Consider the following 70,432-nt stretch of genomic DNA (forward strand, 5'->3'; position numbering starts at 1 on the left):
ATCGAATTGCAAACAAAGGTTATTACATTTAGCCGACCATCTTCTCTGATGTACAAGTATGGCTTAGTCCTTAAATCTATAAAGGTTTGGTAAACTCTCAATCTGCATTTGTGATGACAGTTGTGATATTTGAAATTTATAGGATGAAATGAAAATAGCACAAGATGAGATCTTCGGTCCTGTTCAATCGATCCTTAAGTTCAGGCAAGTGCAACATCTTATGCCAGTCTTCTTGATGTGTACAATATCAAGATGAAATTTTAGATTGTATTAGTCTTTTTTTATTTAATTTCCATTAAGCTGATGTGGTTGTGTATATTGAACCCAATTGATCTTATCATGCTTTAAATTTTTGGATTTCATCATTAAGTTAACGGCTAATTTGATAATGCTATGAAGAAAGTTGCTGAGGGAGAATATTTTCTAAATAACTAATGAATGATTTCAAGGTAATTTGTGTAAGTTCAAAAAATAATTTACTTGGTAAAATATATTGAAATTGAAGTTTCTGTGAGGTCAATTGAACCCACAACCCTTCATATGCCTCCACCCTTGTATAAATGTATAACAAATGTCATGCTTGTACTTGTTGAAAAATATTTTACAAATATGTTTTTAAGTTACTGATCAAATGCACTTGAAGCTGGAATGAGTTTATTTTTGTAATTAGTTAAATTATTTTGAACGTGATTGTATTTTAAATTTATTTATTGCCTCTAATCTTCAATAACTTTGAGCAATTTATATTTTGAAATTTGGTTTTAAATGTTAGTTAGTGTTCCTACATTAGCATAAGATTTCGTCGCTTTTGTTAATGTCCTTACAGATTGATCTGCGAATATTGGAGGCTGTCGCTCTTGAGCATCCTAATGATATTGATGTTGCAGCGGAATCTATTCTTGTAGAAATTCTACCCTCAATTGCCACTTCTCACGAATCATCATTCGCTCTACAAGATGCAAATGAAGTGGTTCGTGTCTCAACTTCAGGTAATGCTTCTTTTGTTCTCTGGTTGATGTCCAAAAATTTTGTGCTATAAGTTCTAATTCTTTTCTTGCTATACACCTGTTGCAGGAAAAAAAACACAGATTTCCAAATCATTTTATTGTTTTCATGTTTTTATACTCTTTTTTTTTTTTTTAATTTTGCATATGGAAAGAGTAAGCAGCCTATGTTTTATGAACATCAAGAAGAGGAACGAACATCAAATCATCTATCTGGGAATGAGCTTGTAGTTTGGGAAAATACAGTTTCTAGTCATGGTCCAACCTCTGCCTCTGCCAATACAAGCTCATCTTATTCGAAACGATATCTATTAGTGTTAATCGAATGAGCTTGTATTTGAGCTTGTAGTTTGTGCAACTTAATCGATGTTCTACCTTGATGTGTACAATATCTATTAGCTTTTGATGTAAAAAGAATATTTGTGCATTTTATGGATACTGTTGTAAGAAGAATATTTATGTAATTTGTGAATATTTGTGTATTTTATGGATACTGTTGGAAGAAGAATATTTGTGTAATTTGTGAATATTTGTGTATTTTCTTGGATACTGTCGGTTTTCACTGTTTCAGAAATCAAATTTGTGTCGTTAAACAATACTGATATTACATCGGTTTTCCACCGCTGTAAAACCGGTGTCATTAACTAATATTACATCGGTTGTATACCGCTGCCAAAACTGGTGTTATTAACATATAATATTACATCGGTTTTACACCCGATGTCGTTAAGTGATACTACACCGGTTTTAACCCGATGTATAAAATAGCAAACCTTTTACATCGCCTTCATAGACATAGGTCGAAAAAATAATAGACAGCGGTGGAAAACCGATGTCTATGAGGGTTTTTGTTATAGTGAAGCCTAACAAGGTCATTAAGAAGGTATCTAGGGAAGTTATTCTTAGTGAGTACCTAGAGCATCCAAGGAGCACCAATAAGTTTTGGGTTCCTAAGAGCATTTTCTCTACCCCTTAGATGGGTTAGAGAGTGTCAACCCAAATTGGAAGGGTAGTTAACCCAACTTTGATGAAGTTGACACTCGAAGAGCATTTTCAAGGTTATTATTAACTTTTGAAAATGAAGTGGATTTTCACTTACTCTGAAGAAGAGTAAAATGTGCCATAGGTTGAGAAATTTGATATAATTTTGATTGGTACAAGAAATCAAGTGTAAAGAAATACCAAGTTGGGATTTTAGCATTTTATTGGGGAATTAAAGGTAAATCTAGGCCTTAATTTAATTGTTTACTCTTTGAAAGAGTAAGATATGTCAAATCTTGAGGAATATGCTAAATTTTAATTAGCACAAATTAATCAAGAGATAAAGAAATTCCAATTTGGATTTTTGGCATTTTCATGAGAAGATAAGGGGCAATTTAGGTTAATTTTAAGTTTAGCTAAAGTATAAGAATATTTAGATAGATAATCTAGGTATTTTATTTAAGCTAAATTACCATGCTTTGTGTTGCTCATTATATGCCATGACATCATATTTTTCATTCATGCTTATTATGAAAAATACAAAAATACCATATCATATCATACATACATCAAGTAGTTATAGGAAATTTTCTTTTGAAAATTATTTATTTTGATGTATACCATAACGCTGTTGGACCCCGTGGTAATTTTGATGTGATCAACCAAGTTAGTTAGGTCCTGCATTTTGTCTGAACCCTGTGTCTGAGTGTGCAGGAACTTAGGAGCGCAGGAAGTCGAGCGAAAGACGCAGCTAGCGAGAAGGACGGCACGGGAATGGAGCCGACGGGCTCGGTGCGTCCGAAGGACGAGAGAGCTGCGGAAGAGTACTCCGGTGGAGCGAGAAGAACGTGTGCGGCGTTCGAGGGACGAGAAGCCAGACGAAAGCTTGCTCGAGGAGAAGGCCGGGAAGTGGGTTCGGGTGAGCCCTATTCCGGATGGCCGCAATCACCCAAGGAGCCGAACCGGAGCAAGTCAACTGGAGTTGACTTGTCAACGGTTCGGTCGACCGAACCTATTGATCGGTCGACCGAACCCTTCATTAACCGAAGCCAGCCGTTGGTGACATGTCAGCAACACATCTGCCAGCGGTGAAGTGATCGGTCGACTGAACCTCATGATCGGTCGACCAAACCCAAGTTTATCCAGAGACTGAGTCAAGCGTTTTCATCGGGCCAGCGCAGAGGAAGACCGTTGGCCGATCGGTCGACCAAATACAAGGATCAGTCGACCAAACCTGAGCTCGATCAACAGAGACTGCACCTGGACGGAAAGCCGGGCAGGTACAGCAGGTTCGGTCGACCGAACCTGGGGATCGGTCGACCGAACCTGGGGATCGGTCGACCGATCCCTCTCGAGTCAAACCTGATCCCGAAGGATCAGGTGATCTGATAAGCTCGAGAACCCCTATATAAAGAGGGTCTCGGGCAGCTTTAGAGAACAACGATTTCAATACGAAAAACCAACTCTGTAATTCAACTTCTGCAACTTCTGTGCTTTCAAAGTGTAAAAGGCTTCTCCGCCTTCAGAGAATGAGTTTTCTTACTGAGCCTTTCATCGTCCTAGATTAACAACCCTCTTGGTTGTAACCAGGTTAAATTTGTGTGTCTATTTATCTGATTATTTTATTCTCAATATAGTTGCATTTATTTTAGAGTTGAAATTGCTTGAGGAGGGTATAGTTTCATTTGCAGGCAATTCACCCCCCTCTTGCCGGTCCCCGCTGCACCTACAAGTGGTATCAGAGCCCAACAGCCTCAGAAGGACTAACCGCCATCTGAAGCACAAAGATCAGAGCAATGGCCGGCGCGAACATTCATCCCCCAAAGTTCGACGGAGATTTCGCTACATGTAAGCGAAAAATGGAGGTATTCTTTAAAATAGATTTTGATATTTTAGTTACTATGAAATATGGTTTTGCAGCTCCTAAAGACAAAGAAGAAAACACGTGGAGCAAGAAGGAGCAAGCCGATTTCCTCACCAACGGAAAAGTTGAATTCTACCTCCTCAGCGTTCTGCCACCTCAAGAGGTAAGCCGGATCGGAAGCTATAATTCAGCAAAAGATCTCTGGAAGAAATTTTTGGAGCTTCACGAAGGTACCTTTGAAGCGAAGCTGGCGCGGCGCGACATCCTCCGGACACAACTAACAAACCTCCGGATGAACAACGGCGAGAAGGTAACGCAACTCCAAGCAAGAATCAAGGAGCTGATAACGCAACTAACGAACCTTGGAGAAGAAGTAACCAACCGGGATTCCATCCGATACGCGCTCAATGCCTTCCCGATGACTTCAGAATGGACGTCCTTAGTAGATGCTTACCACATCTCTAACGATCTTGAGGTAAGTAGATAGACAACATCTCTCCTGTAACCATGACAATATGAAATATATATACATTGTCACAAGGCTACTCACTAGCTATAATCAACAACTAACACAGTTGGAACATACACAATCACGCAGTTATATACATAACCCACTCGGTTGGACAAAATGATCACAACCACGTAATTATATAATAAACAACCCACACGACTGTAGGGCTTCTCAATCTACCAGGTTTCACTCATCAGGACCAACACCAAATGTCCAGTCAACACTGATCCACTTGGATTTTCTTCTTCTGCCAACCTTGTCGTTAATCTTGGCCTTGTCTAACCTTCAGTTAGGACTTACCAATCAAGTATCCGATCAACCTTGACTTAGATAATTTTACCTGTAATCTCCATATATTATCAAACATCAAAACTCAAATATCAAAACTCAAACTTGAGTCAAACTTAGTCAACTGGGTCAACTTTCCCACAAGGCAAAGAAGAAAGTTAGATGAAGCTTGTATGAAAAGTAGTCATATACTTCAGCCTAGGTTGGATAGTTCTTATGCTACTTCAGCCTGATATCTAGTTACTAGTCAGAAAATGCTAGGACATTCATCAGCCTTGCGGATATCGTCAACAGCAAGAGAATCAACGAGAAGTATCATCTTATCGACTCAAAAAAATGGTCGCTTGCAAGTTGAGCTGCAGTGGAGAACATCATAGTGCAGAAACTCAATTCAATTTCATGTCATCGGATGTTCAATAATTGGAGAATATTTTTTTTGTAAATAACTAAATCAAAGACTGTCTTTTGTCTTCAGAATCTCTGTTCTTATGTTTCTGTTGTCGTTTTTTTTTTTTCATAGCTCAACAGAGTTTGTGTTTGAAGTTTTCTTGAATTCTTTGGAGATTGATGGAAGCACATGCCATTGTGGTGCCCTAAAATCTTGCTTCCTGTGTGTAATTTCATCATTTTTCTCTGTCTAAAGTATAGCTTAACCTTCCTTCGTCCCCCATTGCAGAGACAGACCTTGAAAATGAGTTCTTAGATAAACTCTCTAAATTACGAAAACAACTACAATTGATGAGGTTAAGTATAAACACAACAGAAGACAGAGGTTTAAACAACTCTTAAATTACAGAAAAAGAATATATAGCACAACAGAAGACAGAAATTTAAATAACTGCAATGTAAAGTGGAGAAGAACACTGGAGCTGAATACAGACATATATAGGTACTAAAAGAAAATTGGATTTCTTCATTGGTAACTTGGTTCTCAAATATGTACAGACAAAATACAAGTACAAGAAGGAAAACAATGGATGTTTATATTCAGAATGGTAATTGCTTGCCCCCAAAAGTCTTGCCAAAAGCCCAATTCTTACGTGAGAGTAACACCATCACTGCTAGAGACCTCAAATGACAGTGCTTGGTCCTGTAGGTCAGCACTAATGTGCCAATTTTGGCCCCAAGTTCGACCCATATGAAGCCATCCAGTTGCCGACCCCTTGATCTTCACAGCAACAATGTCACCTGCACCTGCAACATTACTGATCAGCACATTGTAGAAGAATCCCTTGCCATCGATGGTAAAGTGAACACCGCCTTCTCTTACACATTTCACCCTGTATAACCCCATTAGTTATTGTAACAAGAAGCAATTTTGCATAGGGCAACTGCAATATGTCAAAGCCACAATGATAAGCCTTTAAGAATTAACAAGAGAGTAACATTACATTCGATTCAAAGTGGAAACAGAAAGGAACATAATGTTCCTTCATAGGAAATGAAATAATGTAGGAACAGGAATATTTTCCTTTCGTTCATTGGAAAACAATTACAACATATCAAAACAACTTCATTCTTGATACGATCAAAATTTTATACTGAAATACCAGAATTGGCTTGCAAAGTTTTCAGCATTTAAAAATATCTTTTAATGTTGTACCATAATGTAGCTACTAACCAATGGTCATGACACATATTCTCTAAAAACTAAATGATCTAATAACAAATGAGATTTCAGGTTTGGCAACTGTGAGGTAGTTTAGTTCTCTTAGCAGCCTTCTATATTTCGATTTTGTATTTAGTTTCTTTATTCCATTGAAATTATACTCGACGCAATTAAACACACATGCGCACTTTCACATTACTAATGGTTGCATTGTTTTGTGTTTGTGTGTGACAAAATTGAATGCACTGTCTACCATTTAACAAGAACTACACACATGCGCACTTTCACATTACTAATGGTTGCATTGTTTTGTGTTTGTGTGTGACAAAATTGAATGCACTGTCTAACCTTTTAACAAGAACTACGTACTTTCACAATATTCCAAAGTTCCAAACTAGAAAAAAAAAATAGCCTAATTTTGCATGATTCAAAACAAGTACTTTCATTATCCATTCAATTTGAACTAATATCGACAAAACAAATGAAGACACCGTATTCCAAACGGCCACAAATTTCCACTTAACGTTTCTGATTTTTTTTTTTAACAGACCATGCTTGTCCCTGGCTACATGATTAATCAGGCTGGGTACGTCGAATTGAAAATGATCGGTCGGATTTCATAAAAAATTTTCTACTGTACATCAAAATAAATCAAAAAACACTAGCAACGAACTACTAAGAAGAACAGCGTCCCTTAATTACAAGTCTCATTTGGGGGAAAAAATCCCTACAAATACTCCGTAGCTGAGAATTAAACCGTAGGTACTTGGGAGACAATTGAGTGCCCTTATCACTGCACCAAAACCCCGGGGGTGTTTAATTGTTACCCAAGTATTCCTAATTTTTCATCATTTTTTTAATAGACCATACTTGTTTCCTACTCATTTGACGGTCAGTTATAAGTTGACCCTCATAATTTATCTCCCTTCGTATAATCTAGGGACGGACTATGAAGAGTGTCTGAGTTGAGCGTAATTACCTTTGCTACAATAATAGATTATGCTTACCCTGGGATAATGATGTAACACTTCAACCCTGATCTAAGAGTTGAATCTTAACTCTAATATATTGTAGGGATTTTTCTTAACAACTCTAAAAACGTTGGCCGCTTGAATAAGCATCCACGAATACTTTCCGATTTATCCTCGTGACCGGTGGAAAACTTTCATAAGGCCGAATCGACCCCCTTTAGAATTAATTGATTTAAAGAACTGAATACTAGAATTACCAAAAAAATAAACCATGCGCAATTTTTTCAATTTCTCAAATATCTAAGGATTAACTTCAATAAATTAACTAAAAAATTTCTCTAAATAGATGGTTGACCTAAGAATATTAGATTGATAAGTCCTCTACGATAAGTTTTTCTTGATTTATCCGGATGACCGATAAAAAATATCTGTAAAATCAATTTAATCATTCTAAAATTAATCGATGCAAGTTAGATATATGATATCAACTTAAAAAAATCCACACACTATTGTGCGACAAACAATTTAGGTCAACCATCCTCTAAAAAAAATCATTAATTCACAGAACTAACGTTTTAGGTCAACCATCAAGAAATTTTGTTAATTCCTTAAAACTGATATTCGATTCTAACAAATATCATACCGCTTAGTCATTCTCTGAGTGTTTTGTCATTACACATAATAGAATAGCACGTCATCTCGGGGAATATTATAAGGCTTTTCACCACGTAGAGAATTTCACCAATGGCGACCAGATGAGTTTTTCACCACGCAGAGATAATTTCACAATTGCAAATCACTAAATTTGAGACCATAAATTTGTCATTTGAAACAACAGGATCTAACAAGACACTAAAAAAGCGGCTTTAAGGTCATCTACAGACATCAGACTGTAATTTAGTTAAAATATACTAAGCCACTAGCTCCCCAGAGAGGAAAGGAATCAGTAGACATAACTATGGCAAATTGTATTTGTCATTGATAATCCTTTTTGCCAATTTATGGAGCCATTGTAATTGTGATCTAGAAAAAAGCAATCAGAATGTACACAGTCAAAGTCTAAGGAAATAGATTAGATATAAATAATGTTTTGTCCTAACGTGTGAAAAGGAGTAGAAAAGTCTTCCGCTTCTCTTTACATTGCTCCGAAACTTCTTCTAGATTTCTATCTTGCTACTTCTCGAAAAGAATCAAGTTTCTCGTCAACAGCATGGTGCTGTTCTGGGTTGGCAGCCGCATCATTACCAGTGGTTGAGCACCCATTGCAATCCGAGTTAGGCTCAGTGACCCTAGTCGCAATCTTTGGGGAGGTCTTGCTAGAAGTATCATTGATAAAACTCGGATTCTTTGTATAATTTTTAGCAGAGAAGGTCATGTGATACCCTAGGATATAATTCCCGGTACCCCACTCGGCGACAGTATAATAATCGGAAATCCTAAAAACAATCTAAATAGAATAATCAGAAAATTTATCAATTTTTTTCCATAGACAACAAAACTGTACAAGACGACACATGAAATAAAACATAAATACAACGAAACGAAATTAAAACAAACCAAGAAATCAACACGTCAAAATCTATGAGCAACTCTAAGTCCAAAATCAACTATAATATCAAAAGAACCCCTAAGCTTACAAAATTAGAAGCCAAGGAATGCAGACAGTAAGCCAAATGGCTTAGTGGATAATCAGGAAAGATTTAAATAAATTTAATCTTGTTTAAAAAATCAAAGAGATATCATTTAATATTTCAATTTTTATTTCTTCAAGTTCTTAGATAATATACATAATTGTATATTTATGATCATCTAACATTTATTTGTTAGAATTAAAATTTATCTTCATATATTATCATCAATTAAGATCAATAAAACTGTCGCATACCTCATCTGACGTACGGACTATCAGCCCTCAACGATGGAAGACATAATAAACACTGACCAAGGACTATATTACGCCACCATGCCTCGAGTGTACGGTTAAGTACTCTGGATCATGGTCTCTGCACTACCATAATAATATGTGGACAGTCCAATACACTGGTATAAAGCTACACTCATAGTTTTCATTTTTAGGATTCTCTATTTACCATCTTTGTTATTTCACTTTCATAATTTCATTTTATCCATTTATCAATGGTTCTCTTTTCATATCGAATGATCAACCAAGTTAACATTTTCATATGAAGTTTGTTAATTTATCATTATAGGATGACAAAAGGCTAAAGTGTCGACAGTATAGAATATCAATAGTAGAGTATAAAAGATCAAGCAAATTTAAAAGATAAGTATCAATGGAAAAGTAGGTCAGAATATTCATTTAATTTTTAAAACAACCATTCCTGTTTTAATTCCCCATATGAACCCAAATGTGAATAGAAAGTAATACCAATTATTTATCCTCCAATGATTTTAACATTTTAACTCATTTCGCTATTTGTAACATAATTTTAATCCTCTTTTGAAAACAATGATACAACATATACATAATCCAATTTATATATTTATTCATGCACAAAGAAATGTACAAATCAAAGGATAGATGTACTACCACCGTGTTGGCTTCAAACACGACCGCAATGAGATCCAATTCCATGTCGTCAATTCCACTTAGTGGGATAAGATTTGTGTATTTTATACATGGACATATAATGTCATGTAGCCAATTATCTACAACCGGTACTCATAAGAAAATTACTGTTATATGAGGCTGCCCAAACAAGAGGTTCCTCAATCTTTTCTCAGAAAAATAAATCAGTCGTACTACAAAAGACTATTTTTAATTCTGCTGCCGGTCCCTGGCAACTTTGAAGGTTTGATGCAATCTCGAGAGAAGAGATTTTACTCAATATATCCCTCTAAAAACTTGTACCGCATAAACAACGAACCTAACTGAGCTCAATGTTGGAGATCTAAAATAGGAAATTACCTCCTGTCTTGGTTGTCGAGAAAATTATCTAGTAATATACTGCCAGACTACATAGGTGTCCATTTTATGATGTGTGGCAATCATTGAAACCAAGACAACATTTCTAGCCCTTCCTTTTTCCTAATTCCCAAATTTATTGTCACATTTAAACAATTCTTATAAAAAAGGAGAGAAAGAACTACTTTTCATGGATAAATTTGCCGGTAGTAAATATTATATTGTTTTTGTTATGAAGAGATAATACATGTATATAAAGGACTCAATGTGAAAAACACCAAGGCTTAATTTACCACCCAGAGGAAAGGAGAAAAGAGTAGAGAAGAGGGGCAAAAGATCCACCATCCCCATTTACTCGTCTTTCTAGAGGATAGGAGAGGAGAAAATGCAACCTTGCCTCATTCACGACCTCACCGAGCTTGTCTATTACCTCGCTGACTAGACACCGTCACTTGTGACACTGGCTCAAGCCCTCAACTAAGCTCAACAGGAAGGGTAAATAGGGGATTTCATGTTAATTCCCAGGAGAAGAAAGCATCTGCCCAATTTGGGGTTGAAATCTCTTTGGGGAAAGCATTTTGGATTCCTCTGCATCAATTTTGAGGGAGAGCTCTTCAAAAGTGAAGTTCTCCTCTCCTCCCCTAAGCATTTTATCAGGATGAATAGGTCATAAATCTAAAATAGTGTAGTGATGTGGGATTACATCCACTTTTCTGACAAGTATCATGCCACCATTTTGAAAGGGAAAAAAAAATCAAGTGATTGGCACCAGGATGCATTCAAACTAGTTTCCAAGTAGAGGCCAACTGAAGAATATCTCTTTGTAAAATTCTATAAGTCTGGGTAAAGTGAATACGAAATTGCTCATGTTGTAAAGAGATAATTAAATGACTCAGATCCCTAAACTTAAGTTACTAATGTGGCAGTGGAACTAAACCCACTAAGCCGAAGAACCCTATTGACTTACCTCCGACATTTATCATAGAATTTTAAAACAAGAAACCAAATCCAATAATTTCAATCATTTAAGAAATGACAATAAAAAAATTCAAACTCGTAAATTAGGAAAACTAGTGAGAAAAAGCATACCCTGGTGTGATGTTGAGCTTCAGAGAACCATTGTAGTCTCCCCTATGATCTGAGCCCATTGTTCGGCCATATACAATGTCACAATCAGTCAAAAATAAATTACAAAGTGGCCTACCATACCAAGATGGTCATGTGTGAGGTAGTGAATAATCCCCCTTTATAATAAGAACAAATGTCAGCTAACTCAAACAATTTAACAAAGAACAATAACATAAAAAAACTTACCTCATGGAAAAAGTCAATCAAGCAAAAATCAGGTTTCACTGGCAAAACTTGCAGCTGAACCAAGCAGTCAAAGATACTATCAAGCAGGCTAGGAATGGCCTCTATCTTCCTCACTAGAAAATAATATTTTCCCTATCAAGGATTTATATACATTCAAAGAGAATAAATACTAAAATGTGTTTTTAACAATTACCTTCAGAGGTCAGAATTGTATTTCCATCTTCTATAGGTTCTTCGTTAATGAGAACACCTAGCTGAATCATCTCTCTACCATGCCCCTTCAACGGTCTTTTCAGTGTTACAAGTGTTTGCCCTGTGTTTTTAATGATAGCATGTAAAAAATGGTAGTGATATTTGTATTATTTCTAAAAGGCTCTTGAACTAATTTTCAATTTTTTCCTTAAAAGATAAGTTCCTTTAGAAGAAAATAAAACAAAACAAAACCCAGCAAATGCTTTATCCAACACATGCCAATGATGTGAACCTAAAAGAAGAAAGTAGTGCAGTGTATAGATAAATAGTCATTCATGGAAGTCCAAAAAACTGAACTAATACTGCATAAGCTCTTACCTTCTCTTATCAGTCAATGCTATTTATGTTATACCAACGTAGTGAAGAAAGCATTACATAAGATCATTGTGATAGACGGCCCCTCGTAAGCAGGTGTTTTAAAAGTCAGCCTAGCAGGACCACTTTGGCTGCCTAGGAAACTCAGGCGTCTGGTTGAACAGCACATGGAGTTTACAGTGAGAAATCAAGTTATAGTAAGTGATGGGTTATTTGTTAATAAAAATTAAACCTAAATTTATAATCTGTCACTCGACACCCCAATTCATCCAAACCTCCTGCTTCTAGACTCCCTCTTCATACGACGCTGGCCAATTTCCAGCTAGATTTTCTTTCTTGTCATATCTAGGTTTGTTCTCTCTCTTCTTTTGTTTCATTTTCCTCGTATATTCATAAACTTCAGCATTTATTTTCAATCCTTTATTTATTTCCAGATTTGTCTATTTTCTCCTTGTTTTCACAATTCTCTTTAAGGTCATACTCCTCACAATGAGGTACCTTTATCCTCTTCTCCATAGCCTTTTTTAGCTTCTTTTTTTTACCTTGTCCTCTCAATTAATTTTCCTTTGATGTTATCTTATTGGTTTAAATCAATTTAAAACTCTACAACAAGAACGATTTACATACTGTGATGTGCAAAGTTTGTGGGAATACAACCACGGAAGCAACATCTAGGTCATATTAAAAGTAACAGTGTGGCTTGTTAAAAGGTAGCCTCTGAAGCTAAGAAGATTTGCCTTGAATACATAAAGCCAAAGAAAGAGTATGCCTACCTGGAAGTTCTCCTCTGTGACCAGCAGCTCTCATTTCATTAGCTAATGAAACAAGTTCAGTGACTTCTGAGCTATCCAGAAAATTCTCATGAAGTTTGAGTCCCTCAACTACATTTACCTACAAAATTTTATAAGGTAACCTAATAAATAAATTGTACCATCTCAATTCTCACAATCATAGGAAGCAGTTGAATGCGACAACAGTTTTCTTATATAAAAGAGCATACCATCATGCCATCGCTTGTTTCTCTGGCCAGGAATTCTTTTGGAGTTGATATTATTTTCAGAATTCCATATTGATCTGAAGTCATAATTGTCTTGTCTGTTGCAGAATCATTCACAAGTAGCCAAACATTTAAATTAATACAAAAGAAAAAAGTCCAAATTTAAAATCAAACTTAAAGCAAAATAAACAAGGTAGAAACACAGGTGTTGATATTAGTAAAGGCATACCCATAGAAAGTTAAACGGCACTACTATCATTCAGTGAAATGCAATGCTAGACAGCAATTGTTCCTAAATTTAGCAAGAACATCCACTGGCAATTCATTGCTAATGGATCATAAGATACTGTTGGTACATTTCCAGATTGAATGAACAATCCTCCCATCTGGTACACATTCAGTCCAGAGTATAGTCAATCTGTCAAAGATGGATGAAACCCTTAGGTGGAATCAGTCAAAGAAAATTAATTTGAATAGAGTGGAAGTTCAACAGTCTCTTGGGAGAAAGTTTTGCCATTCATGACCTAAAGGTTCAAAATCCATCAAACCAATCCAGCTTTACCAGTCTAAGATGATCAATGAGTCTCATCCAATTCAAGAACTTCTAACCCATTGAGGGATTGTAGAGGATTGAAATGGATTGTAAAAAACTTATGACCCCTAGAGATTCTATGCAAAATAATACTCCCTAATCCCAACTAGTGGGTTCTGGCTCCCCAGCGGAGTAGCAGATCTCTCACAGCGGCAACAATCTGCCTCTCACCTCACATAGAACCAACCCATCAGTTATGAACCTAAACCTTAGCAACAAAAAACCAAAAGGACCCTTCAAACACCCATTGAAAGGAAAAGGAAAGGCTATAGAGTAGTTTCATCTTTCATGCCTAGATTTCGAAGAAACGAGAGTAGAAGCCCAACTCTCCTTTAGCCAACCATCTTCGTAAATGATGAGAACAAATAATGGAATGTCGCAATTAAGAAAATTGGAGACCTAGAGGATCAATCTTAGCAAGACAAAAGCTAGCTCCTACCTTGTGATTATTCTTATGAAACTAAAAGACTCTTAATTGAGCCTCAGAGACTTAATACTAAATTGGAAAAGCATCATTGATGTTTTGCACTCATAAAAATTGAAACTTTATCTCACTAAATGAATTCTTTGAGACCAAGAACCTTCAAGCAAATTGCAATTTGCAGTACCTCACCCAAAAAGAGTTTCTTGATAAGACACCCTTTAGAAAGCATGCAATGCGACCACTAATCATAGGGAATTTAGTGGCCCATCTATTGAGAACAACAATCCATCAAAAGTAGCTCTAATTAAAACCTAAAGGTGTCACCATTTCTTCTATAAAAAAGCTAACAAGAAAAATAAATCTTTCAAATCATGCATCCTAGAAAATAATATAAGCATAGTACATTTGGCATTTTGTAATTAACACAATGCAGAAGGAACAAAAATGGTGTCTTACATCTGACACTAGATATAAGAATGCGGAGAATAAAGCATTCTAATAGGTGTCACATCACCATGGAAGACAATATTCCACTACTCAAGATATAGAACTCCATATAAAAGAACTTATCTATACTCAGATTCAATATAAGTGGGATCCAATAATCTGAGAACAAGATTCAAATCAAAAATAAAAGCACGGATGAAGCCCCACAAGAACTTATCTATATTCAGATTCAAACTAATTGGTTTGCCCCTGTAACAATCAACATGCAGATCAAATTCAGATTCAAACTAATTGGTTTGCCCTTGTAACAATCAACATGCAAATCAAATTCTGCATATCTTGACATGCATTTTTCATTGTGTAGGATGATACTTCGTCATCACGTACATAACTGAATTTTGACATTATATTCAGTGACCAATAAAATTAAATTAGTTAAAACCTACACAAGAAGAAAAAGGAATCAATTTATGCCATGAGAAATTAATTGAACTTCCTAAAAAGTTAATATAGAACATGTAAATTTAGCGGTACAATCTGGGGCCTGTCATCAAGGTCTGTAGACCCAAAACCTTAATAAAAGATACAGAAGGTATAGGAAATCCTACACCTAAAACCTAGTTCGACCCAAAACACTAATAGAAGATCTAGTTCCTGAGAAAAACCTTATCTCATGGTGGGAGCGGCAGATCTCCATGTCCAGTGGCGCCAGCAGGCCCGACGGGGCCAGTGGAACCAGTGGGTCCGACGGGACTGAGCGACCGTCGCGGCCATCGCATACTCCGTTAAAGCTGCGCCGTAAGCAGCTAGCCACGTAGTAGCCGCGGCCGCTGCTTACGGCGCAGCTTTAACGGAGTACGCTGATGGCCGCGACGGACGCGAGTGAACGGAGGAGGGGTTTGAGAGGAATAGGATGGACGCAGGAGGGATTTAACAAGAGTCTAGGATTTTCGTCCGTTCGATGAAAATGAGATTCGAACTCTCCAACATAAAATCGCATTATACCCTTACACGTACGGTACTACTAATACTTTCTATTAAAATGGAAATTTGCATGTAGCCTTAAATCATTTTAGTTTTTTTATTAAAATGAATTTCAAATACTTTCTGAAAATACTATTTTCAATTTTTAATTATTTTGAAAAAAAAGAAATGGAAAAAAACATTAAAAAATTAAAATTAAAAACTTTATTTTAAAAGGTGATAGTTATTTATAGATTAATTTTGTAACAGTAAAGGATATTTTATATAATAAAATTTAATTTAAAAATAAAAAAAATATTTGTCATTAACAATATTTATACTAATAAATTCAAAGGTATTAAAAAGTTAATAATAAATATTACTTAAGTTTTGAAATTTCTAAATTGGAAATTGAAAATAACCAAATCCAACCCAACAAAACAAAATAAAATAATTAAGGTGCTTTTGTTTATGCTTTATTCTTATTTTCAAGAAAACGTACCTTCTTTAAAAAATAATATTTGATTTGTATTTTTTATATTGATTTTCTAAAAAAATATTTAATATTTTTTGAAACAATAGAGAATAACAAAAAAATCATTTTTTATTTTTTATATTTTACGTAAATCAAACATACCTTATTCTCCTTAGAACTAAAAAACCAGAAAACTTTTCTTTTTAATTATTTACTGCGAGGATAAATGAAAGAATAATTCTAATGTAAAATATCAGATCCGATTACACTTTGGATTTCCCTCTCAGCGAACCAAACGGGGGGAGGTTCAAATTTGGGGATCAAACTTGAAACTCAACGTTGGACCCACTGGTGCCACCTCATCAGCTCCACCTCTCGTCAAATTTGAATTTTGAAATGCTTGGGAATTTGAAAACTCCCTCTTGGACGTGAGTGGGCACCACCAACGAGAGCTTTGACTTTGAAATTTAAGTTGCCAACCTTTTCCTCGCAGCAAAGCTACTCCACGCTACCGCCCAAAACAGCCCTCCGTGCATTTTGAAATTCAAATTTTGAAATTGGATGGTTGAGTCTCCCTCCCAAATCAGCTTTCTTATTGAGGTTTCTGCTGCCATCTTCCAACCAGAAAACAGAATCTTGACCATTTTGGGTGAAGCAGTTTTGTCTTATAAATCAGCTTTCATTTCACAAAAATATAAAACGAGTGCATCTAAATAGACTCTTCCTTCCGTATCTTATGCAATTGATATTGAGAGCTTGAGTTCCAATGATCAAATTACTAAACAACAATATTAACTAAGAGAGCTCCAAAGTAATTGTTCATTGTCTAGCATGAGATTTTATTCCTATTTTATGAATCTGCTTTTTTCCGCTCGTTCTAAGGGCATCTCCAATTCATCATCAAAACATCAAATTTGATGTGAATTTAACATTAAATTACTCCAATCCATACACCAAATCCTACCTCAAATATGGTGATGTGAATAGTGTAACATCAAATGGTGTTATACTATTCACATCATCATATTTGGTGATGGAGAGAGTTTTTTTTAATTTTATTATATTATTATAAAATCAAATGTAATTAATTAATAATTATTATTTTCTTTATCTTTATTTATAGTATAATTAAATGTAATTATTATTTATTATAAATTTAAATTAAGTGTATTTAATAGCATATTTAAATTTTATTAGGTATATTTGTAAATATTTATTTTATTAAAATTATTATTTTAATTTTATTTAATATATTTTAATTATAATTACATTTATAAATTATCACTAATTTCATAAACATAATATAATAAAATATTAAAATTTTTGATATGCATAAATATAAAATACATTACCTATTACATTAACATACAAAATAAAGATAATAATGACATTAAATTAAAATGTTACTAATACAAACTTAAAAACATGAATAACTAAGCTTAACAAACAAGTACATGGAACAAACGATACTAATAAAGCACACATAAACTTAAAATTACTTTAATAATATTATAATATTAATATTCAGGAAGATCACTCCCCATTCCGCTAAAATAATTATGAAATTGCCTGAAAATATTCGTAGAATTCTGAGATTCTTGATCTTCAACTTGATATTGATTAAGTTGTGATCCTTCCCTGTATTAAAGATGTTTGAGATCCTTCTCCTTGATGTGCAACTGAATGAGATCCTTATACTTGCATTCTCTTTTGCATAATTCTAATTTGCTCATTGCGAATATATTCACGCATCATCGGGTTAGAGATCGAGTTAAAATCTTTGAATAAAATTTTGGTTTCTTCCTTGTAAAGCATAGTATCTGTCATTTTTGTAGTAGCGGCAGTACTTGCATTCATTGCCTCAACCAGTTGAACATTAATATTAATTACCTTTGCAATTTGTTCATCATTCTTTTTCTTCATTTTTGCTTTTTTCACCCCTGGAGGTTATTTATTAGAAGTAGCATTGTTATCTGAATCAGTGATATTAAGATCAAAAGCAGACACACAAGGAGATGAAGGTGTATGAAATGCTTCATCGAAGAATTGTTGTTCAGATGAACCAACATTAGCATTTTGTTGTGGCGATTTCATGGATGCAGTATTCATAATGTCAGTGCCAAATTTTTCAATGTCTTTTGAGTATATTCTGGACATGGTCAAATTTGAAATCCTTTGTGTATTTTGGGTCTTCTGCAAATAACATTTTGGCACGAGTTAACTGCAAGAAAATAATTGAACATAAGTTATGAAGACAATGATACATATTAATAAATTTAGACTTAGATTTTAAAATTTAGATAGTCTAAAATAGATATGAGCATAGTAACTTACAATATCTTGTTCCGATGCTCCACTAGGATTGAGATGTTCGATTTGTCGAATGCAACCTTTCATTTTGGATACCACATTTAGCATAAGAAACATTCTTTTTTACAAAGATCTTGGCGAGTCGGCTATGATGCACAAAATTTGGATCTGTATGAAACTCTTTCTCGACTCTTGCCCATAATTGATCATTCGATTGGTTGATCCCAATGATTGGATTTTGTGAAATATGAAGGTAAACATTACATAAGTGTTTATCTTTTTCAAATGAGTATGAAGCTTGTCGGGAGAGGGGGGGGGGGGGGGTTGCACTCATTTTAGTAGAAGAGAAACTCTCACAAATATTGTTGACATACAATGTGTTATACCAATATATGGTAAGTCATTATATAGTGAAAAAAATGTGAATATAAAATTATGCAAATTTTGATTCAGTGTCATGTCACGTCGTCTGCTAAACTTGTCCCGATGTTGTCATTGTCGTGTCACGTCATCTGTGCATATTTGTCCAAATGTGTTCATTGTTAGGTCACGTCATCTGGACACACAAAAATGTGTGTTCAATGCCCGGTCACGTCGCCTGCCAAACTTGTCCCGATGTTGTCATTGTTGTGTCACATCATCTGTACATATTTGTCCAAATGTATTCATTGTTAGGTCACATCATCTGGGCACACAAAAATGTGTATTCAATGGTCGGTCATGTCGCCTGCTAAACTTGTCCCGATGTTGTCATTGTTGTGTCACGTCATCTGTGCATATTAGTCCAAATGTGTGTATAACATACATTATAAATACATACCCCATAAGCAACATGTACCTCATCCATTCAATTATCTCAGAAAATGGATAACAATATTGAAGGTTCATCAAATTTATCATCTTCAAGCTCTGATGATGATAACTATGCAGAAAGTTTTGGTGCAAGGCAACAATTGATCGCTCAGGTGATTTCTACCAATAATCAAATTATCTTGAATTATCTCAATGAAGGAAACAACAAAAGCATGCATCGAGGCTCAATTCCTGGTCAGAAGATAATCAATTGTAATCGTGAAGCTGCTGATCGTAATCTATTCAATGATTATTTCGCTGAAAATGCATTGTATAATGATGCAATGTTTCGAAGAAGATTCAGAATGGGACGGAATTTATTTATGTGTATCTGTGATGTTGTTACTAATCATGACAACTATTTTATACAGAGAAGAGATGGGCTTGGAAGACTTGGTTTGTCAAGCTTGCAAAAAATAACAGCTGTATTTCGGATATTGGCGTACGGTGTACCAGCAGATGCTACTGATGAGTACATTAAAATAGGGGAATCAATTGCTATTGAAAGTATGAAACGATTTTGTCGTGCTGTTGTTGAAGTTTTTGGAGAGCAGTACCTACGATCTCCAAATGCTCACGATGTTGCTAGGCTACTTCATATTGGTGAGCTATGGGGTTTTCCAGGTATATTAGGTAGCCTAGATTGCATGCATTGGAGATGGAAAAATTATCCAACAACTTGGGCAGGACAATATTCTAGTTGTAGTAGAAAGCCAATAATTATTCTTGAAGCTGTAGCCGATTATGATCTGTGGATTTGACATGCCTATTTTAGGTTGCCAGGATCGAACCATGATATTAATGTACTTGAGTCTTCTCATCTTTTTGCTAATCTTGCTGCAGGTATTACAATTTCTGCTCGTTATGACATTCAAGGAAAAGAGTACAATATGTGTTACTATTTAGCTGATGGTATATATCCAAAATGGTCAACACTTGTTCAAACGATTCATGCTCCACAAGATCGAAAGAATAAATTATTTGCAATGAAGCAAGAAGCGTGTAGAAAGGATGTTGAGCGAGCATTTGGCGTGCTCCAATCACGCTTTGCAATTGTTGCAGGGCCTTCATATTTTTGGTAGAAAAATATTTTACATGATATACTGACATCATGTATTATTATGCATAATATGATAATTGAAGATGAACGTGATTTAAATGCACTAATCGTGGAACACTTTGAGATGCCAACCCCAGATGTTGAGCCCGCAGTAGATGATGACACTCAATTTGAAGAGTTTCTAGCTCAATACAGACAAATCAAAGACAAAGAAGCTCATATTGCCCTTCGAAATACATTAATTGAACATTTATGAGAACAATATAGTAATTCTGAAAGTTAAAGTCTTGTAATATTGTATTTTCAATTAAGTATCCTTGTTTGTTTTAAATATAAAATAGTAAAATATTTTATCCTAATTGTGTGTGATTTTATAATATTTTTAAAATATATTTATGCCTGAGTAATTATATAATAGAATTAAAAATTATATATATATATATATATATATAATAGAATTAAAAATTATATATATATATATATATATATATTAGTTGTATATTGAATTTTAAATATCAAATATTAAGAAGTATTAATTTTAAATATAATAATTATCATATAAAAATTAATAAGAATAATAGAATATTCTAAAGAATTTTTTTTTTTTGTGTGTGCTATGGATGTTGATGGGTTGGAGTTGAAATAATGTTTCGTATTGAAATTGTACCATTTTAGTGTAAAAATTACACCAAATTTGATGATGTGAATTGGAGATGACCTTAATGATTGTAATACGTTCACAACTTTAACAATATGAGGACATGTTAAAGGCCTTTAACAGCAAGAAGATATTTGGCTTATATCTAGTTAAGGTTAAAGAAAAATGTTTGATTACATGAACTACGTATATATATTTATCAGCATAACTTATTCAAGGAAAAGGTTATTCATCAGGCAAAAGAAAGTAAATATGGGATAAAATTTAAGAGGATCAACACGTCCATGTTCCATACATTGTTTGCGCACACAAGTCCACGTGCATGCACCATGGGTGTCGATTGTGGCCAGGCCCGGCTCAAGGCATAGGTCATTATGGCCTATGCTTAGGGCTCTAATTTTATTGGGGCTCATTATTAATTAAAGAATAAATTTATTATTTAATATTTACATTTAACAGTTATATTGTCTAGTTCCCAGGTTGCATTATGCATGCATGTAGATTTTGCTCTAGATTGGGGTTGCTTCGAATTTCGTTCTAGTGCTCTTTAGATTTTGCTAGATTTCAATGCAATCGATTTTATATCAGATTTTGTTGTTTTTATTTTTGAGTAAATCTTGTTGGTCAGAATCTGACCAGCTAGAATTTTCTATCGTCCAATCATAATACAGGCATGTACATACATGTAATTAATATATGTATGTGATATTATTAAAATACCCTTGTATATGTATGCATGCATGCATGAATTCTAGCTGACTAGATTCTGGCCATTTAGCATTACCCTTTATTTTTATAGTGCACATCAATTAATTCCAATGACAACTACATTTAATTACATATTAATTATAATTATTATATTCTGATGCAAAAATTATATCTAGAGCTACAATATAACTATTTAAGACCTTACATCTAATTTCTTTTTTTTTTTCATCTCATTTTATAATTAGTTCATCATCTATTCATTATCTCAATAGTGTCCATGTATTTTTTCCTCTCTTATAATTAGTTCTCTAAGAAGACATCCTTTTCCTATCTCACTCGATAATATTTTTTTCGCTTTCTGTTTCTTGAAATGTTTTTTATTGTTCTGCATAAATAAATTATGGAATGAATGAACTATGAACCTAAATCTAGATTATTAGTAATTGTATGAGAATTTTCTTATATATTTGTGTCAGTAATAGTCGAAGTTTGAAATATTATCAAATTATAATTATATGGTGTGAATTTTTAAATCTAATTATTTAAAAAATTTAAATACGTCGTTGTCGATCCCAAGTCTAAATAAAAAAAGGATAAAAAAATATTTTTAAAAAAAAAATATTATTAAAGGTTTTTTTTTTCTTCGCCTAGGGCCCTGTAGAACTTTAAGCCGGCCTGGACTGTGCACTGATACCACAGTGATGACATATGTGCAAACATATAGCTATCATCAGATCTCAAAATTCAAAACAAATTCAACCATGCAATGGACATCTAGAAAAGTCACCAAAAAATTATGAAGTATTATATATGAACATGTCTGAGTGTGAGTAGACGGACGTTAAGAAAATGATGCTTATATTGACTGGATGTCGATTGAAGATGACACAGACTCCCGATGAGCTAAGCCTGCAACCATAGAGTCGTTAGTGCCGGGCCGGGGAGGGGTTCCCCGGTGATGACCCTCCGACGCTCAAGTCAATTACCGACGACGAGTAAATGAAGTAGAAAAGAAAGGAGTAGCGTAACTGTAGCAATAGTAGTAAAAACATACCTTCGATGAAGCTTTAGGACTCCTTATATATGGCTACCAGGGGCATGTGCACGCTTCTCAAGGCACACACGCTTCTCAAAGCATACCTGGAAAAGACGTGCCAGAAAAAAATGTTTGATGTCATACCTTAACAACTCGGGCATATCCCTGATGTGACAGTGGAAGGTTCCACCGTACAATCCTCTGTCAGGCTATGTCGTCGATCATGCCACCTGTCGATGACACTGGTCCCTAGGAAGATATTGCCAACTATTCCCTTTGTCTGCTATTGGATCGAGCGGAGAGCCGCTCGGCCAGTCTGCCGTCCGAGTGATGCAACGGCCGAGCCGAGCGTCCACTCGGCACATGAGCTGTTGTCCGGCTCCACCTTGTCGAGTGAGGGAGCCCTGCTTACCGGGTCGAGGTTGCGTCAATTGCTTAGCCGAGCGGGACGGCCGCTCAGCCTTCGTCATTTCCTGTTTTGAACTTCATGAGCGTCAAAAGCTCGGTGCCTAACCAAGCTGTCGGAGTGTCGGACCGACTACTCTTCCTGTTGATCGAGAAGGTAGTTCACCCAATCGAATGCCTGCCCAAGACGTTGACCTCTTTGACCTCCGGCTGGGCGGGCCCCATCTTACCACCGGATCAATATATAATAAGAAATCGACTTAGATGACCTAGAATTCTAATGGAGATGTTTGATATTAGGTTCTTTGCAAAGAAAAAAACATTCAGACTCTTGCACGAGGAGAATTTAAAGGAACAGAATGTGGTGCTACTGTGTTGTAAAAAGCTGATATTATGGAAAAGTTTAGCAACAACTAGGATACATAAATTTACTGCCTGGACAACCACTCTAACACTTTATCAACATGTGGCAGCAAATGGCAGTACTCGACGACTGAAGTGACAAATTCATTGGTAAATTCAACTGATAGTATCATTAAAGTTGGATAGCAAATAATAGCTCAATCGACAAAATAATATTGTTCTTATACCAACCATATTTAGAACTGATACGGCGATAAGGTAGATCCCTCCGGGAAAGAGGGAAAGGCCACCTAGCAAGTGGTCAAACTAAAGCAAATCAAGGTCAGTCGATCGGAGGTGATCCTAACCTGGTCCACATAAGTATCGGACAGCCGGGAACCAACCTCTCCGATCGGATGGTAAGAGGCGACCAGAGCTTACTAGTTTCGACCAAACTCCAACCTCTCCGGTCGGATAAAAAGTCGATCCACGTAAGTTAAAGGCGACCAGAGCCTACTAGGTTTCGACCAAACTCCAACCTTGCCGGTCGGATAAAGAGACGATCCCCGTAAGTTATTAGACTTGTTATTTAATGCATGTCTATGCATTTAAACTGTCTATTAGATCAGATAGTGATCTTGCGCTATCGCATGTAAATCGTCGCAAATAGTTGAATATCCTATTAGACTCTTTGCTTGTTATATAGGCTCAAGCCTACACATTGGTAAGATTAGACCGTAATGTAGGATATCGAGTATCCTACTAGATCCTTGGTTATTATTTAAGCTCCTGCCCATCTGCTGTTGATTTTAGACCGTAGGGTAGCTTGAAGAGCATTATCCTCGGATGGATTGTTACTAATTTGTCATTATGGCTTGGTATCTGTATATATTTGTCTGCCTACATGACCATCCATGGTAGAGTGTTCTCCCGCAAACAGTGGCCACTTATGCACCCTGTCTGTCCGTGGGACCATCCGTGGTAGAGTGTTCTCCCGCAGACAGTGGCTGTTTACATACCTTGACTGCCCACTAGACCATCCGTGGTAGAATGTTCTCTCGCAGTCAGTAGCTGAGGTGCTAGATAGCAACCTCATCCTGTCCGCCCAAGGGACCATCTTTGGTAGAGTGTTCTCCCGCAGACAGCGATTATTTACGTACCTTGACGGTTCACGAGACCCATTCGCGGTAGCATATTGTTGAGATAGTCAGGACTTGTTATTTGCTGGTTATGCATTGGTTTGTATACAGTTTAGACGTACTGTTGGTACTCTTGATTTATCGATTTTACCTGGTTGAGTAGGTTAGTAGATGTAATATCATGAGTTATGCTTTTGCTTAGCAAATGAGTATATGTGTACTCTTACTTTTACGGTAAGTATTTCTCCTGAGACTATACCCTTTTGATATCCTTTTATATATATATTATCATACACTATCTTTTTATATCCACTGAGTATTTTGTACTTACTACCCTTGCTTTCCCTATATTTCCAGGTTAGTAGGTAGAGGATGTATCATGTCACTCGGAGGTCCTGGCGGCTAGTCCCTCACCACACTTGAGATTGTGTTTTTCACGTTGTTTTTTATTGCTCTTTTCATTCTATTTCTTCACTTAGTTGTGCAATAATTAACATGATTGTGGTTTCTGTTTTGTGATGTGTTTATATTTGGTTATGTACTTGTTGTGTCAAGTGAAGCCTAATCGTAGTCAGTTGTATTATTTTATAATTTGTTTCTATTTTTGTTGTGTTTTTAGTACAACCTTGTGGACTGCTTATAAACTGCGTGATTGTATTTATATCCAGCTATGTGAGCTATTGTTTGCTTGTGAGTAGCCTTGTAGCATTATATACATGTTAATTATCATTGGTACAAGGGAGGTGATGTCCAATCGATCAGTCAATCGATTGGAGTGTGCTGCGATTATGGGAAGGCCTAATCGTTCGACCGATCGATTGGAGGGTGAAATCACGAGCACAGAAGCCTTCCCAATCGATCGGGCGATCGATTGGGAGCTGCCAATCGATCAGCCGATCGATTGGGCAGGGAAGTTCTCGCGCGATCGCGAGAACATAGAAAGGCTCTGAATCGATCGGGAGATCGATTCATGCAGTCCCAATCGATCGGTCAATCGATTGGGCAGCAGAACCTCGCGCGTAGACGCGAGAGCACAGAAAGGTACTGAATCGATCGTGCGATCGATTCAGGCAGTCCCAATCGATCGGTCGATCGATTGGGCAGCAGAACCTCGCGCGTAGACGCAAGAGCACAAAAAGGTGCTGAATCGACCGGGTGATCGATTCAGGCAGTCCCAATCGATCGGTCGATTGATTGGGAAGTGACCGTTGCGCAGGATGCAGGTGATGGACGACTGCGATGAAGCGATGCTGACGTGGCAATCAATTGGGGATGAATTGGATCGATTGGGAGCACTGTTTAAAGCCTGGGTGAAGCATTTTCTCCACAGATTTTTGCGATCTGTTTTTCTGCGAGCTTTGTGCGATCTTCACAGCGATTTTTCCAGCATTCACGCCAGTTCTTGAAGGCACTTGGGGAGCATCTCCAAGGCTCAAGAGGCAACACCAAGTAGCAAGAAGAAAGGTTATTACTTGTATTCTTGTAATTTCTTCTTGCATTTGTGTTTGTGTTGTGTGTGAGTTTGTACGAGACTTCTCCGCCTCCGGCTGCGACCGAGAAGAAGGTTTTCATAGTGGAGATAGCGTGTCATGTGTGGATCCTTGGATTAGTCACCTCTTCTTGAGGTGTATACCAAGTAAATCCTTGAGTTAGCGTTGTGTGAGTCTTGTATCTCATTTCCGCTGCATATCAACAACAAGACAAAGCAAACTGACGCAAGCGCGACGAACCGCTATTCACCCCCCTCTAGCGGGCACAAAGATCCCAACACTTTCGAAATCTGAGTTAAATCTCTCTAATTTCAAAAATTGAACCCAAAATCATAGATGAATATTTACTTGATCAAGATTGGGTCATATCAATGCAAGAGGAACTAACTCAATTTAAGCGAAACAAAGTTTGAGACTTAGTACCACCACCCAAAAATAAGAAAATAATAGAAACAAAATGGGTGTTTAGAAATAAATTAAGCGAAACTAGAGAAATTACTAGAAATAAAGCTAGGCTAGTTGCTAAGGGGTTTAGTCAAGTATAGGGACTTGACTATGATGAAACTTATGTCCCAATAGCTAGATTAGAGTTCATTTGAATATTACTCAGTTATGCAGCCCATAAAGGGTTCAGACTGTATCAAATGGATGTTAAATCTGTCTTTCTAAATGGACTGATAAAAAAAGAAGTGTATGTAGAACAACCACCTAGGTTTGAAAGTTTAGAACACCCTGACTATGCCTTTAAACTAAAGAAAGTCTTGTACGGACTTAAGCAAGCACCCAGGATATGATATGAAAGGTTAACGTCTTACCTAATATTTAAAGGGTTCAATCAAGGTCAAATTGACCCAACCCTATTCGTTAAATTAATAAAAGAGAATATATTTATAGCCAAAATCTATGTAGATGATATAATTTTTGGCTCAACTAAATCAGAATTTTTAGAAGCATTTACAAATTTAATGGAACAAGAATTTGAAATGAGTTTAATAGGAAAATCAACTTATTTTTTAGGATTACAAATCAAACAAACAAATGAAGGAAATTATATTTATCAACAAAAATACACTAAAAAATTACTTAAAAAATTCGGAATGGAAAATACTAAAGAAATAAAAACACCTATGGCAGTGAACACAATCCTAGATGGCGACCCCAATGGAAAACCAGTTGACCTAAAATACTATAGGAGTGCGATAGGTAGCCTACTGTACTTAACTACAAGTCGACCTGATATTTTATTTGCAGTTAGTATGTGTGCTAGATACTAAGCATGTGGTAAAGAATCTCATTTGACTCAAGTCAAAAGAATCTTTAGATACCTTAAAGGAACAACAAATGTAGGAATTTGATATCCTAGAACTAACAATTTTGAATTAATAGGGTATTCCGACTCAGATTATGCTGGATGCAAATTAGACCGCAAGAGTACAAGTGGTGAATGTCAACTACTAGGTCCATCACTTGTCAGTTGGTTTAGTAGAAAGCAACACTGTGTTGCGCTGTCTACAACTGAGTCAGAGTATATAGCCATAGGAGAATGCGTTGCCCAACTATTATGGATGATGCACACTTTAAAAGACTTTAACTTAAACCTTACAAATATAAAAGTATTAATTGACAATATTAGCTCAATTAATTTAACAAAAAATCCTGTGCATCATTCCAGAACCAAACATATTGAAATTAGGCATCACTTTATCAGGGATCATGTCACTAAAGGAGATATTGAACTCAAGTACATTGAGTCCAAATCTAATTTAGCTGACATATTTACCAACCTCTCATTGAAAGTGAGTTTAGCAATCTACGTAGAAAATTAGGGATGTGTTTAATAGATTAGGATTCTTAAAGTTCAAAATTGTTTTCAAAAATGGTTGTTTTTAAATTCTAGGTTTAAATTGTTTATATTTTTCAAAATTTTCTATTTTTAGAATTTCAAAAATAAGTTTTAGCCTTAGACTAAATCAATTCCTTATGATCCAGTGGTCAAGGCAGAGGACCCCATTGCAAGAGGTCAGCGCCACGTGGAGATCAAAGGGCGGGGGGTCCACCGGAGGAGGATGAGCCGACCGGACTCGGAAGAAAAGGATAGACCGATCGGCTAACCAAGGAGCATCCAACAGTAAAAGGTGCCCTGACAGGGGTCGGGGTTCCGACGCTCAGTTAAAACAATGTCTAAGGGCCGAGCGGAAGAGTCTCCCCAGCATATCAATGCAGGCGACAGGCGAGACGTGAGGGGCGTGCCGCCCGGACGGCGCAGGGGATGAGGGCCGTCCGGACGACGGTCTCCGTCCAGCCGGCCGGACGTACGTCCCGGCTGGCGGTGGGTAAAGGGGGACAGGAACATCTTCTGATAGTCGTCAAGTCCTATGGTTAGGCTATACTCCAAGTCTGACAACGAGGTGTTCTATTGTCCCATCGAAGACGTGATTGAACTGTAGCAGTATGGCGTCAGGTAAGCTTTCTGACACACACTTACCGAAGTATGGGCTTCGGACATGTATGTGCCTTGGTGGACGCACAGGATCTCTTTCACCGCTCTATATAAAGAGCCTCATACTTCGCCGGAGGTACGCGTTTAAGACCATTAGAGCTACTTTTTCCACCACCTGCTTACCTGACTTGAGCGTCGGAGGGTCGCCGCCGGGAACCCCTTCCCGGCCCGACTTCTGTGCAGGTTTACCAGAGCTTCGTGTCACCAGTCGAAGATCCACGGCAGCAGTCAAAGAGCGCTCCGTGCCTAGAGTCCGTTGATTCAGCATTCGGACAGGATCAAATTGGCACCGTCTGTGGGAACGCTCCTGCATCCGAACGGAAACAATGGATGAGGCTGGACGACAACACACGGTGACGCTTTCGACGAAGGAACTCGACGCTCTGATCGAGATAAGGGCCGCCAAGCTTGTGGAGCAAAAACAGAAAGTCACAGCCGAGCGGCCGGAGCAGCAAGTAACGTCAGCGTCTGGTGGTCGAGCGGAAGCACCGCCGGCCACCGTTGCATTTCATCGAGCCCTATTTCGCACCCCTGAAGCCGCAGCAGCTCATAGAGATCGTGGATCTTCTTCGGACGAAATGCCTAGACGAGATGACAAAAAAGGGAAAGCCCCCGAGCGGACGCATCGCCCGAGAGGATTAATTGCCAATTTTCAGAGGCTATTCTACGAGATCCTCTGCCGAAGCACTACGTGCCTCCGACGATCGGCGAGTATAATGGGACAACCGACCCAGACGATCATCTGGGTAAGTTTGATAACACAGCTACGCTCCATCAATATACAGATGGAGTAAAATGCCGAGTTTTTCTTACCACTCTCGCGGGATCGGCTCAACGGTGGTTTCGGAGGCTGCCGGACGGATCCATCACAAGCTTCAAGGATTTCCGGACGGCCTTCCTCCACCACTTCGCAAGCAGTCGGCGCTATCAGAAAACCAGTGTTAGTCTGTTTGCCATCAAACAGGAGCCAAGAGAGCCGCTCAGAGCTTATATCCAGCGGTTTAATCAGGTAGCCATGGATATTCCAACGGCCACCTCAGAGACAATGATGAACGCATTTACACAAGGCCTCGTGGACGGGGACTTCTTCCGCTCGCTCGTTCGGAAGCCGCCTCGAGACTATGACCATATGCTGCACCGAGCCAACAAGTACATCAACGTGGAGGAGGCCCAAGCGGCTCGAAGAAAGGAAACTCCGACTGATCGGGCTCCACCTACCGAGCGGAAACCTCCCACCGCTCATCAACCGCCAAGAGGACCAAGGGCCGAAGCAATTCGCTCCCCTCATGTGAGGACCCACATGCAAGAGGTAGCGGCCGCCCGGCCCAAGCCAAAGAAGAAATGGACCCCGATGTTCTGCTCCTTCCACCGGACGGATACACACAACACAAGGGATTGTCGAAGTCTTCCCTTCGTGGCTCACCCCGTGCCTCGGAACGGCGGCCGACGGTCTCCCTCAGTTGACAGGCGACAAAGAACTCATGAAGCCGATCGGACGCGAGCTGATAGGCGACAGCAACAGACTCCCGATCGGCATCGCTCCCCAAGGCAGGAGAATCGCCGAACGTCCAGAGAACGGTCTCGACCATCTGCTCGGGAAGAAGAAAATAGAAGCAATGCTTCTCGAGGCGAGATCAATATCATAGCAGGCGGGCTGACCGGAGGAGATTCTAACCGAGCCAGAAAGGCGAGCGTCCGGCAGCTCCAAATCCATGCAGTCGGCTGCAGCCAAGAGCGGGCGAGCGGACCGGAAATCAGTTTCGGTCCAGGGGACTTGGAAGGAGTTGAAGTACCCCACGACGACGCTCTGCTTATCAAAGCGGTAATAGCCAACTACACTATTCACCGTGTATTTATTGACACAGGAAGCTCGGTCAACATCATATTTAAGAAGGCGTTTGATCAACTACAAATTGACCGAGCCGAGCTGCTGCCCATGACAACCCCACTCTACGGGTTCACGGGCAACGAAGTCTTGCCGGTCGGGCAAATCCGCCTAGCCATCTCACTGGGAGAAGAGCCGCTCAGGAGGACGAGGGCAGTGAACTTCGTGGTGGTGGATTCTCCCTCGTCCTACAACGTCATTTTGGGACGACCGGCGCTCAGCGAGTTCCGGGCAGCCGTCTCAACCTTCCACCAGAAGATCAAGTTCCCCGTCGAAGACAAAGTAGGAGAGGTACGGGGAGATTAACTGACAGCTCGGCGATGCTACATTGAAATGGTCCGAGCAGAAGCAAGTTTTGCTCGGAAATCGCCACGGATCGAGGTAAATGCTATAACTGAAAAGCCTCCCTCTTTAGTTTACGAAGAAAAGGAGGAAGTACAGATACACCCCACCCGATTGGAGGCTACAACATTCATCACGTCCGATCTGGAGGTGAAGCAGAAAGAGGAGCTGATCCAATGCCACAGAAGAAACCATGATGTCTTCGTCTGGTCGACACATGAGCTGCCCAGAATTTCACCAAGTGTAGCGCAGCATGAGCTCCACGTCCGACCGGACGCTCGACCTGTGAAGCAGAGAAAAAGAGATTTCAGCGCCGAGCAGAATGCCATCATCCGAGCGGAGGTGGAGAAGCTTTTGGAAGCTGGCCATATACGTGAGGTGCAGTTCCCGAGCTGGCTGGCTAACGTAGTATTAGTCTCCAAGCCGGGCAACAAGTGGAGAGTATGCATAGATTTTCGGGATCTCAACAAAGCCTGCCCGAAAGACTTTTACCCCCTGCCCCGGATTGATCAGCTGGTGGACTCTACGGCCGGCTGCGAATTAATATGTATGCTCGATGCAGTGCCGCTCGCCCGTGAAGATCAAGAAAAAGTCAGCTTCGTGACAGCCGACGGCACATATTGCTATAATGTGATGCCGTTCGGATTGAAGAATGCGGGAGCCACCTATCAGCGCTTGATGAATAAAGTATTCAGAGAACATATCGGGAGAAATCTGGAAGTGTATGTGGATGACATTCTCATCAAGACCGTCCGAGCGGCCGATCTCTTCAAAGACATGGAGGAAACCTTCCGAACGCTGCGCAAATATGGAGTCAAGCTAAATCCCCAGAAGTGCCTGTTCGGAGCAAAAGGAGGGCGTTTTCTGGGATACATAGTGACCGAGCGGGGAATCGAAGCAAATCCCAGCAAGGTGAAAGCTCTACAAGACATGCCGCCTCCAAGAAATACAAGGGAAGTGCAACGTTTGACCGGTCGGATAACCGCCCTGTCCCGATTCATCTCCAAAACTGCCGACCGGAGCCTCCCTTTTTTCAAAATCTTACGCAAGGCCACAAGGTTTCACTGGGATGAAGAATGCGATCGGGCGTTCGAAGACTTGAAGGCATATCTGAATTCTCTCCCGGTATTGGCCAAGCCGGCTGCGGGTGAGCCACTTTGTATTTACTTGTCTTCAACCGAGCAAGCAATCGGCTCGGCATTAGTGAAGGCGAGCGGAGAGGAGTCCGTGTATTTCCTTAGTCACATTTTAAAAGATGCTGAATCTCGCTACACTGGACTCGAAAAGCTGGCTTTTGCTCTGGTCCTCGCACTCGGCGCCTTCGCCCATACTTCCTAGCGCATACCATCATTGTCAAAACCAATAGCCCGCTCGGGTGTGTATTATTGAATCCAGAAGCGTCCGGGCGGCTCATCAAATGGACGACGGAGTTAAGTGAATTTGACATCCAATACCAGCCCCGCTCGACAATCAAAGTGCAATCCTTGGCCGATTTTGTGACTGAGGTGCAAAGGCCGGAGCCGGAAGCTATGTGGAGAGTATATGTGGATGGGTCGTCCACTCGGCTCGGAAGAGGGATTGGAATATTGTTGCTCTCCCCTCAAGAAGAAAAGATGCACTTATCCGTCCGGCTGGATTATAAAGCTACCAACAATGAAGCAGAGTATGAGGCTCTCATAGCCGGCTTGCAGGCAGCTCGACATGTTGGCGCCGGTCGGATAATACTTCATTCGGATTTGCAGTTGGCCGCGCAGCAGCTCTCTGGCACTTTTGAAATTAACAGCGCCCGGCTCAAGCTCTATGCTGAAGCGTTTGAGAAACTTAAAGCCAATTTTAGAGAAGTTATTGTCCAGAAGATACCCAAAGCAGAAAATCAAGCAGCCGATGAGTTAGCCAAACTCGCGAGCTCAATAACGCCGGTCGCCATTCATCAGCCAATTGAAAAAGTACTGTTGGTTGCGCACGTCGACCGGATGGAAGGCCTCACGTTTCCAAGCGACTGGCGGACACCCATCATAGAGTTCCTCCGCTCGGGCGGCACACCATCCAATGAGAATGAAGCCCAGCTGCTAAGGAGGAGAGCCGGTCGGTTCACACTCATCGGAGATCAGCTTTACAAAAAAGCTTTCTCACGCCTGCTGTTGAAATGCGTGAGCTCGGAGGACTCGGCTTACATCCTCCAAGAAGTACATCAAGGATCGTGCGGAGGGCATCCGGGCGGACGATCACTAGCTAAGAAGATCCTGCTAGCTGGGTACTTTTGGCCGACTTTACAAGCGAACGCCGCTCGGACCGTGTCGACGTGCCTTTCGTGCCAGAAGTACCATAACTTCTACCACCGACCGGCAGAGGAAATGAAGGCATCAACCGTTTCATGTCCGTTCGATCAATGGGGAATCGATATTGTTGGTCCATTTCCGATGGCGACCGGGCAGAGGAAGTTTTTTCTAGTGGCGGTCGATTATTTTTCCAAGTGGGTGGAGGCTGAGCCGCTAGCAAAGATCACCGAACAGATGGTCAAAAAATTCATCTGGCAACACATCATCTGTCGGTTCAGCATCCCTCGCCGATTGGTTTCTGACAATGGGCGGCAATTCACAGGAAAGTTGCTCGAAGATTAGTGCCAAAGCTATGGCATCGAGCAACACTTCACGTCCGTGGCCTATCCCCAAAGTAACAGTTAAGCCGAGGTAGCCAATCGGGAAATTCTTCGCATTCTGCGCGCTCGACTGGATCACTTGGGAGGAAGTTGGGTAGATGAAGTGCCGGGTGTCTTATGGGTCATCCGAACGACTCCAAAGGAAGGGACGGGCGTCACGCCTTTCCAGTTGGTGTATGGTGGCGAAGCGGTCATTCTTGTTGAAGTCGGCGTCGAGTCCGCTCGGATCCAAAATTACGATGAGGACAACGCCGAGCGGAGGAACATGGAACTGGATTTGGTCGAAGAAGAAAGAGCCAAGGCGTCCGTTCGGCTGATGGCGTACCGGCAGCGGATGAAGCAAAACTACAACCGCCGCGTAATCCCCAGATCATTCCAGGTCGGCGATCTTGTCTGGAAGAAAGTCAAGCCGGTCGGCGACGTTGGCAAGCTAGAGGCACCGTGGGCGGGCCCTTTCAAGGTTATTAAAAAGCTCCGCTCGGGCGCTTATTATTTGGAGGATGAAGACGGGCGTCAACTGGACCGGCCGTGGAGCGCGAATCATCTCCAGCCTTATCGGGCTGGGTGAAAGGTGCACTAATGTAACTTATTTTTGCATATATTTTGGTCGCCCGTACCCTTGTAATGCAGGAAGCAAAATTAATTCAAAGGATGGCCAATGGGTTTGCCGAGCGGCCCTTAAAAAGGCCGTCGAGCTCCGACGTTAAATATCGAGAGACGAGCCGGCGTCTATAAACGTCCGAGCGGAAGACCATCGAGCTCCGACGTTAAATATCGAGAGACGAGCCGGCGTCTATAAACGTCCGAGCGGAAGACCGTCGAGCTCCGACGTTAAATATCGAGAGACGAGCCGGCGTCATAAACGCCCGGCGGAAGACCGCCGAGCACGTTACGAATATCGCAGTGGTTGACAAACGCCTCGACAGAACGTCCAAGGCACGGGCAAATATCGCGAACGGCCGAGCGTCCATTAACGCGTCCGAGCGGACTGAGCCGGCGTTAAATATCGAGAGACGAGCCGGCGTCTATAAACGTCCGAGCGGAAGACCGTCGAGCTCCGACGTTAAATATCGAGAGACGAGCCGGCGTCTATAAACGTCCGAGCGGAAGACCGTCGAGCTCCGACGTTAAATATCGAGAGACGAGCCGGCGTCTATAAACGTCCGAGCGGAAGACCGTCGAGCTCCGACGTTAAATATCGAGAGACGCCGGCTAAATATCGAGAGACGAGCCGGCGTCTATAAACGTCCGAGCGGAAGACCGTCGAGCTCCGACGTTAAATATCGAGAGACGAGCCGGCGTCTATAAACGTCCGAGCAGCTCGCATTGCAAAAATCTAGCGAAAACCCCTTTGAGGTAAGGCGCAAAGCAAAAGATGGTTAATTAGAATTAAAAATGGGAGCACGTGAACGGGTGACGTTTGCGCGCCGAGCGGCTGCCCAATTGCATTTCGAAAGACGTTATTAAAGGCAAGCGGCTTGAGTCCACGTTAGAGCGTGAAGCCGAGCGGAAGAGTTTTAAAGAACACTTAATGTGACGAAAGAAAAATTTCTTGCCAAAACAAAAGTTGAAGGAACGGAAAAGACAATCTATTTATGCCGAGCACTGGGCAAACCAAAAAAGTTACAGCAAAAAACAAGTTTGGCCGAATGGCAGGGGAACAAAAAAGTTGATGAAAAACACTCCTCACGCGTCAAAATCAAAAAGTGCATCAGGAATGGCGCCCATCACGGTAGCCAGATCCTCTGGGGGGATGGTCAGCTCGGCGGGAAGGTGACCCTTGGTCTTCAAGTGATCCACAGCCGCCTTGATCGCCTCTTCAAAGGTGAGGGAGATCTTGTCAGTAAATTTCTCCCCAAAGGCATCCGATCGGACGAATGCCTTCCTCATTTCCTCAGAGCGAGCCGACTCCCCCTCCTGATACTCTTTGAGCGCGGCCTGGGAGGCATCGTTGGCAGCATGGAGAGCCTTTAAATCCCCTTCAAATTTGAGTAGATCGGCTGAGCGACCCTCCTTCTCTGTGGCCAGAAGGGCATCCAGATCCTTGATGTGTTGCTCTAGCCCTCTGATCTCCACCTTCATTCGGTCCATGTCATCGATGGCCTGGCGCTTCCGAGTGGTCGCCGTCTTGATCTCCTTATCTCGTTGTTTGACCACCGCTTCAAGCCGAGCGACCTCGCTCGCCAGATCGGAAGCTCGTTTCCGTTCAGCTTCTAGTAATCTTTTGGCCTTCTCCAGAGCGGCCGTCAGTTGTCGGGTGTCCCCTGCGACTTTAAGATTTTTCAATTCATCCTCCAGCTCGGCCAACCGATTGCTAATGGCAATCTGCTCCACCCAGTTCTGCGAGCAAAAGTGAATAGGTTAAAAACTAAATCCAAATACACGAACAAAGAAAAAGAGCATACCCCGGTGGTCTGTTGAAGGTTGCTGTCGCCGAGCTGCCCAGGAGTCATCGCGGTTATTCTTCGCCGAGCATCCTCCCAAGCTTTTGCAAGAGGGCCCGTCAAGGTGATCTGCTGCTCGGGGACCAATGGCTGATCAGCAGCAGCCATGTATTCCTCTGAGGGGAGGCGCAGGACGGTTTTAATTAAATTCGGGCCGCTCGGCTCGCTCTGAGAAGCTTCGGCCTTACCGGATGGCCCACCGGTGGACGAGGAGGGAAGCTCGCCCAAACGCCTAATACGGCGCAGAGTTCTTGAAGGGCTGGACGGCGGCACCTCATAGCTTGCCCTCGGAGAGCCATGTGGGGTCGGGGTACTCTCTAGAGAAATGGTCCCCGATAACATCGGAGCATCCGCGCCCCGCTCGGGCTGTGGCTCATCAAAGGCAGTTGATGCAGATGCCGGCTCTGGCCGTCTGCGCTTCCGAGTGAGCAGGGGAACATCATCGGCCGAACGACCCTCCACCTCGGCTTGGGTAGAAGGTTCTGTGCCGCCCGCTGCCTCGTCGTGAGAGGTAGTAGCTGCTAAGGCTTCAGGGGCATCCTGAGTCCCCTCACCTACTTCGCCGGTCGGATCAGCTGGATCAAGGCCCCCGCTCGGCGACCTCCTTATTCTTCACCGCCTCAATCTGAGCGGCCTTCAACTTGAGCTTCTCGGTCGCCTTAGCACGCCACATAACTTCAGCTGCAGAAATAAAGATTAAATCAATTAGAACAAAAGAAAAGGGAGGGATGAGAATCGCTTACTCATGCTGCAGGGCCGATCGGCTGGGGTAGAAGACAAGCCGAATACATACATTACTCCCGGAAGGAGCAGCTTGTCAATGTGATAGCGCTGACCCACCAACCGCTCAGTCGTATGAAGGTATGCCACATCGCCTCTAAATTTGCCGAGCTCCGGTTGCGCAGGCATCGCCGTCTGCCACTTGGTACGGAAAGTTGACGGCTTGGGAAAACGCACATAGAAAAAGTGCTCCTTCCAATGTTTGTTGGAGCTCAGCATATTATCAAAAAGGACGAAACCTATCCTAGACTGGAAAATAAAGGTACCCCACTCGGCTTGCTTGGGATAAAAAAATTAGTGAAAAATCTTAGGGTCGAGGGGGATGTTGTTCAGTTTAAAAAGGACTATCACTCCGCTCAACAACCTAATGGAGTTAGGGACTACCTGGCCGAGCAGAATGCGAAAATAATTGCAGACTTGTAAGAAGAACTTGTGGGGTGGAAAACGCAGCCCGGCCAAAAATTGGTCTCGGAAGAAAAGAACGGTGCCGGGCGACGGTTCATGTGGCCAGTCGGTGGTGTCAGCTACTGTGATGTGGTGGTCGGTCGGCAGATCATAGGTTCGAGTGAGGCACAAGGCGTCCTCCTCGTTGAACCGACTTTCCATGGTCGAATACCAAAGACCAGGAGCACCGCCGGTCGGCTGTGAGGTACTGGTCATGGTATAAGGCCAGGGATGGACGCGTGATGGAAGGAAGGAGAAATAAAACTAGGAAAGAGTGCGGGATGATAAAAGAAATAGCTAATAGAGAGAAGAAAGGAGAGGCAGCAAGGAAAAGGAAGCCTTACGGGCAAGGGAGATGATCAGAAGAAGCTGTAGGGTCGCCGGAGAGCCGGAACGCAAGGTCGCCGGAGAAGAAAGGAGCAGCGAGACGTCGGGAGGAGATGAGGCCGAAATGCGGCGGAAAGCGGAAGTCGGAGCTTTATAAGGGCGGCCGCTATCAATTTCAGCCGTCCGATCCAGGTCGTCGATAACGAGGTCATCATCCAGCCGTTCATTTCAAACGGCGGCTGTCCCATCGGAAGTGATGCCACTGCCATACCCTGACAAGAGAAAGGTAGCCACGTGTCAGCAAGTTACGGGTTAACGCATGTGGTTGACAGACACCTCGACATAATTTCCAAGGCACGGGCAAGATATCGGCGAACGGCCGAGCAACCCTTAGCCTGTCCGAGCGGACTAAGGTATCGGTCGCCACTCGATCAGATCAGCAGTCCAGTCAGTCGGACTTCGCCTCCTTCGACTAGACTTGAGGGGAAGGCAAGTAATCCGGTGGTCAAGGCAGAGGACCCCATTGCAAGAGGTCAGCGCCACGTGGAGATTAAAGGGCCGGGGGGTCCACCGGAGGAGGATGAGCCGACCGGACTCGGAAGAAAAGGATAGACCGATCGGCTAACCGAGGAGCATCCAACAGTAAAAGGTGCCCTGACAGGGGTCGGGGTTCCGACGCTCAGTTGAAACAATGTCTAAGGGCCGAGCGGAAGGCACTCGCCCGGAAGTCTCCCCAGCATATCAATGCAGGCGACAGGCGAGACGTGAGGGGCGTGCCGCCCGGACGAAGCAGGGGATGAGGGCCGTCCGGATGACGGTCTCCGTCCAGCCGGCCGGACGTACGTCCCAGCTGGCGGTGGGTGAAGGGGGACAGGAACATCTTCTGATAGTCGTCAAGTCCTATGGTTAGGCTATACTCCAAGTCTGACAACGAGGTGTTCTGTTGTCCCATCGAAAACGTGATTGGACTGTAGCAGTATGGCGTCAGGTAAGCTTTCTGACACACACTTACCGAAGTATGGGCTTCGGACATGCATGTGCCTCGGTGGACGCACAGGATCTCTTTCACCGCTCTATATAAAGAGCCTCATACTTCGCCGGAGGTACGCGTTTAAGACCTTTAGAGCTACTTTTTCCACCACCTGCTTACCTGACTTGAGCGTCGGAGGATCGCCGCCGGGAACCCCTTCCCGGCCTGACTTCTGTGCAGGTTTACCGGAGCTTCGTGTCACCAGTCGAAGATCCACGGCAGCAGTCGAAGAGCGCCCCGTGCCTAGCGTCCGTTGATTCAGCATTCGGACAGGATCACCTTAGAAAGCATGTTCCTATAGAGCTAGTATTTGAGCATCTCACCAACACCCTAGGATTACCTTGTTTGTGATTGTTGAATATAGAAAGGGGTGAGATGCATAGGCAAATTGTCTGGATTTAAGATGCTTATTTCAGTGCATCGACATAAGTCCGAGCATTAAGCAGGTTAAGTGATTCAGTTTAGTCAAACACTAACTGATTATAATTGGCTTAATCTAACTAACCAAGTGAAAGTTGTTATCTATTGATAGTTAGTAAGTAATTAATTGGTGAGGCAATTGTTTATTTTTTCATGTCAGGTTCAGGGGGAGAAATTAATTATCTTTATATTTATTAAAATATTTTGAAATTTATGTCTTCTTAAAAGTATCTTAAAATCTATTTTCTTTAAAACATATTTTTGAAAACTAACTCTTATAAATTAAGTTGTTTTTAAGAATTGGATCTAACTTAGTTTTAAAAATTAATTTTGAAAATTAGATTTTACTTAGTTTTAAAAATTTGATTTTTCAAAACTTAATTTTGAAAATCATATTTATCTGCTTAGTTTTAAAATTTGAAACTTATAAACTTATGGTTGAAAAGTGTTTCAAATTCAAACTTAGTTTGAAAATTAAATAAAATTAGTATTGCGGACCAGAGGATGATCCACTGATATGGACCTTTGATTTGGATGGACCCCATCTTTAAATAAGTAGGCCCATTCAAATCAAAGGTTCTCATGTAGTGGACCATCCCTTGGTCCACAATTTGTGGACCATCCCTTGGTCCGCAATTTGCGGACCAGAGGATATGCTCGGAAATTTAATAAACTTGGTTTGAAAATTTTATTACCTTTATAAAACTAATGTTGAAAAAGGTGTTTTAAGCTTGCAAAATTTTTTTTTGAAAATTTGATTAATTTTGCAAAATTTATCTTTAAAATTTTCTCTAAAATTTTACAAAGCTATCTTTTTAAATTATCTTTCTAAAAATGACTACTTTTTCAAACTTAGCTATTTTTGAAACAGATAAAAGATGAAACTTAAAACAAAATTCTCAATCGGCTTATGTTCGTATTCTTTCGTGCATCTTTTACTTAGTTGTTTAAAATCATCAGTTATTCTATATTTCTTTTTTACTAATGTCAAAAGGGGAGGGGTAGGTGATTAAGTTAGTTAAACAAACAAACTACCAAATTTAAAGACTAACTTAAAAACCAAATTGATTGTTTTAATTGTCTATTTTTCACTAACTTAACCAGGTTGTCATTGCTATAAAAAGTGGGAGATTGTTGGTGCGGTTAACACTAACAGTCTAACTCAAGTTTTGATAAATGACAAAGTAGGTTAAGTTAGTTTTCATTGTTGTCTAACACTCTGATTGAGTGTGCAGGCGAAGCCCAGACAGGTCGACGGGCTGACCGGATGTCTGGCAGGAAGCCCAGCAAGGTTGATGGGTCGACTGGATAGCTGACACGAAGTTCAAACGGGTTGACGGGCTGATCGAACGTTTTGCACGAAGTCCAACTAGGTCAAAGGGTTGACCGGATAGCTGGCGCGAAATCCAAACGGGTCGACGGGTTGACCGGACGTCTGGCAGGTAAGTGAACGTAAGTCACTGGAGGGGAGTGACTGTGAGGACGTGTTCCCGGGAAGGGAACTTAGGCGCCGATCCAACTTAGATCTATTTCGGAACTCTAAGTTGAGATCTTGACTAGATTCCGATTTCGGTGAGACGAAATCTAATTAATATTCCATTTAATCATAAACTGTGCTAACACTATATTTTGCAGGATATATAATTTATTAGTCTCGGACTAACGTTTTCTTGCACGAAGGAAATTGTTGGAAAACAAAGGCCCGAGCGCCCGGAAGGGATCCGGGCGCCTAGAGGTCCGGGCACTCGAAGGCAAGTTTTATCCTCCAACGCACGTCGACACGTGGAGCTTCATGATTGGCTCGGCTGCACCACATTCAGGGCGCCCCGAAGGGATCCGGGCACCCCAAACCTCCTATATAAGGAGGGTGAAGGCTGGAGCAAAGAAATGAACAACTACGAGATTATCCAAGCTTACTCTGTTGTGTCGTGCTCCTGCGACGCTGCGAGGCTACTCCGATAAAGCGTTTTCTTTTTCATTCCTTACTTTTGTCGATATATTTTTGTTATTATTAGCATTCCTGTAACTCGATTGTGTAATCATTTCGAATTGCTAGTGATTTGCCCAATGAAAGCACTCGACGAGTGCGGGCCTTGGAGTAGGAGTCGACATGTTCTTATTGATCAAAGGAGAAAACATCATCAACGAATGAGAAATGTAACAAAAGTAGGTTAAGATTGAGAGATATTGAAGAGGAATAGATTATATTTTATAAAATAACATCCATAATTAAAAATAAATTTAATTTGTTAAAAAAAAGAGCCCTTTATGATTTTGTTCATTTGAACCATAATAAGCTACGAAATCTGAAGTTTGATATGAGATCATGTAAATATTTATCCATGTGGACCCTATTCTTTTATACTCTTTTAAAAAAATATACATAAAAATATATTTAATATATTAAAAATAATAACCCCAAGTTTTAGAGAATGAGATTGTAATTTTTTATCATGTTGACCTATTCTTTTTCATTCTCTTTTAAAAAAACACACATAAAAAATATATTTAATACATTAAAAATAATTAGCCCCAATAAAAATTAGGACCCTAAGCATATGCTTTAATGGCCTACATCTAAAGCCGGCTGATCCTGTCCGAAAGCTGAGTCGGACGAAGGCTGGTCGCGACGACCTGGTTGTTGACGGAAAGTCGTGGGTGATCCGGCTCCCACGGGCGGCTGACGATGCTGCAGGCCCCCCCCCACCCCCCTCCCCCCTTCACGTTAGAGACCAGAACCCAGGGAAAAAGTCCCCGGGTCAGGCCTTCCGACGCTCAAGTCAGGTACTTTTTCCCTAGAAAACGCAAAGAGAAGCCAAAAACGACTGAAAGTGAAAAGCTGTGGAAAAAAGTGACCAGAGAGCGTACCCGCGTACGAAGAATCCTCCCCTTTTTATGCACCCGCCTCGCTTCTAGAATCTGCAATTATGTCAGAAAGCGTTAGACGCGGGGCTTTGTCGTGTAGTCCTGGACACCTGTAGTGCTGTTATTGGTTGTGAAAGCATCTTCTTGTTTAGGAACCTCCGCCTTTACACATGGGTTTTGTCTTGTAATGAAGGACATCTGTCAGGCTGCTATTGGTTATGAGGACATCTTTTTGTTTAGAAACCTCCGCCTTCGAACATATTGCTGGTATGTAATGATTACCCCTTGACGGATAATTGTGATTCTCCGACTTCAGCACGGCTTAGCTCATCCGATCTATTGTGGCCTGCATCTGCCTCGCATCCTCCGATCAGATCCAGCCTCTAAGCGTCACCTGCCAGTCGGGCTGACTCTGAACAGCTCTGTCGATCTCGGTATTTCCTGGCCCTCGACTGTAGGCCTGTAGATCGAGCTGCCTTTAAACAGCTCTGCCGATCCCGACCTATACCCTGCACTTTGTATTTCCTGGCCCTCGACCGTAGGCCTGTAGATCGAGCTGCCTTTAAACAGCTCTGCCGATCCCGACCTATACCCCTGCACTTTGTATTTGTGACGGACAATTGTGATTCTCCGACTTCCGCACGACTTAGTTCATCCGATTTATTGTGGCCTGCATCTGCCTCGCATCCTCCGATCAGATCCAGCCTCTAAGCGTCACCTGCCAGTCGGGCTGACTCTGAACAGCTCTGTCGATCTCGGTCTGTACCCTGTATCTTGTATACCCTGCCCTCGACTGTAGGCCTGTAGATTGAGCTGCCTTTAACAGCTCTGCCGATCCCGACCTATACCCTGCACTTTGTATTTCCTGACCCTCGACCGTAGGCCTGTAGATCGAGTTGTCTCTACACAACTCTGCCGATCCCGACCTGTGATTTGTGACTTGTACTTCCGGGCCTTCGAATCGCAGACCTGTAAATCGAGCTGTCTCTACACAGCTCTGCCGATCCCGACCTGTACCCTGTGTTCCGCCTGTCGTCTCCCTTTGTCTTTCAACTACTTTGCCCCCTTGATCGACAAGTCTGCCTGACCTCTGACTACCCCATATGCTTGACTTTGACTGCCTAGTCAGCTTTGACTATTGACTGCCAAGTCACCTTGATTATTGACTGCCACATCATCTTGACTTTTGACCGCTATATGACCTTGACCCTTCTCACCCTTTCCTTTTGGGCCCCTCCATTGCCAGCCGTATCACCGGCCTAGGCTGGTGCCCACGTCCGCGAGACAGTTGCTGCCGCGGCCTACGCAGCTGCAGCCGATGCCAATGGTCTATTAACATGTGAACAAGACAAGGTTAAATGGTCTATTAACAAATTGTTAATTTTTAACTCTAAAATTTGGTCTCTTCTTAAACAAAAAGCTCTGCAAACCTAAACTCCTAAACTAAAGGATAAATAATGACCACTATAACATTGACAAAATTTAATTACTAATGCTGAATTATGCATTTATACCGAATGATTTTTTGCCGGTAATAATCAGTAAAAACATAAGAGATCGCATAAATTTGGAAATTTTCCAAGTTGGTTTCATCCAACTAGGTAGTGTTTTCATTACATGAAAGCTCGGTCGAAAAGTTTCTACAAGATATTTGTTAATTAGCCGATCAGAAGTCGCTCGTGCTTTTGTTAATTTAGAGGCTAGCCAACTGTGCTCAGCCACATATATCCCTTATTCCTCCCTTCTTCTAGAACTCAATTCCGGTTGGAATATAATACCCCAAAAATTATGATTAACAAAGATAAAAAAAAAAACTTCAATTGATTCGAGTATTATAGTATGGAATAAAACATAAGGATGAAAGTTATAATCTAATAAAAATAATTATGAAAAGCACGACTTCATGATCACAATAACGAAAAAAATGAGGCAAAAGTAGTCAAAATAATATTCATAAGTATCTTGTTCTCAAACAACGTGTGTGTGAGGGTTACCAAAGTACTCCATTTCCATTTGCAAGTAAGTTGAGACATTTTTCATCAAAAAAAAAAAAGTAGTAGAAGATCAAGCTGCCTCTCTGATTGTCGTGTACCAATTACAGACGAGATGAACAACAAATTAATTAGTTCAAAAACGACGAGTAAACGTAATAACAAACATGTGGCGTGCTTGTTGTTTAGGGCAGGAACGTACTGGATGCGCCCCCATCGTGAAGCTTAGCGCCGGCGCCGGAGTTGGCGCCGCACTGATGGCACCGCAGCGGGGCGGCGACCGCCAGGATCCGTCTGCAGGTGGGGCAGGAGGATTGGGACCGAAACCAGGTGTCAACGCACTTGGCGTGGAAGCCGTGGCCACACTGGGGCAGGACGCGGACGAGCTCACCGTCAGAGAACTCGGCGAGGCAGATGGGGCAGTCGAGCAGCGCGATGCCACCCGCAGCAGAGGCGGAGGAGGAGGAGTTGAAAGAGAGCGTGGGGAGCGCTCGGATGACTTTCATCTTGAGGCCCTTGTTGGGCGAAGCAGGGAAGGGGATGCGGGCCGATGAGGTAACCGAGTGATGTAGCCAGGCGCAGCGGGCGAAGAGGGCGAGTCCGACGACACAGATGAGGGCGCAAAGGAGGACGGCGAGGATGACAACGACGTCAGAGTCGAAGGGGAGGGGACTCGGCGGCTCCGCCTCCGACGACAGTAGAAACCTCGCCGGAGAACGCATTTCGTAGTCGATTAAAATCGAAGACCGAGTTTCAAGGACGAGTTTTGGGAGAGTAGTGAGTTGGAACTCTGTCTTTAATAGCACAAATTATTTAAATGATGGTAATTTTCATTTTAGCTCCTGAAGTTTACATTATTTATAAAGTGCCCTTAAATGGAATAATAATAAAATGGCAGATTTGGGCGAATAAGTAGATTTTTGAAAATAATAAAGGATATTTTGATGATTATAAAATTTTCTGAGCTGTTCTAATAAAAAGATAAATATCATAAAGTTGAAATGAAGATTTTCATAATTATATCATAAAGTTGATAATAAATATTTAAGAGTAACACCGTGTACTGTAATTAATTATATCATTCAAAGAATAACAAACTATTAGTTCGTCTTAGACAATGATTAGGCTAAAAGCTTAAAGATGACCGTACAAAATACCTATCAATATCATCTAATTTAATACCCAATGAAAGAGTAGGCAATTGCGTACATAAAGTCCTGAGGAAGATAGAAAGGTACCCCAAACAAGATTACCGACATGATTAGGCAAACAATATTTTTTTTTTCAAATTTATTTTTTTTGAACAAAAACAAATTATTTAGTGAGAAGGTAAACATAATCTCATCATATTTATCAACAAGGTTATAACTGAAGAGAAAATTCTAATTTGAAAGAAATATATTCCTTAATGGATAACTCAACATCACAAAGGAGTTGAAATGGAATAATGCCTTTACAGACCACAAAAAGAATAAGCAGGGTCAAAAAGCATCTAGTTGCCTCGGATATTTAATTTTATCTTATTAAAATTAAGTTTAAAATAAATAATAAAAATATTGTAGTCAAAACTCAAAATAATATTACCAAATTAACATATCTGCAACTTTAAATTTCATCTCTGTTAAATTAATAGCATCTAATATTTACCAAACCAAAACTCAACTATTTATTTCTTTAATATGATTTTTTTTCTCAGTCTCAAATATCGTATGTGCACATCCTTTTCTATCACATAATGACCAAATTGAAGCCAAAAAGCTAAAAGAAAAATAAAAGGTTATTGCCTGTGTCTATCTTCCTGCTAGTGGATGTATGCAAATTGGATAAGTTACTATCCAGTTCAGTGGAAGGAGATTCACTCAAAGTTAACTTGAGATTTTCTATAATAGAAAAAAATATATCTTCAAAAGATTGCTGCAAAAATGGGGCCATGTTCTCCATGAGGGCAACAATGGCTAATCTGATATCTTCGTTTTAATTGATCGAATCAACCTGTTAAACTGAAACTGATGGCAATACATCCTATCAAATTACTATACTAATGTAGCTGCTAAAGTGGGGATATATATTGTTTCACTGAGACAATTACTTAGATCCTATTGCTCTATGTTGCATCATTATCCAGTTCATAAGAAATAATTTGGAATATAAAGTAACTGCTTGCCAGAAGGAAAATTAAACATGTCTAGAAGCATTCGACCTTAATGATGCAGATCCTTCAATATTAAGATTTACACACAGACATCTTTTGTTAGACGACATGGAAGTTTATGGAATCAATTTTGATATTCCCTTTACATTGTCGTTGTTGACGGATCGGCGGGGGGCGGGGGTTGTTGACTGGATCGGGGTCGGCGGGTCGGGGTCGGCAGGGGGGAGTTGTTGACGGGAGCGGCGGCGGCGGGGTCGTCCCCGTCGACGACGGCAGCAGCTGGCTCGTAAGCTGCGTAGGTCGATGGCTTTAGAAATTTGAATATATGCTTAATTTCGAGGAACATAATGTTTTCCATTAATTTTCCTATAACTCACTCGACAATCATGTTGATTACGTTTGACTGTGTGACTAAAGAGTACCACGAATATTATAACCCTATCTTCCACCGGCTTAAAAAAAGAAGTAATTTTAATTTATAACATCTATAAAGTTCTGGGTTATGTCAGAATTATTGAAGTCTGAAAGGAGGGCGCGAATATAAATGATAACGATTTAAATTTCTCAAGAATTAATCTAGCATTAAACAACTATATCATTATAAAAAAGAGAGCTACAAGAGTCTTGCAATTAAAGAAATTCTGAAAATAAAAGTGATTATATTGTGCTAACCACCTAAAAATGTCTTTCAATCTATAAGAACAATAAAGTAACTACCACTATAAACCAATTCATTGGAGGTTGGGTTGTTGACGTGATCTGCGGCGACGATAACTACCACTATAAACAAATTCATAGGAGGTTGGGTTGTTGACGTGATCAGCGGCGACGGTATCGGCAGGAGGCCAAACTCTGGTTTGGTTCAGATCGAATCAGAAATCAAACTGGTTTGGTTTAGACTGAACCAAACCAGCAAAAATAGACCGGGCCGCCCGTGTGCGCAATGCCCACGGGCTAGGGATTTGCACCCCCTGCGCGCGTTAATCGCGCACGTGACGCCCGGTTTATGGATTTCCAACTCGAACCCCCCAAATCCACTCGATTTGGGCTTGGCGCGCGTATGCGTGTAGGTCCTCTTATCATTGCTAAGCAAGGATGAAAGGACTTCCTATATAAGTCCTTCCAAGCTTCTCCACTTAGCAATGTGGGACTAAAAACACTACAAAAAAATGCTTTGAATTTAAAACAAAATTCAACAGCAACTGCGTAGGCCACGGCTGCAGCTGCATTGGCTGCGTAGCTCGCGGCGGGGACGGGGTCGTCAGTTGGCGCGGTGGAAGCTGCGAAGGCGGCAAAGGCCACGGCAGCGCGGCGTCTGGCCTCGGCAAGGCGACGGCCGGTCACGGCAAGTCGACGGCCGGCCACGGCAAGGCGGCGGTTGTGATCCATGCTGCCGCTGATCCCGTCAACAACCTCCCCTGCCGATACTGTCACCGCAGAGCACGTCAACAACCCAACCTCCTATGAATTGGTTTATAGTGGTAGTTACCGTCGCCGCAGATCACGTCAACAACCCAACCTCCTATGAATTGGTTTATGGTAGTTACGTTATTGTTATTATAGATTGAAAGACATTTTTAGGTGGTTAGCACAATTACTCTTTTGTTTTCAGAATTTCTTTAATTGCAAGACTCTTGAAGCTCTCTTTTTTATAATGATATAGTTGTTTAATGTTAGATTTATTCATGAGAAATTTAAATCGCTATCATCTATATTCGCGCCCTCCTTTCATACTTCAAGAATTCTGGCATAACCCAGAACTCTCTAGATGCTACAGTCAGTGAAGGTAAGTTTGACTTTTTCTATTTTTTTTCGTGATTATTAAACTGATTTATAGGCTAAGTAAAAAATTAAAATTACTCCTTTTTTTTCGAGCTTGGAGGAAGATAGGGTTATAGTATTCATGGTACTCTTCAGTCACACAGTCAAAGGTAATCAACATAATTGTTGAGTGAGTTATAGGAAAAGTAATGGAAAAAATTATGTTCCTCGAAATTAAGTATATAAATTACGTAAAATTATATTTATGATAATTATGTTCCAAATTGAATTTGTTTTGTTGATTCTCTATAAATGACAAAAATCAAGGCAGTCCTTCTTGTGTTGGTCCTTTGACGACCGATTAGAGGGGATGAATAGTCTATACCATAAAACAGACAAAATCCTTTCTCGATCTTTATAGCTTAATGGAAATCAATACTTGCATAAAAGAAACAAGAGACTAAATAAAGAAAGGAAGAGGTACAAAATGTTTACTTAGTTGCAACCGGGGAGGTTGTTAATTCAAGGAAGATGAAATCTCACTAAAATCTCCTTCAGTCGGAGAAGTCCTCTTATAGCAGTTCAAACACTCAAAATGCAAAGCTAAACAGAAAGAAAATTGATTACAAGTGTTCTACTTTGCTATTGGGAGCAGGACTGTATTTGTATTTATAACCCTGATCGGGGCATCTGGACGCGGATAGAACTTTATCCACATTGCAACGGCTCGCGACACCTATCGTGACGATGAAGTTTTCTTGTCCGGGCGGTTGGATCAATTATGGCACCTGGACCGAGTTAAATCCGCCTCCGCAAAGTCGCTCGGCTGAGGCACCCCCCCCCCCCCCCCTCCCCCGGCCCTCCCGGGGGTCTAGGTGCATAGACTGGAAAGTCAACATAGTGTCGACTTTTCAGTCCTAGTCATCTGCTCCGGTTCCGCTCGCATTCGTCCATCCAGAATAGGGCTCAGCCGAACCCAACTTCCGCCCTTCTCGAACAAAATTTCGCTTCGGCTTCTCGTCCCTCGGAAACGCCGCGCGCCTCCTTCTCATCTGCTCGTGTACTCTTTTGCAGCACCTCGTCCCTCAGAAGACACGAAGGACGAAACTATCATGCCCCAGAGGAGTTCCTGCCAAGCAAATAGACAACATCTCTCCTGTATCCATGACAATATGAAACATATATACATTGTCACAAGGCTACTCACTAGCTATAATCAACAACCCACACAATTGGAATATACACAACCACGCAGTTATATACACAACCCACTCGGTTGGACAAAATGATCACAACCACGTAATTATATAATAAACAACCCACACGACTGTAGGGCTTCCCAATCTGTCTGGTTTCACTCATCAGGACCAACACCAAGTGTCCAATCAACACTAACCCACTTGGATTTTCTTCTTCTGCCAACCTTGCCGTTAGTCTTGCCTTTGTCTAACCCCCAGTTAGGATTTACCAATCAAGTATCCGATCAACCTTGACTTACTTGACTTTTAGTCAAACTTTGACCATCAATCTCCCATATAGATAATTTCACCTGTAATCTCCATATTATCAAACATCAAAATTCAAATATCAAAACTCAAACTTGAGTCAAACTTAGTCAACTTGGTCAACTTTCCCACAAGGCAAAGAAGAAAGTTAGATGAAGCTTGTATGAAAAGTAGTCATATACTTCAGCCTAGATTGGATAGTTCTTATGCTACTTCAGCCTGATATCTAGTTACTAGTCAGAAAATGCTAGGACATTCATCAGCCTTGCGGATATCGTCAACAGCTAGAGAATCAACGAGAAGTATCATCTTATTGACTCAAAAAATGTCGCTTGCAAGTTGAGCTGCAGTGGAGAACATCATAGTGCAGAAACTCAATTCAATTTCATGTCATCGGATGTTCAATAATTGGAGAATATTTTTTTTTTGTAAATAACTAAATCAATACTGTCTTGTCTTCAGAATCTGTGTTCTTATGTTTCTGCTGTCGTTTTTTTTTCACAGCTCAACAGAGTTTGTGTTTGAAGTTTTCTTGAATTCCTTGGAGATTGATGGAAGCACATGCCATTGTGGTGCCCTAAAATCTTGCTTCCTGTGTGTAATTTCATCGTTTCGTTCTGTCTAAAGTATAGCTTAACCTTCCATCGTCACCCATTGCAGAGACAGACCTTGAAAATGAGTTCTTAGATAAACTCTCTAAATTACGAAAACAACTACAATTGATGAGGTTAAGTATAAACACAACAGAAGACAGAAGTTTAAACAACTCTTAAATTACAGAAAAAGAATATATAGCACAACAGAAGACAGAAGTTTAAATAACTGCAATGTAAAGTGGAGAAGAACACTGGAGCTGAATACAGACATATATAGGTACTAAAAGAAAATTGGATTTCTTCATTGGTAACTTGGTTCTCAAATATGTACAGACAAAATACAAGTACAAGAAGGAAAACAATGGATGTTTATATTCAGAATGGGAATTGCTTGCCCCCAAAAGTCTTGCCAAAAGCCCAATTCTTACGTGAGAGTAACACCATCACTGCTAGAGACCTCAAATGACAGTGCTTGGTCCTGTAGGTCAGCACTAATGTGCCAATTTTGGCCCCAAGTTCGACCCATATAAAGCCATCCAGTTGCCAACCCCTTGATCTTCACAGCAACAATGTCACCTGCACCTGCAACATTACTGATCAGCACATTGTAGAAGAATCCCTTGCCATCGATGGTAAAGTACACCGCCTTCTCTTACACATTTCACCCTGTATAACCCCATTAATTATTGTAACAAGAAGCAATTTTGCATAGGGCAACTGCAATATGTCAAAGCCACAATGATAAGCCTTTAAGAATTAACAAGAGAGTAACATTACATTCGATTCAAAGTGGAAACAGAAAGGAACATAATGTTCATTCATAGGAAATGAAATAATGTAGGAACAACAGGAACAGTTTCCTTTAGTTCATTGGAAAACAAGTACAACATATCAAAACAATTTCATTCTCGACACAATCAAAATTTTATTCTTAATAATAGAGAGAAGGGAGTGAAGGGAGCCGCTTTCTTTAAAGCGGAAGGCGCATGTGATGAAGCCACGTCAAGGGTTGTCGTAATACTGACTCGAGCTGTTTTGGAATTTTGCTCTGCTTCGTCACTTGGACAGGTCTGGGAACGCCCAGCTTCAAACATGATATAAGTAGAGCTTTGCTTGCCAATGTAATTAAGATTCAAAAATAGAACTAGTCGAATTGCTAGGCGATTTATGTTTTTTTTAACAGACCATGCTCATCCCTTATATGATTAATCAGATTGGATAACATTGAACTTAGAATGATCAGTCAGATTTCATAAAAAATTTTCCACCGTACACAAAGATAAATTGAGAAACACTAGCAACGAACTACCAAGAAGCACAGTGTCCCTTAGTTACAAGTCTCATTTGGGGAAAAAAAATCCCTATAAATACACCGAAGCTGAGAATTAAACCGTGGGTGCTTGGAAGACAACTGAACGTCCTTACCACTGCACCAAAACCCCGGGGGTGTTAAATTATTACCCAAGTATTCTTGATTTTTCATCATTTTTTTTAATAGACCATACTTGTTTAATATTCATTTGACGGTCAGTTATAAGTTGACCCCCATAATTTATCTCCCTTCATATAATTTGGAACGGACAGTGAAGAGTGTCTGAGTTGAGCATAATTACCTTTCTTACAATAATAAATTATGCTTACCCTAAGATAATGATGTAACACTTCAACCCTGTTCTAAGAGTTGAATCTTAACTCTAATATATTGTAGGGTTTTTCTTAGCAACTCTAAAAACGTTGGTCGCTTCATGAATACTTTCCGATTTATCTTCGTGACCGGTGGAAAACTTACATAAGGCTGAATCGGTCCCCTTTAGTATTAATTGATTTAAAGAAGTAAATACTAGAATTACCAAAAAAATTAGACCATGCACAAATTTTTTTTCAATTTCTCATATATCTAAGAATCGAGTTCTAACTTCGATAAATTAACTAATAAATTTTTCCAAATAAATGGATGACCTAAGAATATTAGACTAATAAGTCCTCTACGCTAAGTTTTTCTTGATTTATCCGGATGACCGATAAAAAATTTCAGTAAAATCAATTTAATCATTCTAGAATTAAAAATCATTAATTCACAGAACTAACTTTTTAGGACAATCATCAAGAAATTTTGTTAATTCCTTAAAACTGATATTCGATTCAAACAAATATCATACCGCTTAGTCATTCTCTGAGTGTTTTATCATTACGCATAATAGAATAACACGTCATCTCGAGGAAAATTATAAGGCTTTTAACTTCAAACTAACAGCAAAGACCGACCATGTGTGCTACACAGCCGTGGACTGCTGCCTTGAGCCCAATGACGACCGGATGAGTTTTTCACCACGTAGAGATAATTTCACAATTGCAAATCACTAAATTTGATACTATAAATTTGTCATTTGAAACAACAGGATCTAACAAGACACTAAAGCGGCTTTAAGGTCATCGAAAGACATCAGACTGTAATTTAGTTAAAATATACTAAGCCACTAGCTCCCCAGAGAGGAAAGGAATCAGTAGACATAACTATGGCAAATTATATTTGTCATTGATAATCCTTTTTGCCAATCTATGCAGCCATTGTAATTGTGATCTAGAAAAAAGCAATCAGAATGTACACAGTCAAAGTTTAAGGAAATAGATTAGATATAAATAATGTTTTGTCCTAACGTGTGAAAAGGAGTAGAAATTGCATAATATTTCTTCCGCTTCTCGAAAAGAATCAAGTTTCTGGTCAACAGCATGGAGCTGTTCTGGGTTGGCAGCCACATCATTACCAGTGGTCGAGCACCCAGGGCAATCCGAGTTAGGCTCAGTGACCCTAGTCGCAATCTTTGGGGAGGTCTTGCCAGAAGTATCATTGATAAAACTCGGATTCTTTGTACAATTTTAAGCAGAGAAGGTCATGTGATACCCTAGATATAATTCCCGGAACCCCACTCAACGACAGTAAAATTATAATAATAGGAAATCCAAAAAACAATCTAAATAAAATAGCCAACAAGTTTATCAATTTTTTTTCTAGACAACAATACTGTACAAGACGACACATGAAATAAAACATAAATCCAATGAAACGAAATTAAAACAAACTAAGAAATCAACACGTCGAGATCTCTGAGCAATTTTATAACTTTATAGAAGTCCAAAAACTAAACATGATTTATGATTCAAAGTCACTAGATCATTATTTTTGATATTAATATTTCGTACCACTTTACATCTGACACTAGATAAAAGAATGAGGAGAATAAAGCATTCTAATAGGCATCACATCACCATGGAAGACAATATTCCACTACTCAAGATATAGGACTCCATATAAAAGAACCTATGTATACTCAGATTCAATATAAGTGGGATCCAATAATCTGAGAACAAGATTCAAATAAAATATAAAAGCACGGATGAAGTCCCACAAGAACTTATCTATATTCAGATTCAAACTAATTGGTTTGCCCCTGTAACAATCAACATGTAGATCAAATTCAGATTCAAACTAATTTGTTTGCCCTTGTAACAATCAACATGCAAATCAAATTCTGCATATCTTGGCATGCATTTTTCAATGTGTAGGGTGATACTTCGTTATCACGTACATAACTAAATTTTGACATTATATTTCAGTGAGCAATAAAATTAAATTAGTTAAAACTTACAAAAGAAGAAAAAGGAATCAATTTATGCCATGAGAACTTCCTAAAAAGTTAATTTAGAACAAGTAAATTTAGCGGTACAATCTGGGGCCTGTCATCAAGCTCTGTAGACCCAAAACCTTAATAAAAGATACAGAAGATATAGGAAATCCTACACCTAAAACCTAGTTCGACCCAAAACCCTAATAAAAAATCTAGTTTCTGAGAAAAACTTTATCTCATGGTGGGAGCAGCAGATCTCCATGTCCAACAACGCCAGCAAGCCCGACAGGGCCAGTGGGAGCCACGGATCAGACAAGATCATCACGACCGTTGCGGCCATCAACATACTCCATTAAAATTGCAACATAAACAACAGCCACAACTGCTACATTGGCACATCAATTCATAATAGAGTGAATGAAATAGCAAGATAAAATAGACAGAGAAAAAGTTTAAAAAGAATAAGATGGATGGAAAAGCAAAATAAACTGAATGGAGTAGGAGTTTGAGAGAGATAGGATGAACAGGAGGGATTTGAAAGGAGTCTAGTGTTTTCGTCCGTCGATGAAAATGAGATTCGAACTCTCCAACATAAAATCGTATTATACCCTTACACGTATGGTACTAATAATACTTTCTATTAATATGGAAATTTGCATGTAGCCTTAAATCATTTAAGTTTTTTTGTTAAAATGAATTTCAAATAATTTCTGAAAATACAATTTTCAATTCTTAATTATTTTGAAAAAAGAAAAGAAATGGAAAAAATCATTAGAAAATAAAAATAAAAAACTTTATCATAAAAGGTGATAATTATTTATAGATTAATTTTGTAACAGTAAAAGGATATTTTATATAAGAAAATTTAATTTAAAAATAAAAATAAACATTTGTCATTAACAATATTTATACTAATAAATTCAAAGATAGTAAAAAGTTAAAAATAAATATTACTTAAGTTTTAAAATTTCTAAATTGAAAATAAAACCCCTCTCAAATCATAGACTCCTTTCAAATCCCACCTCCATCGACCCTATCCCTATCAAACCCCTCCTCCGTCCACTTTATCTTACTCCTCCGTCCATTCTATCCCTCTTAAACCCCTTCTCCGTCCACTCTATCTCGCTCCTTCGTTCACTCTATCATGAATCAACGCGCCAATGTAGCAGCTGCGGCTACAACTTACGCCACAGCTTTAACGGAGTATGCCGATAGCCGCGACGGACGCGACGGTCCCGTCAGATCCACGGGTCCCACTAGCCCCGTCGAGCCTACCATACCAAGATGGTCATGCGTGAGATAGTGAATAATCCCCCTTTATAATAAGAACAAATGTCAGCTAACTCAAACAAATTCACAAAGAACAATAACATAAAAAAACTTACCTCATGGAAAAAGTCAATCAAGCAAAAATCAGGTTTCACTGGCAAAACTTGCAGCTGAACCAAGCAGTCAAAGATACTATCAAGCTGGCTAGGAACGGCCTCTATCATCCTCACTAGAAAATAATATTTTCCCTATCAAGGATTTATATACATTCGAAGAGAATAAATACTAAAATGTGTTTTTAACAATTACCTCCAGAGGTCACAATTGTATTTCCATCTTCTATAGGTTCTTCGTTAATGAGAACACCTAGCTGAATCATCTCTCTACCATGCCCCGTCATCGGTCTTCTAAGTGCTACAAGTGTTTGCCCTGTTTTTTAAAGATAGCATGTAAAAATAGGTAGTGATATTTGTATTATTTCTAAAAGGCTCTTGAACTAATTTTTAATTTTTTCCTTAAAAGATAAGTTCCTTTAGAAGAAAACAAAACAAAACAAAACCCAGCAAATTCTTTATCCAACACATGCCAATGATGTGAACCTAAAAGAAGAAAGTAGTGCAGTGTATAGATAAATAGACATTCATGGAAGTCCAAAAAACTGAACTAATACTGCATAAGCTCTTACCTTCTCTTATCAGTCAATGCTATTTATGTTATACCAATGTAGTGAAGAAAGCATTACATAAGATCATTGTGATAGACAGCCCCTCGTAAGCAGGTGTTCTAAAAGTCAGCCTAGCAGGACCACTTTGGCTGCCTAGGAAACTCAGGCGTCTGGTTGAACAGCACATGGAGTTTACAGTTAGAAATCAAGTTATAGTCAGTGATGGGTTTATTTGTTAATAAAAATTAAACCTAAATTTATAATCTGTCACTCGACACCCCAATTCATCCAAACCACCTGCTTCTAGACTCCCTCTTCATACACCACCGGCCAATTTCCAGCTAGATTTTCTTTCTTGTCTTATCTAGGTTTGTTCTCTCTCTTCTTTTGTTTCTTTTTCCTCATATATTCATAAACTTCAGCATTTATTTTCAATCCTTTATTTATTTCCAGATTTGTCTATTTTCTCCTTGTTTCCACAATTCTCTTTAAGGTCATACTCCCAACAATGAGGTACACCTTTATCCTCTTCTCCATAGCCTTTTTTAGCTTATATTTTTTACCTTGTCCTCTCAATTAATTTTCCTTTGATGTTATCTTATTGGTTTAAATCAATTTAAAACTCTACAACAAGAACGATTTACATACTGTGATGTGCAAAGTTTGTGGGAATACAACCACGGAAGCAACATCTAGGTCATATTAAAAGTAACAGTGTGGCTTGATAAAAGGTGGCCTCTGAAGCTAAGAAGATTTGCCTTTAATACATAAAGCCAAAGAAAGAGTATGCCTACCTGGAAGTTCTCCTCTGTGACCAGCAGCTCTCAATTCATTAGCTAATGAAACAAGTTCAGTGACTTCTGAGCTATCCAGAAAATTCTCATGAAATTTGAGTCCCTCAACTACATTTACCTACAAAATTTTATAAGGTAACCTAATAAATAAATTGTACCATCTCAGTTCTCACAATCAAAGGAAGCAGTTGAATGCAACAACAGTTTTCTTATATAAAAGAGCATACCATCATGCCATCGCTTGTTTCTCTGGCCAGGAATTCTTTTGGAGTTGATATTATTTTCAGAATTCCATATCGATCTGAAGTCATAATTGTCTTGTCTGTTGCAGAATCATTCACAAGTAGCCAAACATTTAAATTAATACAATAGAAAAAAAGTCCAAATTTAAAATCAAACTTAAAGCAAAATAAACAAGGTAGAAACACAGGTGTTGATATTAGTAAAGGCATACCCATAGAAAGTTAAACGGCACTACTATCATTCAGTGAAATGCAATGCTAGACAGCAATTGTTCCTAAATTTAGCAAGAACATCCACCGGCAATTCATTGCTAATGGATCATAAGATACTGTTGGTACATTTCCAGATTGAATGAACAATCCTCCCATCTGGTACACATTCCGTCCAGAGTGTACTCAATCTGTCAAAGATGGATGAAACCCTTAGGTGGAATTAGTCAAAGAAAATTAATTTAAATAGAGTGGAAGTTCAACAGTCTCTTGGGAGAGTTTTGCCATTCATGACCTAAAGGTTCAAAATCCATCAAACCAATCCAGCTTTACCAGTCTAAGATGATCAATGAGTCTCATCCAATTCAAGAACTTCTAACCCATTGAGGGATTGTAGAGGATTGAAATGGATTGTAAAAAACTTATGACCCCTAGAGATTCTATGCAAAATAACACTCCCTAATCCCAATTAGTGAGTTCTGGCTCCCCAGCGGAGTAGCAGATCTCTCACAGTGGCAACAATCTGCCTCTCACCTCACATAGAACCAACCCATCAGTTATGAACCTAAACCTTAGCAACAAAAAACCAAAAGGACCCTTCAAACACCCATTGAAAGGAAAAGGAAAGGCTATAGAGTAGTTTCATCATTCATGCCTAGATTTCGAAGAAACGAGAGTAGAAGCCCAACTCTCCTTTAGCCAACCATCTTCGTAAATGATGAGGAAAAATAATGGAATATCGCAATTAAGAAAATTGGAGACCTAGAGGATCAATCTTAGCAAGACAGAAGCTAGCTCCTACCTTGTGATTATTCTTATGAAACTAAAAGACTCTTAATTGAGCCTCAGAGACTTTAATACAAAATTGGAAAAGCATCATTGATGTTTTGCACTCATAAAAATTGAAACTTTATCACACTAAATGACCAATTCTTTGAGACCAAGAACCTTCAAGCAAATTGCAATTTGCAGTACCTCACCCAAAAAGAGTTTCTTGATAAGATACCCTTTAGAAAGCATGCAATGCGACCACTAATCATAGGGAATTTAGTGGCCCATCTATTGAGAACAACAATCCTTCAAAAGTAGCTCTAATTAAAACCTAAAGGTGTCACCATTTCTTCTATAAAAAAGCTAACAAGAAAAATAAATCTTTCAAATCATGCATCCTAGAAAATAATATAAGCATAGTACATTTGGCATTTTGTAATTAACACAATGCAGAAGGAACAAAAATGGTGTCTTACATCTGACACTAGATAAAAGAATGCGGAGAATAAAGCATTCTAATAGGTGTCACATCACCATGGAAGACAATATTCCACTACTCAAGATATAGAACTCCATATAAAAGAACTTATCTATATTCAGATTCAATATAAGTGGGATCCAATAATCTGAGAACAAGATTCAAATCAAAAATAAAAGCACGGATGAAGTCCCACAAGAACTTATCTATATTCAGATTCAAACTAATTGGTTTGCCCCTGTAACAATCAACATGCAGAGCAAATTCAGATTCAAACTAATTGGTTTGCCCTTGTAACAATCAACATGCAAATCAAATTCTGCGTATCTTGACATGCATTTTTCATTGTGTAGGATGATACTTCGTTATCACGTACATAACTGAATTTTGACATTATATTCAGTGACCAATAAAATCAAATTAGTTAAAACCTACACAAGAAGAAAAAAGGAATCAATTTATGCCATGAGAAATTAATTGAACTTCCTAAAAAGTTAATATAGAACATGTAAATTTAGCGGTACAATCTGGGGCCTGTCATCAAGGTCTGTAGACCCAAAACCTTAATAAAAGATACAGAAGGTATAGGAAATCCTACACCTAAAACCTAGTTCGACCCAAAACACTAATAGAAGATCTAGTTCCTGAGAAAAACTTTATCTCATGGTGGGAGCGGCAGATCTCCATGTCCAGTGGCGCCAGCAGGCCCGACGGGGCCAGTGGAACCAGTGGGTCCGACGGGACTGGGCGACCGTCGCGGCCATCGCATACTCCGTTAAAGCTGCGCCGTAAGCAGCTAGCCACGTAGTAGCCGCGGCCGCTGCTTACGGCGCAGCTTTAACGGAGTACGCTGATGGCCGCGAGGGACGCGAGTGAACGGAGGAGGGGTTTGAGAGGGATAGGATGGACGCAGGAGGGATTTAACAGGAGTCTAGGATTTTCGTCCGTTCGATGAAAATGAGATTCGAACTCTCCAACATAAAATCGCATTATACCCTTACACGTACGGTACTACTAATACTTTCTATTAAAATGGAAATTTGCATGTAGCCTTAAATCATTTTAGTTTTTTTATTAAAATGAATTTCAAATACTTTCTGAAAATACTATTTTCAATTTTTAATTATTTTGAAAAAAAAAAGAAATGAAAAAAACATTAAAAAATTAAAATTAAAAACTTTATTTTAAAAGGTGATAGTTATTTATAGATTAATTTTGTAACAGTAAAGGATATTTTATATAATAAAATTTAATTTAAAAAAAAAAACATATTTGTCATTAACAATATTTATACTAATAAATTCAAAGGTATTAAAAAGTTAATAATAAATATTACTTAAGTTTTGAAATTTCTAAATTGGAAATTGAAAATAACCAAATCCAACCCAACAAAACAAAATAAAATAATTAAGGTGCGTTTGTTTATGCTTTATTCTTATTTTCAAGAAAACGTACCTTCTTTTAAAAATAATATTTGATTTGTATTTTTTATATTGATTTTCTAAAAAATATTTAATATTTTTGAAACAATAGAGAATAATAAAAAAATCATTTTTTATTTTTTATATTTTGCGCAAATCAAACATACCTTATTCTCCTTAGAACTAAAAAACCAAAAAACTTTTCTTTTTAATTATTTACTGTGAGGATAAATGAAAGAATAATTCTAATGTAAAATACCAGATCCGATTAGACTTTGGATTTCCCTCTCAGCGAACCAAACGGAGGGAGGTTCAAATTTGGGGATCAAACTTGAAACTCAACGTTGGACCCACTGGTGCCACCTCATCAGCTCCACCTCTCGTCAAATTTGAATTTTGAAATGCTTGGGAATTTGAAAACTCCCTCTTGGACGTGAGTGGGCACCACCAACGAGAGCTTTGACTTTGAAATTTAAGTTGCCAACCTTTTCCTCGCAGCAAAGCTACTCCACACTACCGCCCAAAACAGCCCTCCGTGCATTTTGAAATTCAAATTTCTCAATTGGATGGTTGAATCTCCCTCCCAAATCAGCTTTCTTATTGAGGTTTCTGCTGCCATCTTCCAACCAGAAAACAGAATCTTGACCATTTTGGGTGAAGCAGTTTTGTCTTATAAATCAGCTTTCATTTCACAAAAATATAAAACGAGTGCATCTAAATAGACTCTTCGTTCCGTATCTTATGCAATTGATATTGAGAGCTTGAGTTCCAATGATCAAATTACTAAACAACAATATTAACTAAGAGAGCTCCAAAGTACTTGTTCATTGTCTAGCATGAGATTTTATTCCTATTTTATGAATCAGTTTTTTTCCACTCGTTCTAAGGGCATCTCCAATCCATCATCAAAATATCAAATTTGATGTGAATTTAACATTAAATTACTCCAATCCATACACCAAATCCGACCTCAAATATGGTGATGTGAATAGTGTAACACCAAATGGTGTTATACGATTCACATCATCATATTTGGTGATGGAGAGAATTTTTTTTTGGTTTTATTATATTATTATAAAATCAAATGTAATTAATTTATAATTATTATTTTATTTATCTTTATTTATAGTATAATTAAATGTAATTATTATTTATTATAAATTTAAATTAAGTGTATTTAATAGCATATTTAAATTTTATTAGGTATATTTGTAAATATTTAATTTATTAAAATTATTATTTTAATTTTATTTAATATATTTTAATTATAATTACATTTATAAATTATCACTAATTTCATAAATATAATATAATAAAATATTAAAATTTTTGATATGCATAAATATAAAATACATTACCCATTACATTAACATACAAAATAAAGATAATAATGACATTAAATTAAAATGTTATTAATACAAACTTAAAAACATGAATAACTAAACTTAACAAACAAGTACATGGAACAAACGAATACTAATAAAGCACATATAAACTTAAAATTACTTTAATAATATTATAATGCTAATATTCAGGAATATGACTCCCCATTCCGCTAAAATAATTATGAAATTGGTTTCTTCCTTGTAAAGCACAGTATATGTCATTTTTATAGTAGCGGCAGTACTTACATTCATTGCCTCAACCAGTTGAACATTAATATTAATTACCTTTGCAATTTGTTCATCATTCTTTTTCTTCATTTTTGCATTTTTCACCCCTGGAGGTCGTTTATTAGAAGTAACACTGTTATCTGAATCAGTGATATTAAGATCAAAAGCAGACACACAAGGAGATGAAGGTGTATGAAATGCTTCCTTGAAGAATTGTTGTTTAGATGAACCAACATTAGCATTTTGTTGTGGCGATTTCATGGATGCAGTATTCATAGTGTCAGTGCCAAATTTTTCAATGTCTTTGAGTATATTTCGGACATGGTCAAATTTGAAATCCATTGTGTATTTTGGGTCTTCTGCAAATAACATTTTGGCACGAGTTAACTGCAAGAAAATAATTGAACATAAGTTATGAAGACAATGATACGTATTAATAAATTTAGACTTAGATTTTAAAATTTAGATAGTCTAAAATAAATATGAGCATAGTAACTTACAATATCTTGTTCCGATGCTCCACTAGGATTGAGATGTTCGATTTGTCGAATGCAACATTTCATTTTGGATACTGCATTAAGAATAAGAAGCATTCTTTTTTACAAAGATCTTGGCGGGTCGGCTATGATGCACAAAATTTGGATCTGTCTGAAACTCTTTCTTGACTCTTGCCCATAATTGATCATTCGATTGGTTGATCACAATGATTGGATTTTATAAAATATGAAGGTAAACATTACATAAGTGTTTATCTTCTTCAAATGAGTATGAAGCTTGTCGGGGGGGGGGGGGGTTTCACTCATTTTAGTAGAAGAGAAACTCTCACAAATATTGTTGACATATAATGTGTTATACCAATATATGGTAAGCAATTATATAGTGAAAAAATGTGAATATAAAATTATGCAAATTTTGATTGAGTGTCATGTTATCTTTAAAATTTTCTCTAAAATTTTACAAAGCTATCTTTTTAAATTATCTTTCTAGAAATGACTATTTTTTCAAACTTAGCTATTTTTGAAACAGATAATCTTTCGTGCATCTTTTACTTAGTTGTTTAAAATCATCATTTATTCTATATTTCTGTTTTATTAATGTCAAAGGGGGAGGGTTAGGAGATTAAGTTAGTTAAACAAACAAACTACCAAATTTAAAGACTAACTTAAAAACCAAATTGATTGTTTTAATTGTCTATTTTTCACTAACTTAACCAGGTTGTCATTGCTTCAAAAAGTGGGAGATTGTTGGTGCGGTTAGCACTAACGGTTTAACTTAAGTTTTGATAAATGACAAAGTAGGTTAAGTTATTTTTCATTGTTATCTAACACTCTGATTAAGTGTGCAGGCGAAGCCCAGACAGGTCGACGGGCTGACCGGATGTCTAGCAGGAAGCCCAGCTAGGTTGATGAGTCAGCCGGATAGCTGATACGAAGTTCAAACGGATTGACGGGCTGATCGAACGTTTTGCACGAAGTCCAGCTAGGTCAAAGGGTCGACCGGATAGCTGGCGCGAAATCCAAACGTGTCGACGGGTTGACTGGACGTCTGACAAGTAAGTGAACGTAAGTCACTGGAGGAGAGTGACTGTGAGGACGTGTTCCCGGGAAGGGAACTTCGGCGCCGATCCAACTTAGATCTATTTCGGAACTCTAAGTTGAGATCTTGACTAGATTTCGGTTCCGGTGAGACAGAATCTAATTAATATTCCATTTAATCATAAACTGTGCTAACACTCTATTTTGCAGGATATATAATTTATTTGTCTCGGACTAACGTTTTCTTACACGAAGGAAATTGCTGGGAAACAAGGGCCCGAGCGCCCGGAAGGGATCCGGACGCCTAGAGGTACGGACACTCGGAGGCAGGTTTTATCCTCCAACGCACGTCGACACGTGGAGCTTCATGATTGGCTCGGCTACGCCACATTCAGGGTGCCCCGAAGGGATCCGGGCGCCCCGAACCTCCTTTATAAGAAGGGTGAAGGCTGGAGCAAAGAAATGAACAACTACGAGATTATCCAAGCTTGCTCTGCTGTGTCGTGCTCCTGCGACGATGCGAGACTACTCTGATAAAGCGTTTTCTTTTTCATTCCTTATTTTTGTCGATATATTTTTGTTATTATTAGCATTCCTGTAACTCGATTGTGTAATCATTTCGAATTGCTAGTGATTTGCCCAATGAAAGCACTCGACGAGTACGGGTCTTGGAGTAGGAGTCGACATGTTTTTATTGATCAAAGGAGAAAACATCATCAACGAATGAGAAATGTAACAAAAGTAGGTTAAGATTGAGAGATATTGAAGAGGAATAGATTATATTTTATAAAATAACATTCATAATTAAAAATAAATTTAATTTGTTAAAAAAAAACCCTTTATGATTTTATTCATTTGAACCATAATAAACTACGAAATCTGAAATTTGATATGAGATCATGTAAATATTTATCCATGTGGTTCCTATTCATTTATAATCTTTTAAAAAAATATACATAAAAATATATTTAATATATTAAAAATAATAACCCCAAGTTTTAGAGAATGAGATTGCAATTTTTTATCATGTTGACCTATTCTTTTTCATTCTCCTTTAAAAAAACACACATAAAAAATATATTTAATACATTAAAAATAATGTACCCCAATAAAAATTAAGGCCCTAGGCATAGTCTTTAATAACCTACATCTAAAGCCGGCCTTGGCTAGCGTCCACATTCGTGAGAGAGTTGCCGCCGCGGCCTACGCAACTGCAGCCGATGCCAATGGTCTATTAACAGGTGAACAAGACAAGGTTAAATGGTCTATTAACAAATTGTTAATTTTTAACTCTAAAATTTGGTCTCTTCTTAAACAAAAAGCTCTGCAAACCTAAACTCCTAAACTAAAGGATAAATAATGACCACTATAACATTGACAAAATTTAATTACTAATGCTGAATTATGCATTTATACCGAATGATTTTTTGCCGGTAATAATCAGTAAAAACATAAGAGATCGCATAAATTTGGAAATTTTCCAAGTTGGTTTCATCCAACTGGGTAGTGTTTTCATTACATGAAAGCTCGGTCGAAAAGTTTCTACAAGATATTTGTTAATTAGCCGATCAGAAGTCGCTCGTGCTTTTGTTAATTTAGAGGCTAGCCAACTGTGCTCAGCCACATATATCCCTTATTCCTCCCTTCTTCTAGAACTCAATTCCGGTTGGAATATAATACCCCAAAAATTATGATTAACAAAGATAAAAAAAAAAACTTCAATTGATTCGAGTATTATAGTATGGAATAAAACATAAGGATGAAAGTTATAATCTAATAAAAATAATTATGAAAAGCACGACTTCATGATCACAATAACGAAAAAAATGATGCAAAAGTAGTCAAAATAATATTCATAAGTATCTTGTTCTCAAACAACGTGTGAGTGAGGGTTACCAAAGTACTCCATTTCCATTTGCAAGTAAGTTGAGACATTTTTCATCAAAAAAAAAAAATAGTAGAAGATCAAGCTGCCTCTCTGATTGTCGTGTACCAATTACAGACGAGATGAACAACAAATTAATTAGTTCAAAAACGACGAGGAAACGCAATAACAAACATGTGGCGTGCTTGTTGTTTAGGGCAGGAACGTACTGGATGCGCCCCCATCGTGCAGCTTAGCGCCGGCGCCGGAGTTGGCGCCGCACTGCTGGCACCGCAGCGGGGCGGCGACCGCCAGGATCCGTCTGCAGGTGGGGCAGGAGGATTGGGACCGAAACCAGGTGTCAACGCACTTGGCGTGGAAGCCGTGGCCACACTGGGGCAGGACGCGGACGAGCTCACCGTCAGAGAACTCGGCGAGGCAGATGGGGCAGTCGAGCAGCACGATGCCACCCGCAACAGAGGTGGAGGAGGAGTTGAAAGAGAGCGTGGGGAGCGCTCGGATGACTTTCATCTTGAGGCCCTTGTTGGACGAAGCAGGGAAGGGGATGCGGGCCGATGAGGTAACCGAGTGATGTAGCCAGGCGCAGCGAGCGAAGAGGGCGAGTCCGACGACACAGAGGAGGGCGCAGAGGAGGACGGCGAGGATGACAACGACGTCAGAGTCGAAGGGGAGGGTACTCGGCGGCTCCGCCTCCGACGACAGTAACCTCACCGGAGAACGCATTTCGAAGTCGATTTAAATCGAAAACCGAGTTTGAAGGGACGAGTTTTGGGAGAGTAGCGAGTTGGAACTCTGTTTTTAATAGCACAAATTATTTAAATGATGGTAATTTTCATTTTAGCTCCTAAAGTTTACAATAATTATAAAGTACCCTTAAATGGAATAATAATAAAATGACAGAATTGGGCGAATAAGGAGATTTTTGAAAATAATAAAGGATATTTTGATGATTATAAAATTTTCTGGGCTGTTCTAATAAAAAGATAAATATCATAAAGTTGAAACGAAGATTTTCATAATTATTATTTAAGAGCAACACCGTATACTCTAATTAATTATATTATTCAAAGACTAACAAACTATTAGTTCGTCTTAGACAATGATTAGGCTAAAAGCTTAAAAACGACCGTACAAAATACCTATCAATATCATCTAATTTAATACACAAGAAAGAGTAGGCAATTGCGTACATAAAGTCCTGAGGAAGATAGAAAGGTATCCCAAACAAGATTACCGACATGATTAATATTCATTGTTTTTCAAATTTAAATTTTTGAACAAAACAAATAATTTCAGCGAGAAGGTAAACATAATCTCATCATATTTATCAACAAGCTTATAATTGAAGAGAACATTCTAATTTGAAAGAAATATATTCTTCAATGGATAACTCAACATCATAAAGGAGTTGAAATGGAATAATGCCTTTACAGAACACAAAAGGAATAATAAGCAGGGTCAAAAAGCATCTAGTTGGCTCGGATATTTAATTTTATCTTATTAATTAAGTTTAAAATAAATAATAAAAATATTGTAGTCAAAACTCAAAATAATATTACCAAATTAACATATCTGCAGCTTTAAATTTTATCTCTTTTAAATGAATAGTACCTAATATTTACAAAACCAAAACTCAGAGCCCTTGTGACAATGGCGCCTTTACTAAGAGATGATGGTATTTAATTCTATAATATGTTTTTTTTTTCAGTCTCAAAATATCGTGTGTGCACATCCTTTTCTATCACATAATGACCAAATTGAAGCCAAAAAGCTAAAAGAAAAAGAAAAGTTTAGTGCCAGTGTCTATCTTCCAGCCAGTGGATGTATGCAAATCGGATAAGTTACTATCCAGTTCAGTGGAAGGAGATTCAAGCAAAGTTAACTTGAGATTTTCTATAATAGAAAAAATATATCTTCAAAAGATTGCTGCAAAAATGGGGCCATGTTCTCCATGAGGGCAACAGTGGCTAATCTGATATCTTCGTTTTAATTGATCGAATCAACCTGTTAAACAGAAACTGATGGCAACACATCCTATCAAATTACTATACTAATGTAGCTGCTAAATTGGGGATATATAATGTTCCACTGAGACAATTACTTAGGGGGTGTTTGGTTAAATGATAGAAATAACTATAGGTATGGATTTGATAGTAGAGTAGAATGGGAATAGGAATGAAAATGAAACCCATCAAATTACATGGGTTTAGTTGATTCCCATAAATTTAATAATCATTCTCAAAATGTCATTCCCAAACCCACAATCCAAACACTATTTTTTACTATCATTCCATTCCCTCATTCCTAAATCCATCAACCAAACACCCCCTTAGATTCTATAGCTCTATGTTGCATCATTATCCAGTTCATAAGAAATAATTTGGAATATAGTAACTGCTTGCTAGAAAGAAAATTAAACATGTCAAGATGCATTAGACCTTAATGATGCAGATCCTTCAATATTAAGATTTTCACACAGGCTTCTTTTGTTAGACGACATGGAAATTTATGGAATGAATTTGGATATTCCCTTTACATTTTGAGAAAGTCTTCCTTTATGATATTCATAGCAAGTAGTTGTTAACCAAAATTGTTTTTTGTTCTTTTGGTAGGCAATGTATACAAGCATGGGAACTAGTAACCCTTGGCCTTTCTTTCTAGTTTTTTTCCCCTAAAATGTTATTGTAGATTTCCTTTTGTTAGACTTAACAAAAGCTTAATACAAAATTATTGATCTCTAACCTATAATGAACCATTTGTGTTTGCCAAGTATAAGCTTTAGAGTTCCTCCACATAATCTGCACAGCTTCGAAGTTAAACCTAAGTATGTGCAATTAGTGCATGATAATTAACATGAGTAGTGCAATTAGTGCATGATAATTAACATGAGATATCTACTGATTACTACTAACAGAATATGTGCCAGATCATGGAGACAAACTTATATAATTCTCTCTCTATTTATATGGTCGGAAAGTCAAATAACTATAGGTATAGACCACATCCCTAGTTCAGAGTTCTTGCAACACCCAAAAAGGTAACTTGAAACTAAAATGTAGTGCTTCAAGAAAGTTTTAGCTACAAACTATAACTGCCATTTGACTATTATAGAGTACTGACTAATGTAAACTACTAACTGAAAATGGTTAAAACAAAGTAAGAGTCAGGGAGTTAGGGAAGAAACTTACTGAGGTTTATCTCTTAAACAAAGTAGCAGTGATCACTATTGGAGTTGATCAATGGATAAAGTATGATGTGCAAAAATAGCCGTTCTAAAGACTTGTCTATTGAACAACATTAATCTCCATTAATATTTAACAATCTAAACAGTGTCAAGTATGCTGGATTCATCTTCTGACAATTTTTAAGCAAAAGTGTATATGGTTCACTGATTGACACAACAGTTGAGGGCCAAATGAGTTCAACGCTAAGTTTTTGCTCTTTATGTGGTACAAACTTATATAATACAAATCATAAGTGTGAGATACATATTGAGACCTGACAAATCTGACAAAAATAATAAAGTTTCATATTTTGTCGGGCAACTGCCAAATTTGTTAAAAGGAATTTAATAACTATTATTATTTTATGTACGAATTAATCTGAGAAAATTCTATAGTATCTCACTGACTTTGACCATTACATCAATGAAGAACAATCATCGATATTGTGAAAAGAAGTCTCCTACCAATTCAGTGTAAACATTAAAATTTAACCAGTTCTTCTGTAAATTAAGTATAATTATATTACAATTAGAAAAAGAAACATACCTAAAGACAGCATGTGTGCTGCAAGCATAAACCTCCCTTGCCCCTTCTTGATGTAATAGTGCTGCACCCTTCGCAATCGTACCTATGCTTAGTAAAATGCTAATCTGATCCCAACCAACAAAATCAAATCTGTAATGTTCACATGGTTTCTTGATTGTCAATACAAACTCTGAATAGCATTGAACACATGTATTTTACTGGAGCAAAACCTGTTCTGTACAGGACCAGTAACCAAGCACGGCTTAAACCTTGAAGCCAACTTCCAACAGTTATTTAGATGAAACCAAACAGAGATGCCTATCAAGTTAAGATAAAGTAAGCACAAATTGATGCAATCAGATTGAATCTGTTCTACACACAAGTGGAACCAAGATGCACTTGATGATCAGAAAGGAGTTGTTTCATCATTGTCAACTAGCATGGAATGATATTTGAAGCCATTGACAGATAGATATGTGACATCTGTAACATCAGATACATTCGGTCCAATATTCAAGTTGCAACCATTGTATCCATTTTCAATGCGCTTGAGATCAAACCCTAATAGAACCATAATCTCACTTACCAGCAGTATCTATCATGTCATCCATCATCACAGCAACTTTTCCATTAACATCACCGATCAGATCCAAAACCTTAATAAAAGATACAGATAGTTATAGGAAACCCTAGACCCAAAATCTAGTTCGACCCAAAATCCTAATAGAAATCTAGTTCTTGAGAAAAGCTTTCTATCATGGTGGGTGTGGTAGATCTCCATGTCAAACAGCTCCGCCGGGGCCGGCAGGGCCGGTAGCGCCGGTAGGGCCAGTAGCGCCGATGGGGCCGGATGGGCCGGTGGCACCGCGGGGGCCGGTGGCGCCTACAGCGCCGGGGGGGCCGGTTGGTCCGGTTGAGCCGTCACGGCCATCACGGCCGGCAGGGCCGGCGGGGCCGGTGGCGCCGCGGGGGCCGGTTGCACCGGTGGGACCAGTCTCGCCGGAAGGACCAGTAAGGCCGGTGAGACCGACAGGTCCGGTGGCATCGGTAGGACCGACAGAAACGGCATTAACTAAATCGATGACAGCTTGCCCATAAGCTACAGCCGCGGCTGTTACTTGAGAACGTGGATTCATTGCAGCAAATGGTCGGAGAAGGGATTTGAGCAAGATAAGACGGACGGAAGAGCAGGATAGAGAGAGGAAGGAAGAGAGGTTTGAGAAGGAGAGATGGAAGCAGGAAGGATTTGGGAGGAGTTGTAGATTTTCGTCCTCTCCATTTAGCCTTAAACATTTCTGTTTTTTTATTTAAATGAATTTCAAAAACTTTTTAAAAATATTATTTTCCATTTTTTAATTATTAAAAACATAAGAAATGAAAAAAAATAAAAACTTTATTTTAAAAGGTGATATTCATTTAATAATTAATTTTACAACAGTAAAAAGATATTTTATAAAATAAAATTTAATTTAAAAATAAAAGTATTTGTCATTAACAATATTTATACTAATAAATTCAAAGGTATTAAAAAAAAGTTAATAATAAATATTACTTAAGTTTGAAATTTCTAAATTGGAAAATTAAAAATTAAAAATAATCAAATATCATCCAACAAAACAAAACAAAATAATTAAAGTGCGTTTTTTATGCTTTATTCTTGTTTTCAAGAAAATGCATGTTTTTTTAAAAAAATAATATTTAGTTTATATTTTTTATATTGATTTTTTAAAAAAATATTTAGTATTTTTTGAAATAATAGAAAATGAGAAAAAATCATTTTTTATTTTTATATTTTACGCAAATCAAAATACTTTATTCTCCTTAGAACTAAAAAGTCAGAAAGCTTTTCTTTTAAATTATTTACTGCAAATGTAAATACTAGATCCGATTACACTTTGAATTTCCCTCTCAGCGAACCAAACGGAGGGAGGTTTAAATTTGGGGATCAAACTTGAAACTCAACGTTGGACCCACTAGTGCCACCTCATCAGCTCCACCTCTCCTCAAATTTGAATTTTGAAATGCTTGGGAATTTGAAAACTCCCTCTTGGACGTGAGTGGGCACCACCAATGAGAGCTTTGACATTGACAATTAAGTTGCAAACCTTTTCCTCGCAGCAAAATTACTCCACGCTACCGCCCAAACCAGCCCTCCGTGCATTTTGAAATTCAAATTTCGAAATTGGATGGTTGAATCTCCCTCCCAAATCAGCTTTCTTCTATAGGTCTGCTGCCATCTTCCAACCAAAAAATAGCATCTTGACCATTTTAGGTGAAGCAGTTTTGTCCATGCCTCCTGTCCGGCGAGATGATACGCAGATCGTGCCCTACTGTTAAACGATGACCATCTGATACGAATCTCACGGTCCGTAATAAATCAATGCAAACAGATAAAAAAGGGGCCAATTAATTTTCTTGGTGGGAGCGCCGGTCGCTGCCGTTGCCGTGTCCCTCCTCGGCCAGGTAGAAGATTGGAGTAATTAACAATTTACCTTCATATTTCAATTAATTGGGTTTGTACCCCCAATTTTTTAATAAGGG

General features: G+C 39.0%; 8 protein-coding genes and 1 long non-coding RNA gene across 16 annotated transcripts in view; 2 read left to right on the forward strand and 7 right to left on the reverse strand.

The window, feature by feature from the left end:
• Positions 1-849: 849 nt before the first annotated feature.
• LOC122053391 lies at positions 850-13,897 on the forward strand. The gene is made up of 3 exons (XR_006132202.1): positions 850-989; positions 7,575-7,577; positions 13,885-13,897. It is a non-coding gene; the product is annotated as an uncharacterized LOC122053391 (long non-coding RNA).
• On the reverse strand, positions 5,533-15,358 carry LOC122053390 (RNA demethylase ALKBH10B-like). Of its 5 annotated transcripts, none has more exons than XM_042615421.1 (7): positions 15,161-15,358; positions 13,036-13,130; positions 12,809-12,926; positions 11,662-11,781; positions 11,469-11,581; positions 11,244-11,398; positions 5,533-5,928 (listed from the first exon to the last, which is right to left on the reverse strand). In XM_042615421.1, the coding sequence occupies exons 2-6, from the start codon at positions 13,117-13,119 to the stop codon at positions 11,372-11,374; spliced, it is 462 nt and encodes a 153-aa protein (XP_042471355.1). In that variant the 5' UTR covers positions 13,120-13,130; positions 15,161-15,358; the 3' UTR covers positions 5,533-5,928; positions 11,244-11,371. The 5 variants fall into 5 exon arrangements, with proteins under 5 accessions (XP_042471355.1, XP_042471353.1, XP_042471351.1 ...); XM_042615419.1 differs by lacking the exon at positions 15,161-15,358 and adding an exon at positions 13,262-15,143 and having other exon boundaries at positions 5,533-5,836; XM_042615417.1 differs by lacking the exon at positions 15,161-15,358 and adding an exon at positions 13,262-15,143 and having other exon boundaries at positions 5,533-5,842.
• Positions 15,359-19,106: 3,748 nt separating this feature from the next.
• LOC122050887 lies at positions 19,107-20,411 on the forward strand. Its single transcript, XM_042611756.1, has 3 exons — positions 19,107-19,719; positions 19,939-20,007; positions 20,239-20,411. Exons 1-3 carry the CDS (start codon positions 19,107-19,109, stop codon positions 20,409-20,411), a joined length of 855 nt encoding a protein of 284 aa, XP_042467690.1.
• A 23,260-nt stretch (positions 20,412-43,671) lies between these two features.
• On the reverse strand, positions 43,672-44,383 carry LOC122054240 (RING-H2 finger protein ATL8-like). Its single transcript, XM_042616050.1, has one exon. It carries the CDS (start codon positions 44,340-44,342, stop codon positions 43,806-43,808), a length of 537 nt encoding a protein of 178 aa, XP_042471984.1. The 5' UTR covers positions 44,343-44,383; the 3' UTR covers positions 43,672-43,805.
• A 9,968-nt stretch (positions 44,384-54,351) lies between these two features.
• LOC122053392 (RNA demethylase ALKBH10B-like) lies at positions 54,352-58,541 on the reverse strand. 4 transcript variants are annotated; one of them, XM_042615425.1, is made up of 6 exons: positions 58,344-58,541; positions 56,215-56,309; positions 55,988-56,105; positions 54,839-54,958; positions 54,646-54,758; positions 54,352-54,575 (listed from the first exon to the last, which is right to left on the reverse strand). In XM_042615425.1, the coding sequence occupies exons 2-6, from the start codon at positions 56,296-56,298 to the stop codon at positions 54,549-54,551; spliced, it is 462 nt and encodes a 153-aa protein (XP_042471359.1). In that variant the 5' UTR covers positions 56,299-56,309; positions 58,344-58,541; the 3' UTR covers positions 54,352-54,548. The 4 variants fall into 4 exon arrangements, with proteins under 4 accessions (XP_042471359.1, XP_042471358.1, XP_042471357.1 ...); XM_042615424.1 differs by having other exon boundaries at positions 56,442-58,459; XM_042615423.1 differs by having other exon boundaries at positions 54,352-54,531; positions 56,215-58,460.
• Positions 58,542-60,640: 2,099 nt separating this feature from the next.
• Positions 60,641-61,398, reverse strand: LOC122050888. The gene is made up of 4 exons (XM_042611757.1): positions 61,395-61,398; positions 61,223-61,293; positions 60,780-61,109; positions 60,641-60,664 (listed from the first exon to the last, which is right to left on the reverse strand). Exons 1-4 carry the CDS (start codon positions 61,396-61,398, stop codon positions 60,641-60,643), a joined length of 429 nt encoding a protein of 142 aa, XP_042467691.1.
• Positions 61,399-64,131: 2,733 nt separating this feature from the next.
• On the reverse strand, positions 64,132-64,963 carry LOC122054241 (RING-H2 finger protein ATL8-like). Its single transcript, XM_042616052.1, has one exon. The coding sequence runs from the start codon at positions 64,863-64,865 to the stop codon at positions 64,335-64,337; it is 531 nt and encodes a 176-aa protein (XP_042471986.1). The 5' UTR covers positions 64,866-64,963; the 3' UTR covers positions 64,132-64,334.
• Positions 64,964-67,853: 2,890 nt separating this feature from the next.
• On the reverse strand, positions 67,854-69,027 carry LOC122050889 (collagen alpha-2(XI) chain-like). Its single transcript, XM_042611758.1, has 5 exons — positions 68,680-69,027; positions 68,478-68,547; positions 68,122-68,209; positions 67,913-68,041; positions 67,854-67,866 (listed from the first exon to the last, which is right to left on the reverse strand). The coding sequence occupies exons 1-5, from the start codon at positions 69,025-69,027 to the stop codon at positions 67,854-67,856; spliced, it is 648 nt and encodes a 215-aa protein (XP_042467692.1).
• A 690-nt stretch (positions 69,028-69,717) lies between these two features.
• Positions 69,718-70,432, reverse strand: part of LOC122053394 (proline-rich protein 27-like) — a 3,383-nt gene continuing 2,668 nt past the window's right edge. The window contains exon 2 of the mRNA XM_042615430.1: positions 69,718-70,432. This exon is cut by the window's right edge and continues 247 nt beyond it. The gene's annotated coding sequence lies outside the window, so the exon portion shown is untranslated.

Source organism: Zingiber officinale, chromosome 3A (genome assembly GCF_018446385.1).
Source record: "Zingiber officinale cultivar Zhangliang chromosome 3A, Zo_v1.1, whole genome shotgun sequence".
NCBI lineage: Eukaryota > Viridiplantae > Streptophyta > Magnoliopsida > Zingiberales > Zingiberaceae > Zingiber > Zingiber officinale.

Excerpts from the sequence above, each read along its gene's own strand:
- LOC122053392 (XM_042615422.1), bottom strand. The coding sequence starts at position 56,445 with ATGGGTATGCCTTTACTAATATCAACACCTGTGTTTCTACCTTGTTTA. Across the intron at positions 56,106-56,214 it reads AAACAAGCGATGGCATGATG|GTAAATGTAGTTGAGGGACT; the intron begins GTATGCTCTTTT and ends AAAATTTTGTAG. Across the intron at positions 54,576-54,645 it reads TGATTGACTTTTTCCATGAG|GGGGATTATTCACTATCTCA; the intron begins GTAAGTTTTTTT and ends CTTATTATAAAG.
- LOC122054240 (XM_042616050.1), bottom strand. The coding sequence starts at position 44,342 with ATGCGTTCTCCGGCGAGGTTTCTACTGTCGTCGGAGGCGGAGCCGCCG.
- LOC122050887 (XM_042611756.1), top strand. The coding sequence starts at position 19,107 with ATGGATAACAATATTGAAGGTTCATCAAATTTATCATCTTCAAGCTCT. Across the intron at positions 19,720-19,938 it reads TGAGCTATGGGGTTTTCCAG|GTATTACAATTTCTGCTCGT; the intron begins GTATATTAGGTA and ends ATCTTGCTGCAG. Across the intron at positions 20,008-20,238 it reads GTGTTACTATTTAGCTGATG|ATGAACGTGATTTAAATGCA; the intron begins GTATATATCCAA and ends TGATAATTGAAG.
- LOC122054241 (XM_042616052.1), bottom strand. The coding sequence starts at position 64,865 with ATGCGTTCTCCGGTGAGGTTACTGTCGTCGGAGGCGGAGCCGCCGAGT.
- LOC122053390 (XM_042615419.1), bottom strand. Across the intron at positions 11,582-11,661 it reads TACAATTCTGACCTCTGAAG|TGAGGAAGATAGAGGCCATT; the intron begins GTAATTGTTAAA and ends ATTATTTTCTAG. Across the intron at positions 11,399-11,468 it reads TGATTGACTTTTTCCATGAG|GGGGATTATTCACTACCTCA; the intron begins GTAAGTTTTTTT and ends CTTATTATAAAG.
- LOC122050888 (XM_042611757.1), bottom strand. Across the intron at positions 61,110-61,222 it reads GAGCATCGGAACAAGATATT|TTAACTCGTGCCAAAATGTT; the intron begins GTAAGTTACTAT and ends ATTTTCTTGCAG. Across the intron at positions 60,665-60,779 it reads ATGATGAACAAATTGCAAAG|CGGAATGGGGAGTCATATTC; the intron begins GTAATTAATATT and ends TAATTATTTTAG.
- LOC122050889 (XM_042611758.1), bottom strand. The coding sequence starts at position 69,027 with ATGAATCCACGTTCTCAAGTAACAGCCGCGGCTGTAGCTTATGGGCAA. Across the intron at positions 68,210-68,477 it reads TGACATGATAGATACTGCTG|GCATCTCTGTTTGGTTTCAT; the intron begins GTAAGTGAGATT and ends TTAACTTGATAG. Across the intron at positions 68,042-68,121 it reads ACTGGTCCTGTACAGAACAG|ATTTGATTTTGTTGGTTGGG; the intron begins GTTTTGCTCCAG and ends TGAACATTACAG.